This window comes from Myxine glutinosa, chromosome 1 (assembly GCF_964187855.1).
Source record: "Myxine glutinosa chromosome 1, kmMyxGlut1.1, whole genome shotgun sequence".
NCBI lineage: Eukaryota > Metazoa > Chordata > Myxini > Myxiniformes > Myxinidae > Myxine > Myxine glutinosa.
The window spans coordinates 431899622-431971710 of NC_136261.1; the positions used below are offsets into that span (position 1 = coordinate 431899622).

The window sequence follows — 72089 nt, forward strand, 5'->3', positions numbered from 1 at the left end:
GATCTGTTCAGGCGTTTTGGAGAAAATAGGATTTTAGTGTTTTTCACTCAAAACAATATGGCGGCCGAACCCCGAGACCTTTGACGTCATAATTACCATTAAAATATTCTTTAGACTGAGTCCCTCCTATGGTAAAAATTTTCTCTCAATCGGTCAATTATTACAGAGAAAATGGTTTTTAAAGGAAAACAGAAAAAAAAATTCCCAAAAAACTTCCTGGATCCGGAATAATTTCCTGAGCTTCATCAAAAACGAATCAATTCTTCCTTATCCCAAGTGCAATCATCCCACCAACTTTCATTTAAATCCGTTCAGAACTTTTCCATATATCTTGTTCACAAACACGGGAACACACACACACGGACACGATCGAATGCATTACTCCCTAGCGGGAGTAATTACCGACTTGGTTAGAATTGGAAAACTCTGTTCAGCTATTCGAACATATAGTACAAAGGTAACGATTGGATCAGCGCAGTATCGCCTGGCAGGAGCTTCTTTTCATTGCCCGGGTCAGTACGTGAGTGCCGTCAACTCCAGGGAACAGGGCTGCCTATTTTATGATGGACTCATTGGGAAACTCCAACTCTTTGAAAATAGACACAACATTGCATTTTAGAGAACATCGTGTTCGTCAGATTTTGACCGACAGTATGAAAAAAATACAAGTTTTTGTCTATTTTTCACTGTATCGTTGGATAATGACATGAACTAAAATAGCTCACGATGTTTTTAAAAACCAATTTCAGAGCTTTTTCAGTGTCAGTTTGAATGGTTTTTATTATTTATTTATTTCTTATGCTGGAGGCTGCAAGCATGGACTGTATAGCCCTCATCAATGCCAGGCCTTAAATAAAAGAGTCGAAAAGTGTATGATGAAAAGTGTATGGTGTTAGTTTGTAAGAAAGAGAGATTAAAGCTAGCCCGTTAGATATAGTTTGAGTGAGACAGAAAGTAAGGCCAGAAATCCTGACAAGGAGAGTGCAAAATGGTTCCAGGCACCGCTTCAATGCTCCTAAGTCAATGTTCTAATTTTTTGAGAGTGAGAGTTATATATTCGACAAGTCTTTCGACAAGTCCTCTCGACTTCAAATAAAAATCGAAGACATCGTTTTTTCTTTTTTCTTATTTCGAACAATGTCGCCAAATTTCAGATGTGTGCGTGACAAATGATTTTGAAGAAATAAAGATTTTCCCTGTCAAATTTGTAATATCTGGTCACTCTCCAGTTTGTCTGAATAATCAGTTTTGTTAAGATTCTTAAAGTGTTCCTTGGGAGAATTATAAGCCAAATAATTATTCTTCGGTGGATATTTTTAATAAAACGATTCAATGAACCTTTGAGCCGGTGTTCTTTGAGGAATAAGACCACTGATTTCCCTCTACAGATCTGTGAACAAATCTAGCTTCAAAGCTAAATTTCGACATCCATGTGGATGCAACCGTCAAGAAAGATTGGGGGAAAAAAAAAAAAGTAGAAAAAAAGGAGAAAGAAAAATGCGCCCCCCCCCCTTTCCCGTGCCTCCTCCCCCCAAGTTATCTCCTTCCATCCACAGATCTCCCGATGTACCTATTCTTAACTGTTGTACTTGTGTGCTTCCCCCTCTCTCCCCATATCTTATGTTTTATGTGTCAGTTTGTCTTTTTGTGATTGATGTTAGCTCTTGCACGAGCCTCGATTTTGTATACAAAAAAACAAAAATCTAACCATCAATGTCTCCCTGAATCAAAACTTCAGCCGATGCAACTATGGAATAAAGAAGACGACATTGACAACTTCCGTCTGACCAATTATGGAATATGCTGCAACAGCATGAGATCCTCACAATCATGGAAAATCAACAAGCTTGAGATGGTTCAGTGCAGAGTTGTTCGGTATGCCATTGGTAATTATGATTGCACCAGCAGTGTCACTGCCATGCTTGAAGAACTACAATGGCCCACCTTGGCGAGTAGACGACCCCAAAGCCATTTTGCCTTCATGTACCGCATTCGCTACGTCTTTCTGGACATCAGGGGAAGTGCTTACCTCACTGGAGCAGCCTCACACATCAGAGGACATGGAATCCGCTTTATGATACTGCAGTATTTAGGTATCTGCCTCATCCTTCCTCTCCCACATCTGCAGGGATTTGAACCACCTGGAGGAGGACCCTTGCACTTCATCCTCCCTCGACACCTTCAAAACCAAGTTTTGGGGGCTATCCATATAATATCACACCTGTTTTTTTTTTTTTTTACTCGCCCATGTACATATTTGCATGATTTGGTTGCATCAGCACTGTTACACACCTGCAAGCAACTGTAAAATTCTAGTAGAATAAATAAAACGGACAATAGAATTTGCAGATGCCATATTCAGCAATTCTTATTATACTCTGGCAGTAAAAGTTTCAAGTTGAAGCTCATGGTTGAGATAAGTAGACTGATATTTTCTGAAAACAATTCATTACCCAGTGAAAAATCAAAAACATAATTGATTTTCTGAAAAATTCTAGAATTTTAAAATAATTTTTGTTTTAATTTGTTAGCCATTAGCGAATTAGACCATTGAACGTAGAGCAGCAACAAAGGCTGGAAAGGGTGGAAATGCGAATGGTTTGGTGGATGTGCGGAGTATCTTTGAGAGAGAGGAAGACAAATGATGAATTGCGAAAGATGATGGGAATAGAGCCTGTGATTGATGGTGTGAAGAGGAACAGGTTGAGATGGTTTGGTCATGTGTTGAGGAAGGATGAAAGTGACTGGTTGATAAGAGTGATGGAAATGAATGCAGAAGGAAGTAGAGGACGGGGAAGACCGAGAAAGACTTGGCTAAAGATGGTGGAAGAAGAAATGCGGGCAAGGGTGTTAACAAGGGGAGATGCAGAAAATAGGGCAAAATGGAGAAGATTGTCATGGGGACCACAAGGCTAACCCCCGCTCTAGCAGGGAAAATGGCCTTAAAATGCCTGTTGTGTTGTTGTATCGAATTAGAACATTATTCGTTAACCTATTTCGCTGATTCGACTGCACCAACAATCCTAAAAGTCTTCGTTTCTACAACATGAAGCCACACTAGGTATGAAGCAGGTGCACCAGCACAGAGAGGAGAGCAATACTCCATCAAAATGCGGATGAAAGCTTTGTAGGTGGTGAGCAGCTCAGCGGTGCCAAGGAAGGACTTCACATGATGGAGGATGCCCAGTTGGCGACTGGCTTTGGAGGCCAGTTTGGACCTGGGGCTTTCCCAGGAAAGAACACGGCAGATAATGAGAACCAAAATCTTGAGTGACAGAACTTCTTCTAGAGGATTGTTGAGAAAGTAGATGTGAGAGACAAGGTGACAGTGTGAGATTTGTTAGGATTGAAAGACATGTTCCATGTGTTTGACCAGCTTGTAGTTTTATCCAAGTCTGCAAAGAGGCAAGAAGCTACTTTTTGGCCAGAACTGTCGATCTAAGGGATGAGAGATGGAACGGCAGAGGGTGGAATCATCAGCAAAAAGATAAAGATTTTACTTAGTCAGAAAGATCACTGATGAAGATTAGAAAAAGCACAGGGCCAAGAACAGCCTTGAAGAACTCCAGCCTGGTCAGGAAGAGGAGAGAACTCCATTTAGAACCACACGCTGACTACAGCAGGAGAAAATCCATGAGTCATGCGTGGAGATTTCCATGGATACCAAAGGAGGAGAGTTTGGTGAGCAGGGTGGGGTGCCCGACCTTATCGAAGGCATGAGATATGTCAAGGGAGGCAGCTCTGATTTCCGGTCTGACGTGGAGGACATCCATCCATTGTTGAGACAGCTGAAGCAGCATGTCCAGAGGAGAGTGGCCTGGTCTGAATCCACATTGATTATATCTAAGATCAATCCATTGGAGAAGAAGAAGGATTTAATGTCAGAAGTGATGATGGATTCCATGATCTTGCTGATGATTGGGAGCAGGCTAATTGGTCTGTAGTCTCACGGATCTGTTTTTGGAATATATATATATATATATTGTTATAGATCGCGGTTAGATGTTATAGACCGAGCGGTGGTGTAAGACCGCGACCTAACAAAACTCACCCGATTCACCCAGACTTTGGCCGTATCGCACCCCAGCTGCTCAATGAGGGAAAAGACGAAAACGACGCAATGCAAAGAGGAAAACGAAGGCAAAGAAGTTGGAAATACTACTAAATTTATTTACTATTTACACTGTTACATATTTATGTGAATGTATGTGAATTACCATGCAGGTGTTTGCTTCCGTGTGTAGTATATTAAGTTGTTGTGTAGTTGTTGTGGTTGGAGGGTCAGAAGCCCTTCTGAAAGAGTGGCAGGAAACGGAAGTGGCCGGAAGCGGAAGTGACGGGAAACGGAGGAGAAAAGACACGAGGGAAAGGAAGGCTTCTTCTTCCTCGCCCCGCGACGACGAGAAGGTGGAATCGACCTTACGCTGCGCGGAAAACGCGCCGTTGCGAAACGTCTGGCGAGAGGAGTTACCTGGGCGGTAAATACCTTTGGACACGTCCAGTCACTGTGAGTTCGTGCACGAAACCAAGCGTCCGGGACAGTTTGCCCCGTCTACAAAGACGCGTACGGGTCCGCACGTTGGGCCTCGCTCGCGTCGGAAGCCGCGCTGGGTTTTGCCCCGTCTACAAAGACGCGTACGGGTCCGCACGTTGGGCCTCGCTCGCGTCGGAAGCCGCGCTGGGTTTTTGCCCATCTACAAGGACGCGTAAGAGTCGCACTTGGGGCCTCGCGCACGTTGGACGCCGCGCTGGGTTTGCCCCGTGGCTTGGCAAGGAGGTGCGCTGCAGCCGCGGCCCCAGTCCGAGACGGCACGTTTAGAGCACGTCCGCCCGGGGCTCGTTCAACCGCCCGTGTGCGGAGAGGAGAGACATTGACCACGGAGGGAGTCAGGAGTGGGGCTCACGTGAGGAATGTATAAGATTAAGATGGCCATCTTAGAGTTTGTGTAGATGAGTTCACATGGTTGTAATATTGATTGTGCATTGTTGATGGTTGTTGATTGCTCAGTGAATATATTATTGATTATTCCGGATCCTTGGTGTGGGGTTTCTTCTTGACCGGAATTCATATTGATTGCGTTACGAAAGCGTATAAACCATATATCTTTCTGGCGGGGTCCCTCCCACGGTCCGGGGGTCACCAAGACCAGGTAGTTACCGGGAGGACCACGTAACAGAATTGGGGGCTCGTCCAAATTACGATTTGCGGTTTCGCAATTGGGTCTACGTCCGGGATCTAAAAGTGTATAAAATAATAAAATAATAATATTTTTGGTAATTAAAATTTATTAATTAATTATTAATTGGTAATATTTTTTTTTGAGAAATTGGGGAAAGTCTTGGGGTGAAGGTTAACAGGTGTTAACGATAGGCACCATGGCGTTTGTGGCACAGAACTTTGGGGTAACCCCGAGTGAGGCACAGTTCCGAGCGTTGCTAAAGTCGGATCTCTTGAAATTGGCCAAACATTTTAACTTGGAGGTCCGAACTAATTTGAGGAAGGCAGAGTTGCAGGCCACGGTGATACAATCTATGGTGGGATTAGGAACATGGGACGAGTTAGCCTGGGAGTGGCTACCCGAAGAACCAGAAGACGTGGAGCTCCGGAAACTGGAGTTGCAATTACTCCAGGAAAGGTTAGCAGAAGAAGAAAGGAAAGCAGAAAAGGAAAGAGCAGAAGAAGAAAGGAAAGCAGAAAAGGAAAGAGCAGAAGAAGAAAGGAAAGCAGAAAAGGAAAGAGCAGAAGAAGAAAGGAAAGCAGAGGAGAGGAGAGAAGAGAAACAAGCAGAGGAAAGGAGAGTGGAAAGAGAACTCCAGGAAAGAAGAGAAAAGGAACAAGCAGAGGAAAGGAGAGCTGCAAGGGACCTCGAAGCAGAGGAGAGAAAAGCGGAAAGGGAATTAAAGGAACGTGACATGGAGCTTCAGCAAGAAATCAAAGTCAAGGAGCTGGAGTTAATGAGAGAACGGGGAGAGGCACCACCCTTGCTGACGGGGTCGACACCTCACCAGAAAACCTGGGATGTGGGCAGACATGTGAGGCTGGTTCCACCGTTCAGTGAAAAGGAAGTCGCGAAATTCTTCCCACACTTTGAGAAAGTGGCTCGACAATTAAACTGGCCGGAGGAGGCCTGGACCATACTCGTACAAAGTGTGCTGGTGGGGAAAGCTCAGGAAATTTATTCGGCGCTACCAATGGACCAATGTGCAGATTATGAGGTACTGAAGAAGCACATCCTCAAGGCCTATGAGTTGGTTCCGGAAGCTTACAGGCAAAAATTCAGGAATGCCAGGAAGAGGGAGAGTGAGACCCATGTGGAGTTTGCCAGAGTGAAAGAAAACATGTTTGATCGGTGGTGTGAGTCAAAAGGAGTCGGGAAAGACTTCGAGACATTGCGGGACTTGATCCTGGTGGAGGAATTCCAGCAGTGTGTCCACGAGGACATCAAAGTGTACCTGCAGGAAAAGAAGGTACCAAAGTTGTGGGACGCAGCCACCATGGCAGATGATTATGCCTTAACCCACCGAATAGGGGTCCACGAACCTAACTCCTCGCCTAGATCTCCGCAGGGGAGGTGGGGAACAGCAGGTGCGGAGAACGACCATACATGGCGGCGGCCTCGAGATGATTATGGGGACAACTATGATACCCCACCGGTTCGAAATCAGAGGGATGCGGGCCCAAGACAAACTTATAGTTCGGGGGGCCCGAGGCAGACCCCGAGTTTTTCCTCCGGGCCTACTTGCGCGTTTTGCAAAAAACCTGGACACTTGATGTCCAGTTGTTACCTCATGAAAAGGGACAACCCAGAGCGGAGTCCGACTATTACAACTCCGAATGCGATGGCTAGCGTAAGAAATCGCCATCAAGAGGGTTACCAACCATTTGTTTCCGAGGGGTTTGTGTCACTGGATGGAGCCTCGACTAACCGGAGACCGGTTAGGATATTGAGAGACACAGGGGCCCATCAATCTTTAATGCTTGAAGGCATTTTGCCATGGTCCGAGGAGACGGCAACGGGGGATAGTGTTCGTTTACAGGGGATCGGGGGCGGTGTTAGTGCTCCCCTTCAGGTCATCCAGTTGGAGTCCGATTTGGTGTCAGGACCGGTCACCGTCGGTTTACAAGCCACGTTTCCTGTAGAGGGTGTATCTGTGGTTCTCGGGAATGATTTGGCCGGGGGTCAAGTTTATGGTAACCTGAGGGTTGAGAAAGAGCCCAGCAGGGAAAATAACACCACACCAGCTCGGGATGGTGACAAAAGTGCCAAGTTATTTGTAGGGGGACTGAACTTCAAAACAGAGGAAGAAGTTCTGACCTCTGTCTTCAACAGATATGGGCCGCTGGTGGAAGTGCGGTTGGTAAGAGACTGGGAAACGCAACAGTCAAGAGGGTTCGGCTTTGTCACGTTTGCCAGCACAAAAGACGCCAGAGAGGCAGAGAAGAATTGGAATGGCAAGGATTTGGAGGGTCGGACCATAACAGTAGGGAAGGCATTTCGTAGGCGTCGAGAGGTCTACAGGAGAGGACAACTGGGCGGTAGTTTTGGTGGTGGCCGCAGTCAATATTATTATGGAGGCTCCCTGAGTTACGGCCGCTCCCGAAGGAAGAATTGGCAAAGTAGTGGCCGAGAAGAAGACCGGTATTCAGGGGACTACAGGGACCAGTGGTCCCACCCTAATTATTAGGGACGTTCCGAGAAGTTGAAGCACTGAAGGCGGCGGAGCCGCCGAGCCAAGATTCCTACACGAATTAACCGTGAACGCCGTTCCTAAAGGCGCCCATGTAGAGAACTTTCCTGCACGGACTAACCGTGAACTCCACGTTCCTCAAGGCGCCCATGTAGAGAACTTTCCTGCACGGACTAACCGTGAACTCCGCGTTCCTAAAGGCATCCATGTAGTGAATACTCGGCTTGGCCTCCCGGAAAAGTGCTATCGAGTGGCTTAACTGGCTTTATTTTTAAGTGATAACTGTGCCCGGGGGGAATTGATAATGTGGGGGGGTTGAGTTATCTGGTTTATTTCTCCAAATTGGCCGGCAAAGAAAGTTTTCGCTGGGTTCAAACTTTCTTTCTTGAAGGGGGGGAGTGTTACATATTTATGTGAATGTATGTGAATTACCATGCAGGTGTTTGCTTCCGTGTGTAGTATATTAAGTTGTTGTGTAGTTGTTGTGGTTGGAGGGTCAGAAGCCCTTCTGAAAGAGTGGCAGGAAACGGAAGTGGCCGGAAGCGGAAGTGACGGGAAACGGAGGAGAAAAGACACGAGGGAAAGGAAGGCTTCTTCTTCCTCGCCCCGCGACGACGAGAAGGTGGAATCGACCTTACGCTGCGCGGAAAACGCGCCGTTGCGAAACGTCTGGCGAGAGGAGTTACCTGGGCGGTAAATACCTTTGGACACGTCCAGTCACTGTGAGTTCGTGCACGAAACCAAGCGTCCGGGACAGTTTGCCCCGTCTACAAAGACGCGTACGGGTCCGCACGTTGGGCCTCGCTCGCGTCGGAAGCCGCGCTGGGTTTTGCCCCGTCTACAAAGACGCGTACGGGTCCGCACGTTGGGCCTCGCTCGCGTCGGAAGCCGCGCTGGGTTTTTGCCCATCTACAAGGACGCGTAAGAGTCGCACTTGGGGCCTCGCGCACGTTGGACGCCGCGCTGGGTTTGCCCCGTGGCTTGGCAAGGAGGTGCGCTGCAGCCGCGGCCCCAGTCCGAGACGGCACGTTTAGAGCACGTCCGCCCGGGGCTCGTTCAACCGCCCGTGTGCGGAGAGGAGAGACATTGACCACGGAGGGAGTCAGGAGTGGGGCTCACGTGAGGAATGTATAAGATTAAGATGGCCATCTTAGAGTTTGTGTAGATGAGTTCACATGGTTGTAATATTGATTGTGCATTGTTGATGGTTGTTGATTGCTCAGTGAATATATTATTGATTATTCCGGATCCTTGGTGTGGGGTTTCTTCTTGACCGGAATTCATATTGATTGCGTTACGAAAGCGTATAAACCATATATCTTTCTGGCGGGGTCCCTCCCACGGTCCGGGGGTCACCAAGACCAGGTAGTTACCGGGAGGACCACGTAACAACACACATAAGCAAGAAGAAAGCAGGCACGTTTATTTACAGGCACATGAGACGCAGGTGACACAGTGAAAATGATTAGCTTATGCAGACTTGACTTAACTACCCAGGACAGCACAAACAAAGACACTGACTCACTCGGGGAATGCCAGGAATGGCAGAAGGTGGACGGCTGGAGGTGCACGCTTGGTGGAGCCAACACGGAGCTTGGTGGAGCCAACACGGAGCTTGGTGGAGGGGAACGCTCGGTGGAGCCAACACGGAGCTTGGTGGAGCCAACACGGAGCTTGGTGGAGCCAACACGGAGCTTGGTGGAGGGGAATGCTCGGTGGAGCCAACACGGAGCTTGGTGGAGCCAACACGGAGCTTGGTGGAGGGGAACGCTCGGTGGAGCCAACACGGAGCTTGGTGGAGGGGAACGCTTGGTGGAGCCAACACGGAGCTTGGTGGAGCCAACACGGAGCTTGGTGGAGCCAACACGGAGCTTGGTGGAGGGGAACGCTCGGTGGAGCCAACACGGAGCTTGGTGGAGCCAACACGGAGCTTGGTGGAGCCAACACGGAGCTTGGTGGAGGGGAACGCTCGGTGGAGCCAACACGGAGCTTGGTGGAGGGGAACGCTCGGTGGAGCCAACACGGAGCTTGGTGGAGCCTTGGTGTGATGGGTTCTCTCTTCTCTGTAAAAGCTCAACCGTCTTGTCTCTGGTAAAAGCTCAACTCTTCCAGTCTCTTGCAAAAGCGAATCTCTCTGACTCCTCTCCACGGCTTGGGCTCCCTTGTGTCTGCCGGTAAAAACTCATCTCCTTTGGCCACACCCCTGCCTTGGGTTATATAGGCCCCCGCCCCTCAACCTTTGCGAACCTCCCCGACCGCTCTTCCTCCGCCCTCTGTAGCCAAACCCCTGGCTCATGGTTGGTCGAGCGGGGCTGGTTCACTCCTCCCCCTCTATGACGAGGTGGAGACACGCCTTTCTTCCCTGACTCGAGCCTCGTGGTCAATGGCGGTTATTGGAGGGGAGGTAATATGGGCAATCGAGGCTCGGCAATGACGAGAGGGGATGTAATATGGGATGGAGATTTTGGGGATGGGAAGGAAAGGGGATCTATTCTCTTTCACTGGTGCAATGGAGTACTTTCAATTAATGGGAGACACAGCCTTATCCTAAAACACAGAATAAGAGATAACTATCAACAGGTATATTCTATTACTTGGCTGACGTGTATGCTTGTGGACTATGGGACGCCCTTTTGGTCTTTACACAGCTCCGGAGGCAGGAGGCACAGAATAAACAATAATCACAATAGTACAGCACACAATCAAAAAATATACAGTCCTCATATCCACAACACTGCACCCTCCTCCTCTTAGGCACGTCCCGGGCCTACAACTTTTATTTAGTGTGACACGTAGGTGTAGTTCCCTCTACTTTTAACCTGACCCTGAGTGCGACAGTTTTAAAACATAAATAAATGTGTCCCGCTGCTCCATTGCACCCTGCCTAACAGACTTACGCCCACAGTTAACCGAATTGCGGAATGGTCTTCAAACTATACACTGACGGTGGGGAGCATTATCTACAATTGACGCTACTTTTATTTGCAAAACTAACCCAGGACCTGTAATTGTTCTTTCTGGGGGGAGACAGTCTGCTCTGCATCAATGCACCATGAAAGCACCTATAACGCACCAACACACCCTCAAGCACCAATCAGTGCAGTCACCACTGTTCATCAATAAAATAAATCCAACAAACCCAAACCCTGCAGGTGATCTCTTGCTCTTCGGCTCCCTCTGCTGGTTATTATTTGTTCTTCCAGATGTTGTCATTCTTTTGCTTTGCTTACTGGCGGCCTATTTTCAATAAAGTGTGCCCAATGTGTCCTTTTTTTATTTGATTTTATTTATGGCCCACAGGGCCGACTAGTGTGGTTCACCTGTGGGGCATCGGTGCCCTGTGGCCAAGGTCCGCCAGCAAGATTTCGGGCCCTCATGGCCGGTTCCAGCAGAGGGGCCTTGCCCCAACCCATGGGGTCCATAAGTGGTGCTCGGCCACTGACATGTGGTCCATAACGTGGTGCATCGATGCAGACAGCTGGTTCTGGGAATTTCGGGCGCACAATGGCCGACCCACGCACGCTCCCCTCGGCGCCCAACGGCGCTCAGGTCCTCATGTGGGAGACAAAAAGGGGGGACAAGACAGATGAGCGAGGGGTAAGGTCTCAAGGGTACACGTCAAAAAGGCAATGCAAGGCAAAATGCGTACGGAGGGCGAAGTGAGAAAGCTCGTCCCTACCGTACGTCACCCCCCTGTCACCTAGCCTACCCTTGCCCTTACCCCATATGTACAAAATCTACACATTACCAATTCGTCACTACTGTCACGTCTTCCCCATATTTCCCCTATACCAAATTCGTCACCACAATCCCTCTACTTCAAAAATTTGCCATCATCAATTCATCATCAATCCTCATAAGGAGGAAGAGATGGAATTACGCACAATGTCACACCCACGTCATGATGCGTCTCACATTCCAAACATTTGCACAGTAAAAATAATTAAACATGGCATGGTGTGGAGTACCTGTCACCTCAGGTGAGTGGATGCAGATGGTGCGAGGAGATCCTTCATCCTAACTATCCTCTAAATGATTTTAACACACTTTACACTACCCGGGGTCTTTCTCTGGCCAAACCATTGGCCCTCTTACACTATGGGTTCTAAAAACCAATTCCCATTGGCCAAACTGTGGTGCTTTTCAATTTGGGGTCTCACTCCCCCGATTCATCTCCCGGTGCCCTCGCACAATTTCTGGGCTGTGGCGTGTACCTCTCCCAGCGGGTCTACCCACCTGCACACCTCCACCACTGCAGTTGCCTCCGAGCTTACCTGCTCCTTACCCTAACCTAACTACCTGGGGAAGGCCCTCTGGCACTCTCCCCACTCGGTGCCCTCTCTGGCACGGGGCTGCCCGATCCACACCCGGGATCCTCAGGCACCCACTTACAACTACCGGCTCCCAGAGCCCACCTGCGGCCTCACCTGGCCGACATCCTCACAGTGGTGGAGTGCCCAACCAACTACACACACTAACAGGCTACACGCCCAGCCATTTCCACAACACTAATGCACCCATTCACAACACCATTCTGCAACCGCACCACAAATGCCAATTTCCAACCACAATTTACCTATACCCTCTACCTAACACTTACACTACCCGCCCCGGGTACTCGTGAAAGGGGTCCACTCTTCCCCCATCCACACCTTCGCACCATCCACTCCACTCCACAATTTCCACCATACTCACTCCACGACCATCCATTCCAATACTCCATACCATTTATTCCATACACCTGTCTTTCATTCACCTGTCGTTGCACACCTGTGCAATCCTACCTGGTGCCACCTGCACCCTCCTCCTCTTCCTGGACCAGTTGGTCAACACAACACACAATCACCACTACTCCCTCATACACTGCTCCACACACCTGTCCAGTTGCACACCTGTGCAATCACACCTGTTCAATTCTCACACACACGGCATCATCTCAGCTAACTACTCCCTTCTGAAACTTGCGCTTCCCAGTCGTCCCTTTAAACTATTGCGCTCTCTCGTCATTATAATCCACACTAATCTACCTGCGTCCCCACTACAGGTATCAGTCACTAACTAACCTTAACGTTACCTAATGTCAATCTCTTCTAGATCCCTACAATATAACCTAACCCACCCGGGCTAGTTTTCACTGCCATACACCCCATAAACTATAGCTCCTTTGCCCCACGTCTGTGAGGGATGGTGGATTTGCCATCCCACCACATCGGGGGTCTCTCACTATCAATTTTGTACACCTAAATTCCAACCAATCAAAATTTTGCCAATCACTACTCATCATCTGCCAATCATTACTGCCAATCCTTTGCCAATCATCAAATTTTGTTTTTCTCTAATTTTGGGTCCAAAACACTATCACTATCACGATCACCATCATCACAGTCCGCTATATCCTAGCCTCGGTGCGTCATGACATCATTAAACTCGGCTTCGTAAAGCCGAGCAATGAATTCGGGTGGTTTGGTTGCCTGCAGGTTGAATCCGTCCGGCTTTCGGTTCAAGGGAGGTGGTTTGGTTGGACCGAGATTCCACGCACCATCTCGGCGCGGCACCTTGCGGTCCCGGGCCCGATGGCTCCATCTCCCCCGGTCGGAACCCCGTCCCCACGAGGGGGCACCGTTCCGCTTCCTCCCACTCGCCCTCGAACCGGACCGGTCGCCTCGCCCGACAAAGCCCGGACTCGACCGTGCGGGGCGGGGCCAAGCCCGAATCGGCAACGACGCTTCGAAGAGAAACGACGCAGCTTCGATCGACGCCGGGCCTCGCACCCAACCAAGCACCCCTCGCACCGAGTGCTCGCATCGGCTATCCGTCGCTCTAACCACTAAACCGGTTACCATCGATGCTTCACTTGCATGCTTACAAGCATACGCTACCCCTTTCACCCTCCCAAAACCTGGCGTTCCAACGCCGTCCGTACATTCCACCAACGCTCTCCCTGTTACACACCATACCTCTCGCGCACACTCTCCCGTTACACCCTCCGTAACACTCACCACAGACGTACACTGTCTCGTTACATCCTCTGTAACACTCACCACAGGTGTACACTCTCTCGTTACTTCCTCCGTAACACTCACCACAGGTGTACACTCTCTCGTTACTTCCTCCGTAACACTCACCACAAGTGTACACTCTCTCGTTACTTCCTCCGTAACACTCACCACAGACGTACACTTTCTCGTTACATCCTCTGTAACACTCACCACAGGTGTACACTCTCTCGTTACTTCCTCCGTAACACTCACCACAGGTGTGCACTCTCTCGTTACTTCCTCCGTAACACTCACCACAGGTGTACACTCTCTCGTTACTTCCTCCGTAACACTCACCACAGACGTACACTTTCTCGTTACATCCTCTGTAACACTCACCACAGGTGTACACTCTCTCGTTACTTCCTCCGTAACACTCACCACAGGTGTACACTCTCTCGTTACTTCCTCCGTAACACTCACCACAGGTGTACACTCTCTCGTTACTTCCTCCGTAACACTCACCACAGGTGTACACTCTCTCGTTACTTCCTCCGTAACACTCACCACAGACGTACACTTTCTCGTTACATCCTCTGTAACACTCACCACAGGTGTACACTCTCTCGTTACTTCCTCCGTATTGCTCTCACTCCCTGTGTCACACCCCGTACACACCGACATGCATTCTCGCTCGCACTCGGTTTCACTCCCACACTTTATAACACACCCACTCGCCGACGCACACTTTTTCCTCACACGCGTGCCATTTCCACTCACACGGGACCCTTCACCAACGCCCGGGTGCTTCCTCGATCCCAAGCGCGCGAAAATTCTTTTGTCGCTAAACATCCTCCTGCAAAATCTACCCGCACAATATACAGCACGACTCACCTGGGGGATCCTTTTCTCCACGCGAACCTGCAAACTTCCATTCGGGTTAAGCACAGCATCGTGATGTGAGCAGGGACTTTGTACATAATCCATTTCTCCCTGCAATTCCCGGGCTACCTCCGTCATCTCTTCAATTTTAATTATTCCCGCTACTGCTTTTTCTTTATTCACCTCGGCGACCGTTGGCTTTAATAAAACACCCTCCTCTACCTCAGCGGTCGCCGGCTTTCGCAAACCCCGTGTCGCGATTTCTACCCCCGTCATTGTACCCGCGCTTTTCTCCGCTTCGCTCAACCAGCGCTTTTCGACTCGCGTTACCTCCTCGTGCACCCCTGGGACCCTTTCGCCCAACTTGCGGTCTCTGTCCCTCTGCTCCCTTTCCTTCCTATCGGCCCTCATTCCGTTTATTGTTGCTTCGATTTGCTCACTCTGAGCCTCCATTTTATTACTCAATCTCTCCCCCTCTATTCTCAGCATCTCGGTGAATTGCGCCATGAAGTCCCCCACATCAAAGCCCGCTGGTAGTGGTACGGTCACGGGCGCGGCAAAATTTGGTGCCGCTTCACCCACGTGCGTGAGGACGCCATTTTGTGCACCTGATACACCCTCAACCACACCTTCTTTACTCTCCTCCACCATTTTTTTCCCTAAGTCCTGGGTCGATTCTACCCCGTCTATCTCTCCCACCGGCATCCCGTCGCCTTGAACAGCCATGGCGCGATTTCAAAATTCAGGTTTTGTAAAACAAAACAAATTTCGGCCGCTCCAAATTTTGACCAAATTTTTTTTTTTTTTTCTCTATTCGTTTTTTAAAAAAAAATTTGGTCGGGCCTCGAATCTCACTCCCAGACACCAATTGTTATAGATCGCGGTTAGATGTTATAGACCGAGCGGTGGTGTAAGACCGCGACCTAACAAAACTCACCCGATTCACCCAGACTTTGGCCGTATCGCACCCCAGCTGCTCAATGAGGGAAAAGACGAAAACGACGCAATGCAAAGAGGAAAACGAAGGCAAAGAAGTTGGAAATACTACTAAATTTATTTACTATTTACACACATAAGCAAGAAGAAAGCAGGCACGTTTATTTACAGGCACATGAGACGCAGGTGACACAGTGAAAATGATTAGCTTATGCAGACTTGACTTAACTACCCAGGACAGCACAAACAAAGACACTGACTCACTCGGGGAATGCCAGGAATGGCAGAAGGTGGACGGCTGGAGGTGCACGCTTGGTGGAGCCAACACGGAGCTTGGTGGAGCCAACACGGAGCTTGGTGGAGGGGAACGCTCGGTGGAGCCAACACGGAGCTTGGTGGAGCCAACACAGAGCTTGGTGGAGGGGAACGCTCGGTGGAGCCAACACGGAGCTTGGTGGAGCCAACACGGAGCTTGGTGGAGCCAACACGGAGCTTGGTGGAGCCAACACGGAGCTTGGTGGAGGGGAACGCTCGGTGGAGCCAACACGGAGCTTGGTGGAGCCAACACGGAGCTTGGTGGAGCCAACACGGAGCTTGGTGGAGGGGAACGCTCGGTGGAGCCAACACGGAGCTTGGTGGAGCCAACACGGAGCTTGGTGGAGCCAACACGGAGCTTGGTGGAGGGGAACGCTCGGTGGAGCCAACACGGAGCTTGGTGGAGCCTTGGTGTGACGGGTTCTCTCTTCTCTGTAAAAGCTCAACCGTCTTGTCTCTGGTAAAAGCTCAACTCTTCCAGTCTCTTGCAAAAGCGAATCTCTCTGACTCCTCTCCACGGCTTGGGCTCCCTTGTGTCTGCCGGTAAAAACTCATCTCCTTTGGCCACACCCCTGCCTTGGGTTATATAGGCCCCCGCCCCTCAACCTTTGCGAACCTCCCCGACCGCTCTTCCTCCGCCCTCTGTAGCCAAACCCCTGGCTCATGGTTGGTCGAGCGGGGCTGGTTCACTCCTCCCCCTCTATGACGAGGTGGAGACACGCCTTTCTTCCCTGACTCGAGCCTCGTGGTCAATGGCGGTTATTGGAGGGGAGGTAATATGGGCAATCGAGGCTCGGCAATGACGAGAGGGGATGTAATATGGGATGGAGATTTTGGGGATGGGAAGGAAAGGGGATCTATTCTCTTTCACTGGTGCAATGGAGTACTTTCAATTAATGGGAGACACAGCCTTATCCTAAAACACAGAATAAGAGATAACTATCAACAGGTATATTCTATTACTTGGCTGACGTGTATGCTTGTGGACTATGGGACGCCCTTTTGGTCTTTACACAGCTCCGGAGGCAGGAGGCACAGAATAAACAATAATCACAATAGATCCATGATCCATGATCTTGCTGATGATCTTGTGGATGTGGAGGGGGGGTGGGGGGGGGGTGGTTCGTTTCAACTCTTCACATCTGTGTTAAAAGTTATTCCCTCCATTAACATTGCATTCCCATTGATGTTGAGAAAAATGTGGGAGCAACCAGCTGTGTAACTGCGCTGCTTGGCAGCAATCATCGATGGCATGAAGTGCAGTCATGTCATGATGGTAAGTGCTCTGCAAGGCTTTGATGTGGTTTGGTGAACAACTCTCGGTTTAATCAGGATTACTATTCGGGATGTGGACAACTCCAAACTCTCAAATGACTAATAATTGATCATAATGTGCAATTATATATTCACAATCACACAGACACTGCATTTGTGCTTTGAGGACCTCTCTTTATTGTGAAACCCTTCACAAATACCAGTTTCATGAAAAACATAAGTAGAATTCTTATTCTGATGAACAATTTTTTAACATGGGTGTTCTCCTAATATCACACATGGCAATGAAACATGGACTAGCGCAAAGATCGAGTAAAAATTGATGTTCAAACAATGGAAAGTTGCCATATGAGCAAAACCAAAATGGGACAAGAAAAACAACTAAATCAGATAAAAAACAAAATTCCTAAACACTGGTCACAATCAAAAAACTCAAATGGAACTTGGCTGGATACATGGCAAGGACAGAGACAAGAATTACAAACTGGGAACCGAAGGAACGCCTTGAAAGGAACACGATGAGATCCAAGATCAGATTGAGAGATTAAGTTCTGTTTCCATTTAAGTTTTTGGCATCAATTTTTCAACAATTCTATATTATGAGAATATGAAGAACCAACTTAACAAGTTTTACATTTTTTTTAAGCTGTCATTTTATTTAAACTTAGTTTGAGGATGCAGATGGGGTTACAATTTTGAGATTCTTGTTGCCTTCTGACTCCAGTTTGCAGTCATTGCTGTGGATATTCTGGTGACAGCAAGCTGTATGGCTTTCATCAAGGGGTTTGGGATGCCGGCTGGTTGTCAGGGGTTACTGATGGTACTCTGAGGAGTTTGCTTTCAAGGTAGATGCCCAAAGGGATGTACGCTTTCACGATAGCTTTCTCCTTCCTGGTTCACTGAATACCTTGCCGACTGTTGAGGATCGCTTACAAGGGTGGCACAAACAACCCAGTGTGGCACCTTTTATGTGATCACTCCAGCGTGGGTTGCACTATGGAAGGTCAAGCTCCGTTTCGAAATAAAATCCTCGTCACAAATAAAACATTTTAGGCCATGGGCCGAGCCCTCAAATTCTTACTTTCCATGGTCTGCGTCAGAGAAGTACTTTACTTAAAATATTTTAATCAGCTGGAAGATTTCTCAGAACATTTATGAATGTTCCATTTTAAAAACCAGCACATTTTTTCAATGTACTGTGTAGGTAATAAGGACGATACAATTACTCTTGCAGCAGGCAATGCTTCTGAAATAATGATGTCATTGTAAGCCTTACTCGACAAATTATGACGGTTGTAACACAGGCTCCACAAAATTAACCAATCACAGTCATCGTACAGTGTGTGCATGAACACGTTGTTGGGACATCGCAACATGGCATGCTGCACTTTGTGGACCAATGTGCAGATAAATCTAATTTCTATTTCGGACATAAGTTTGCAAAACTTTCGTGTAAGTGTTCCTGAGTGGAAAAGCTTGGGAACTAGAGAAAGTACAATTGCCACCAAAACAAAATTAAACGATTACATTTGGAGCTTGTTTTGGCACCAGATCTTCTCGATGTTTTTCTTAACTCCATTGGACATCACTTTGCATGTTTTATGCGTTTCACTGACAAGACCAAGATTGGAACCAATTTGTCTACAGTCCTGCACACTACAAATTGAACAGGCCCACTCACTGCCCATCAGATGAAAACTTCACCACGTTTTAGCACTTGTGTTGACAAACAGACGTACATATGACCACTGCACTAACTTGTTGATGTGGAGATACTTACATGTTGTATGTCTTGGTTAAGCTTTTTATTTGTATCATCATGCGTAATGAAACACAAAATTAATGACTGTTTTGGCCTCCATAATATACATATAGAATCTATGAAATTAACATATTGTAACATAAAGCTATTCATTGATTAGATCTCAATGCTATTTCCTCCATTTTAACTTTGTTGCTTTCATTATTTTTCATATGCAGCTGCCACAACCAGTGAAATCCAGAAGCAAGAAGCTAAGCAGAGAGAGGAAGTAGCACCCAAGTTTCAACTTCTCCGACAGAAAGGACCTGACTGACATGCTGTACCATCTAGGGCTCTCACCTTTTGCCAGTCCAATGCATCATTTGCCGCAAAGAAAGGTACATCATCGAACACTTCAGCAAAAAATGGAAAGAAAGAAAAACTTATCCAGTGTGAAACAGTAACAGTGGGTAAGCTGGTGAATGCTGCAGAATTGCGCAAGGACGAGAGCATTTTATTGCATATACTTGGACAGGATCTTGTGGCGTTAGAAGTTATGCACCATTTAACTTTTTACCAGAGCTGCACAAGATTTCTAAATAGGAAAGAGAATGAAGAGGGTCTTGAAAAAAACCTCTATGAGGCAGAATACAAATACTTCTGTGTATCAGTCATAGAAGAAAGAATAACAAAGAAACGTGAAGTGCTGAGCTTGAAGAAATTAATATCTTCATTTAAGAAATGGGTATGTGAAGTAGAGGTGGTAGATATTGGATACAAATCCTTTTATCTAAAGAAGAGACTTCAAAAGACACACCCATTTCTGAAGATTTTGAGATCACCTCACAACAACGAGGGATTTAGTGATTGTGGAAGATTTGTCCATAGACGAGGTGTTAGAGGAGGTTGCTCTCCCACTCTCCTCTGATGTGAGCACAAATGAGACAGATGACTCGGACACAAACCAAGATGAAACCACATCTCATATGAATGCAGGGCATAACTATAGAGATCTTTACCATGCTGCACAATCACTGAAGAGGAGTATCATTGCAACTTGTGCCAATCCTCAGCTCATCTGGCCACCAACAGCAGCAGACATCAACATGGATGCTGCTGCTCGTGTTGTGCCGAATGAGTCATTGAACTTCATGGCATGGTCAACAGGAGCGTCCGATGAACTTCCTCAATAAATTGCACATGTAAACGTTGGTGAAGATAGAAGTAAGAAGATTATTTCAACTTGCCAGGATATAATGAACATTGCATTCAATGTAAGGAGGCTCATGCCCAAGCACTCTGCGTTGGCTATGTCAGTTGGACACATAACTTGATCTGCTCAGCTTATCGGGCTGTTGAATGGCCTGGGACATTGTACTTCCATTTCCCAGGTCCTTGAACACGATACAGCTCTGGCCCAACTTCAGATTCAGCGAGGAGAGCATTTCATACCTCCAAATATCCAGCCAAATATCCATGCAACGATTGCACGGGATAACAATGACTACGGTGAAGAAATATCTGGCAGAGGAACCACCCACAATACCAATGGTATAATAATTCAAAGGCAGGTATCCACTGATGACTCACTTGATGAAGCAATATCTGCGCAATGAATGACGAAACGATCCCTGCAGCCACCATCAACCAACATGGAATTCTATCGTGGAGGTCAAAGGAAAGGGGTCCGGAAATATGCTGAGAATGTCCAACTGGACTTGGAGAACCATATCCATGTCCAATACACTGCACAGAAAATCGATAGTGCATACTTTCTCACAAAGACGGCAAACCCGAATGAAAGTGTCTACCTGGATGGACTGGTTTCAACACATTGTTTAAAAGAGGTGCTATTCCAACAAAAACAAATATTGGCTACTTACCTGTCATAGATGCCAGTCCGACTCAGTTAAACACAGGGTACACGATCCGATGCCACAGCCTTGCCATAGCAGATGGGTTGCGACTCAGTAAGATTGTTGTCGTCATGGACCAGGCCATTTATTCAAAGGCTCAAAATATCCGATGGAACTTGTGCCAATCCTCAGCTGATCTGGCCACCCACAGGAGCAGAAATCAACATGGATGCTGCTGCCAGTGTTGTGCCTAATGAGTCATTGAAGATGATGTTGTGCCTAATGACTATTGGAAAGCGATATTCTGATGCTGGCTTACAGGACATTATCATCGAGTCTGAAGTGATTGCTACTGGGTCTGTCGGGGGAGTAATAAGTGGCCATCATTAGAACAGGAGCAGAAGATCTCACAAATTAGTTTGTGAAGCACTGCAACGACTCCGATGGCAGTCATACTTGGATACTGTTTCAAAGAGGAGAGAAATGTCACTTCCCAGCTTGCAATTCACCTGCAGAAGGCATTCCCAGCTGAATACTTTGACGACCGTGTCAACTCAAAGAAATTTCATGAGCTTGTCAGTGGCTATGAGAACTTCATCATGGACAACCTGAATATTGAGACTTTCCACTTCTGGAGCATATATATTCCAATGGTTGATGACTTGCTTCTATTCATCAGGGCTACAAGGCAAGCCCGTTGGAACCTTCACCTGTCGAGCATCTGTTCCATTCCACCTTGGTTCTTTTCATATGACAATCAATAATGCAAGTTATCTGACATCATATTGGTTTGAGATGTGCTGCTTGAGACAGAGTCACCCTGACATCTATGCAGACTTTCAAGCTGGGAATTTTGTTGCACAAACACAACAGAAGCATGGGTTTGCTCAAATTGGTTGTGACCAAATAATTGAGCAAACTGCAAACCGAGACTCCAAGACAAAAGGAGGAGTGACTGGATTCACACTCAAGAAGGGTGCAGTGCACAGATGGACATTATTAAAATATGAAAGAACTGCCATTACGAGAAATTGTCAGGAGATGGTGATGGTTGGTCATGACACTCCATGTCGGGCCCGTGTTGACTTAGACAGAACATGAAAAGAGCGTGATGAGAAGGACATACAGAACATCATGGATACAATTCAAAATATGGTCAACCCTTTTGATTCTTCACTAGAATAAGACAAGCTGTTTTACATAACATCAGGTCAGCTTGCATCAGACCTGTCACTGCAGACCTTCATGAGGCTAAGGAAAAAGGTGAAGTTGCCTTCACAACATTCTGCCAGAAGAGACTTCAATCAAATGATATTGGTTTTCATGACACCATGACGAAGATGAAGCTGAAGACTTTCAAGGATACAGATAAGTCCACCATAACAAAAGTGAAGGGTAAAGAAATCGCCTTGATAGCTGACCAGGATCTGTCTGCAGGCTGATTGTTGTTGGTTCAGTGAGAAAGGTTGACGTCGAAGAGATGCTGGTTCATTTCCTTGGGTCCATTTCATGCACCACTGGCAAACCATGACGGCTCTCCTGTGAAAAGCAACAAAGACAAACTCATGCACTTCCTGGAGGGATCAGTTGAGGAGATCCCATTTGGCTCAATGTGGGTATGGGATTCGATGACACTCATCAGAGTCGTCAAACCACAGCCGACATTTGGACAGTTTGCTGATGAAATGTTGAAAGTCCTTGTGAAACAGACAAAGATAAACAAGTCCAAAGTTGTGCACTTTGTTCTGGACAGATACATGTCTGGCAGCATAAAGAATGCTGAAAGAGGAAAACGAGCAGAGGGAGGGACCCGGCTCAGTGAAATATTTTCTCCTGATCAGAGGACTCCAAAACAATGGTCCAAGTTTCGATCTCGTGGTGACAACAAGGAAAATCTGCTCCAGTTTCTGTTCAAACAGTGGTGCAAGACTGGGAAGCTGATTGATGACATCACAATTATTGTTGGACATTGCATTGAGTGTCATTCTATTGGAAAGCACGGCAATGATGAGGAAGTTTTGCAAATCCAAAGTCTGTTCTCAACGCAAGAAGAAGCCGACACGAGACTTCTACTACACTCTTTGAACGCTGTAATAACAGTGATCACATCATCATCATGATCAGTCCAGACACCGATGTCTTGGTACTATGAGTGGCATTTTGCAAGGACATAGATGCAGAGGTCTACTTCCACACAGGCAGAGGAAGTAATACACGCACAATTGTTGTCTGTCACATAATTGACCATTTCGGGAAAGAAGTTTGTTCTGCGTTAATAGGATTTCATTGTTTTACTGGATGCGACACTGAGTGCTTTGTATGGTAATAGTAAACCAAAATCTGCAAATATCTTCACATCAAGTAAAGACCACTGATCCACGTTTGAAAAGCTTAGCATGACGTTTACAGTACCGCCATCCTTGCATGAAGACATCGAAGCATACACCTGTGAACTCTATGGGCAGAAGGGCTGTCGTGATGTAAATGAAGCAAGATGCAGAATGTTCAAGACTGGGAGCTGTGGAGAGAAAAGCTTGCCCCTAAACAGACATTTCATGTACAAGCACATATTGCGAGCAAACTCCCAAGCCGCCATTCACAAAATGTGCCTCATCAGCAAACCAGAAATATCATCACCAAAGAACAATGGTTGGGATATTGATGATGGTTTGCTCACCATAGACTGGATGGGTCTTCCCCCAGCACCATCAGGTGCAATGGAACTTGCCCATTGCTCTTGCAAGAAGACACAATGTACTCAAGGGGCGGTGCTCGTGTTTGCTCATCAAGCTTCCCTGTACTGATTTGTGTTCATCAAAATCTGTGCAAATCAGGCGTCTGTTCCTGACTTGATCCAGATTGAGGAAGAAATTGACACTCTGGAATCAAATGAAGAAGCTTAATTATTTCCTTATACTCTGTGGGTTTTTGTAACTTGAGTCCATTAGTCATTGATTTATTTTCATATTTTGCTACTGAATGCACAAATATGATTGACAGGTATGCATTATGTTATTGTATCAACAAAAATCTCTGCGTTTTTGTTCTTTTTTCTTCATTTTACAACAAAGGTCTTGCCACTTTCTATAGAATGGGATCATTTCCATTTGAAAATGAAAGATTAGTTAATACAAAATGTTGTATTTCAGATGAATGTAAGACTGAGAAATTATGCATTTCATTCCAAAGTTAAAAGATTATACCTGTGTTTTCTTTTCGCCGAGAACAGTTTATACTGCAGGGTAAAACAAACTGAATGTCGTTTAAGAATGTGAACTTTTGTCCTGTAGGGACGGATTTTCATATGAAAAATTACAATGAATATGCATGCCAAGTACAATATCTATCCTTTCCCATTTATTATTGAACCAAATTATATGTGCAGTACTTAATGTGCACTAACTTGCCGATAGTCAGAGGAATTGGAGGAGTTGCATGTTTGTGTAATGATTCAGACTATGATGTCCTCATACAAACTTGTTTACATCAAGACTTGTGATACGCAATATCATATGCATGTCAAAGAGAATATGTGAAACACTCGAGCCGTTTATAAACTGAACATAAATGGTTTGTTTGAGTGGCTTTTGCCATTATTTAATGCTGTTTCAGATAGGGATGCACACAGCTTGAGAGAGAATGAGAGACAGAGGATGAATTAAGACCATGACAAATGTGACTTAAAATGAGTGCATGTGTGTGTCTGTATGGGTGTGCATGTGTGTGTGTGTGTGTGTGTGTGTGTGTGTGTGTGTGTGTGTGCACGTGTATGTGCGTGTGTGTGTGTGTGTGTGTGTGTGTGTGTGTGTGTTAAATGGAGAGAAAGGGGAAGGAAACAGGAAATATTTACAAGAAAGAAGAGTGAATGAGGATCATTTGGAATATAAAAAGAATGATATGGATGTGCACGTGTCATGTGTGTAAAAGTATGTGAGTGTTTTTGTGTGTCTGTGTGTCTGTGTGTCTGTATATCTCAAGAGGACAAAAATAGAGAATGGTAGTATGGGGATACCACACAAATATAAATACACATTAAAGTATATGTGTGATAATTATTTCGATTCTTTTGAAATATTTGTTTCTTTAGTGCGTCGTTTTTGTATTCCAAGTTATAAATATTGGGATGAGGGGTGGGATCACGAGTCCCCAAAGTATACCAGTATGTTTCGAGCCTGGCTAGTCTAATTTACAGGGCAGAATTATTCTTTTAGTGAATCAATTGATGCATATAAGCACTTTGTAAAATACTGGTTGCTAGGGATATTTTTACCATAGCAACGGACACCAATAAGAATTATGTATATGAAATAATCCACAAAATAATATCTGATAACATCAGATGATTTGCAAAATCATACATTTGCATGATCAGAGGATTGCAATGCTCAAAATCTCGATTTAGAAGCATCTATGCAACCGTTGCTAGGGAAAGAGAAGTCCTCACCAACGGAGTTTAACTTCCTCTTTGTTTTTGGCCGTTGCTCATTAATGTGCAAATTTCGAACATGGGAACATTTCATTTATGGTTCATATACACTTATTAAACATATCAAGCACATAGGCAGATACTTCTCATCATAGACCACGGAATTCGAAAACCAAGCAGAATTAGTGGACTCGGCCCATGGTCTATTTGTACGGATGCTCTCGTTGGTTGTTATCTCCACAGACCGGTTTTATTTATACACAAAGAATTAAGTTAAGCACCCCCCCCCCGTTTTTTTACAACCTCGCACATTACAAGTTTGTTGTCGTCAAAACAGTGTAATATACCCATGATATTGCTATATTTTCTGGAGAAGTGATATTATGGTCACATAAAAACATAACAATCATGCCGTTTTCAATATTTTATTCTGAATAATTTAAGGTGAAATTTTTTGGGAATTTTAGGCATATTTTCACCTCAATTTAAGTATGGAGCTATAGGTCCATCACGGACAGTGTGGATGACGTTTATGTTTTCTAACGTACAGTCATTGTTCTGAGAAGACCTCTAGCGATCTTTGCGTCAATAACGTGTGTAGGACCCACGTGATCGGATCACTGACTCAACCAATCACTTTTTTTCACTTTGATCACTCAATTTCATCAATGGATAATTGCTAATGTCATACCAATCATTATTTGTTCTCACATTCCTTAGAATATATGCCAATGTATACATATACACAAAGAATATATATTAGGGGGTGCTTACCTTAATTCGTTGTGTAGGGGTGCTTAACTTAATTCTTTGTGTATAGAAGGTGGAAGGAAGTTCTCCCAGAACTCAAAATCCCCACCTCCTTTTTCGGTAAAGGATTCTTTTTCATGAACCAGTTTGTGAAACTTCGTTCTCATAGCTTTGATCCAAGGGCTCGTTTCAGAATCCTCACTGAACCTCTGACAGCTTCCACCTGTAGATTATTTGTCATGATATTCCCCGGAATGCTTTATAAGTACTTCTTTGGGATTTTCTTGATCATCTGGATTCCCTGTTGCTCTGACTATCACTGGTACAATTTCAGATTTCTTCAATTTCCAAATCCTCTTCATCTCATTTTCCATAACCTGGTATTACACATTTCAGCTCTCCTGTATGGATCCTCATATGTAATTTCAAACTGTCTTTTCGAGAGAAACCTTTATCACAGATCGAGCATTTGTAAGGTTGCTCTCCTGTATGGATCCTCATATGTAATTTCAAACTGCTGCTATGAGAGAAACCTTTATCACATATCGAGCATTTGTAAGGTTGCTCTCCTGTATGGATCCTCATATGTAATTTCAAACTGCTGCTATGAGAGAAACCTTTATCACATATCGAGCATTTGTAAGGTTGCTCTCCTGTATGGATCCTCATATGTAATTTCAAATTGTCTATTCGAGAGAAACCTTTATCACATATCGAGCATTTGTAAGGTTGCTCTCCTGTATGGATCCTCATATGTAATTTCAAATTGTCTATTCGAGAGAAACCTTTATCACATATCGAGCATTGGTAAGGTTGTTCTCCTGTATGGATCCTCATATGTAATTTCAAACTGTCTATTCGAGAGAAACCTTTATCACATATCGAGCATTTGTAAGGTTGCTCTCCTGTATGGATCCTCATATGTAATTTCAAACTGTCTTCTCGAGAGAAACCTTTATCACATATCGAGCATTTGTAAGGTCGCTCTCCTGTGTGGATCCTCATATGTAATTTCAAACTGCTGCTATGAGAGAAACCTTTATCACATATCGAGCAAGTGTAAGGTCGCTCTCCCGTATGGATCCTCATATGTAATTTAAAATCGCCTTTTCGAGAGAAATCTTTGTCACATATCGAGCATTTGTAAGGTCGCTCTCCTGTGTGGATCCTCATATGTAATTTCAAATCGCCTTTTCGAGAGAAACCTTTATCACATATCGAGCAAGTGTAAGGTCGCTCTCCCGTATGGATCCTCACATGTGATTTCAAATGGCCTTTTTGAGAGAAACCTTTATCACATATTGAGCATTTGTGAAGTCGCTCTCCTGAATAAATCCTCCTATGTTTCTTCAAATTGCTTTTTGTCAAGAAACCTTTATCACAGACAGAGCACTCAAGGGGGTGTTTTCCTGTATGAATCCTCATGTGTATTTTGATGTTATTCGTTGAAGCAAAATCCATTCTGCACACATTACACTTATAACGTATTCCCCTTTCTACAACCTTTTTGTGTTTGTTCAATTTAATATTAATCTTGGTGTTGTGAGGCCCAGACATGCACTTGTATTTTATAGGAAGTGAGTCTTGATTTCGTGATTCTTTCTTCAAAAAAGGCTTCTTCTTCACTGTCAAGCTGCGCCTGGACCTTATTTGTCCCTTATTTCTTCTGGATTGTTCTACAGAAAGAAAGAACACAACAATTTTCTTTTTTTTGGTCAAAATCAAAATGCTAAATATTTAACACTTTTCCAAAAATTAATATTTTCTCAACACAAAAGATCTCTTCTGCAAAGCTAATTTTTTACGTTTCCACTCACCAGTTGCAAAACAGGCAGTACTTCCGTTTGTCATGTGAATATCATCTGAACCTTTCTTTGTCAAAGCACATTTTGAATCTTCTGTGACAGATGAATCATTGTTGTGTTGTCTGCCTTCCACATTTACAGGATAGACATCACCTGTGTACAAATCAGCGTCAGTAGTTTGGAGGGAAATGAGACTGAGATCCATCTTGAGAGATCATAGAACATGTTACATCATGAAATGTGAACTTCCATTTAAATATAAACAGAGGGGCAATACCCCCGGTCACTCATCTGGTAGAATAAAGCAGTATACTACACTGAATAAAGGTATTTTAAACCATATCAGGGAATTTTTAACCAATTTGAATGGATGCTGGTGGACAGGGCAGCATGTACATTGTACAATCATACAAACGTCATCATAAGACTTTACACAAAGAAAAGAAAAATCAACCTCCATCCATCCCCCTCCCTCCCCCCCCCTCCCTCCCCACCCCGCCAACCGCCAGAGACTACCTTAGACGCCATTTTCGTAAATGCTGGGAAAAAACGTTGGTACATGGGTGATGAACAGAATGTTGTGGTCAAGTTTTATTGGAATTAGATGCGTAGTTTCTGAGAAGAAAGCAAATACCTATTTTGGAGGGCAGACCCTGCCCCCTGCATAACCCCAAAGGGCAGATTTTTTTTTAATGCCATGAACAAACTTTGGTACAGCACGGGTGGTGAAGGTTGTGGTCAAGTGTCATCAAAATTGTGTGTGTAGTTTCAGAGAATAAAGCACATATCTATTTTGAGGGGTCAAACCTGGACACACTTGCCCCCCCCCCCCCCTACCATTGAGCCCCTTAGACTTCGATTTTCTACGTGCCATGAACAAACATTGGTACATCAAAGGTGATGACGGTTGTGGTCGAGTTTCATCAAAATAGTGTGCGTCATTTCAGAGTCAAAAGCTAATTCCTATTTTGGGGGCGTTAAACGTGGACCCACTTTGACGCCCGGAAGACCCAATTTTTTAATGCCGTGAAAAACTTTAGTCACAAAGCAATCATATAATTTGTGCCAAGTTTCGTTACAATTCAATCAGCGGTTGAGGAGAAAAAGTTGCAAGTGTTTACGGAAAAATGGACGGATGGATGGACTGATGAGGCACCATCACATAAGCTCTCCGGAAAATCGTTCCAGGTGAACTAATCATGAAGTTAAATATCGATAAAAATAAAAATTCCGGATGTTAAGCGCTATTAAAGCATGCTAACCTGAAGGTTAGTGGAAATAACAAGGCGGCGATTTGTGTTCAGCAGTGTTGAAGTATTTAATTCAATTTCCATGAAATAAAGATTGAAAAATTATTTAAAACATTTTTTGGGATTTCTCGGACACTCACCGACCTCTGAACTAGCTTCGCGGCTTAACGGGATGTTAAGTAACGACTGACACCGATTGAGACCGCCAAACCTGGCAAGACAATTTATCTCGGCAGGTGATCCTTCCATGGCATGAACAGGTAGGCAGCTTCTCCTCGGGGGCCCAACACGTTCAAACAGCAGCGATTGCTCTAGAGTTCCAGCTTTAAAACCGCTTCCGCACTAAATATTCTATCCTATGTAATTCCCCATCTGTGGGAAAGTTCTGCGGCACATCTGGAACCTGCCAATGGAATTAAATATTCGCACTCACATTCGGCGGATTCCCGACGGGAACCCGGACGTGTTCTCCACATCCACTGCTCGCGCTGCGGAACCCCCACAGACGTCACACACCTATGTGCAGCCCCGAAACCTTCACCACAACCACACCACTTCACCACAACGTGGTACATCCCCAAATCGCCTCACGGCCCAGCGTACACAACTTACACACACCAGCCATCTCACGCACATCATTTATTCACACGAACCACTCCACAGTCAATCTCACTCCATTCACACACATGGGTCTCTCCATGACAGTTCACACACAACTTGATATGAGCCTTTCCACGGAGATCCTGCAGCTGAATTTGCCAATTGTGCCGGATGCAGCATTTGTGCCGCGCACACTCAGCCGCACACCATTTCTTGGGAATTTTTTTTTCAATCATCTGCATACGGGCGTTTTGCCTGACACGGACCGTTAACACAGTGACATGGAGTGCCTTGAAATGTACCCTCCCTTGGACCGGTACGGATTACAAACCTGTTCTTTTTAATCTCCCGCGCACAGGATGAGAACATATTAACATTTAAAATATTTCCCGCTCGGTAACCTCACCCCTCCCCTCAGTCAAGCTCACGGTTGCCCCCGTCTGAATCGATGCATGACCCGAACCCTCGCTCGTTCATGCACTCCACTCTGCACGCTCACGGCACACTCTCCATTACACTCAGGCTCGGCACGCCAAGGAACCCCGGCTTCTTTATTCCACCCAAGCTCGGCACACACCCTTTCACACCATGAATTTGCTCCAGTTCACACAGCTTCACCTCGTCGTGATCCGCTTTGATCGCTCATATCCTCTCCACCTGCACCTGACATGTGTTATCCCGATCTTTACACATTGTTTCTACATATTCCATTATCTCCTCATCAACATTCTTTGCCCTTTCACTTGTCTTCTTGTGTTGAAATGACTTTAGTGTCTTCCAATATTTATTTCATTTTCCGTTCTTTCGTCTCTAATCCTTCGTCCCATTTATTTTATCTTCTGTGTCCGGCCATTATGTCCAATTTTAAATTATTTTCTTACTTGCCAACATTTCTCTTTTTACATCCTTCCTGCTGTTCAAGTCCAAATACAGAATCTAAGGGCATTTCTCGAGCTGCCCTTAGATCTTGTATTACTTCTGATTTGCTTCTTCAGTTCTTTTTGCTCATCCACAGGTCATTGTACTCCCTGTTTAAGTCCATTAACCTCTTCTTTTATCCCAATTATCTCCATCATTCTAGCCTCACCTGCTCCCATCTCGTTCTGGACACCATCCACATGCTCACTCACCACTCAGTTTTGCGACTGTTGCGACAACCTCATTGCCCAAAGCCTTCATATCAACCTTTACCTCTACCTGCCCTGCATGCATGTCATGCCTCATGCCAGCCACCTTGTCCCTCCTGCATTTTAATCATCACCTGTGCCATTAGTTGACTAATCAACAACATTATCTAGTCAAAGGCAACGGTGTCCCACTATTCTGTGTTATTGGTGCTGCCTTTCCCAGGGGCTGGTGGGGAGGTGGGGGGGGGGGGGTTGGGAGGGGGGGGGGGGGGAAGTGGGGAGGTGGGGGGGTGTGGGGGCGGGTTGGGGAGGAGGGAGGGAGGGTTTGAGAGGGGGGGAGGCTTGGGTCCTCAATCGTTATCGGCGCCTCTCCTGCTTCCCCTCCTGGTCCTTCTCCCACAATGTTACATTCATATACAGCTTCCTGGGCCAAGAGCTCCTCCATATCCATCTCAAGTAAGGCCACCAGGACCTGCTCACCTAAGCTTGCCTTTTTTTTGTATATAAGATCGAGGCTTGTGTAAGAGCGAACATTAAAGCCAAAACATATCAAATAAAACATAATGAAGGGAGCGGGAGACAAGATGGGGAGAGAGAGAGAGAGTGAAGCAAACAAGCAAAACAACAGTAGAGAACAGGGACATCCAGAGATCTGTGGAAGAGAGAGGGCTGGGGTGGGGAGGGAAGGGATGGTACAACATATAAAACAAATTGACACTACTAGGCATTTCAGGAATGAAGTCGGAGATTGAAAGAGGTGGATATGGGGTGCATTAACGGGGGTAGAAAAGATCAAAGTTTTGGATGGGGGGAAGATAAGAGATGATGGTGAACAGCAGTTTTAAAGACCTGGAGGGAGGAGTGGGATTGAAGAGAGTGTGGGAGTTTGTTCCAGACGTGGGAGAAAAGAGGAACAAAAGAGTGAAGGTGAGCAGAGAGTCTTGATTTTGGCAGATTTACCAGAAGAGGAATACAGGCAGACCTTGTGCATCCTGAAGGAATATTTGGGGGACAGAGCACAAACAGTGCTGGGGGACCTAGGCCAGATAGGAGACGGTAGAAGACAAAGACCACCAGTCTGTGGTGAGCGAGTGAAAGGCCATCAGTATCAGCTTCATCGCGGGAGATTCCAATGATTCTGAAAGCTCTGGTTTCGTCAGCGTGAAACCGAGCTAGGTGTTAGGAAAGGAGCACCAACCCAGAAGGGAGAGCAGTACTCCATCAAGCTGTGGATGAAAGCTTTGTATGTGGTGAGGAGATCAAAGGTGCCAAGGAAGGACGTCACACGATGGAGGATGCCCAGTCGGCGACAGTCTTTGGAGGCCAACTTAGAAAAGTGGTTTTCCCAGGAAAGATCATGGCAGATTGTGAGACCCAAAAGCTTGAGTGACAGATCTTCTTCAAGAGGATTGTTGAGAAAGTAAATGGGAGGGTTTTCCAGATGGTCTTTTTGGAGAGACTTTGTGAGAGTGAGAGATTTGTCAGAATTAAAAGACATGTTCCACTTGTTTGACCAGTTTGTGATTTTGTCCAAGTCCGTTGGAAGTGAAGAGGATGCCACCTGCCGATCTCAGGGTTGAGATATGGAGTGGCAGAGAGTGGAGTCATCAGCAAAGACATTGAGACTGGGCCGGATTTATGAATGGGCAAGCAGTGCAGTTGCCCAGGGGCCTCCACAACCAGGGGGCCTCCACAACCAGGGGGCCTCCACATATGGACGATCAGCAGAAGTTGCACTCTCACTGTCTGAAAATTTCGAGTTCAGAATTTTCTTCCAGTAATTGATCAGTTTCTGAGTTCATTGGAGCAAAGATTGGAAGCCTATGAAAACACCTGTTCTCTTTTCAGTTTCTTGCATAGACTGGAATCACTGGACTGCGATGAAATCGAAGCAGCTGCAGCAAAATTGGTTGCTGAGGACAAGGATGATCTAGATCAAACACTTGGTGTTGAACTTGTGCAGTTTTCAGCCTTCTTCACTCATTTACTGGAATACGAAGATGATAACATAGGGAGAGAACATTTCCTTTACAAACTGTTGATAGTCAGGGCCCTTAGGGATATTTTGGTTCAAATTCTTCCAAAAGCATCAAATTTGGCGCAGATGTTGCCCATGCCATACTCTTTCGATTTTTGATGGGCACCAAGGGCGGTATGATCCGGGGACCATACCGGTCCATCCCGCCATGTCACCTGACCTATGACGTCATAATTAGGTTATGCATCCAATCACATGGCGTACTATAAGTGGTCAAAGTTCAAAATGAAGGCAGGGATCCATTTTTAAGGTTTTCATAAAATCCAATATGGCCGCCAGGTCACATAAACTATGACGTCATCTTTATGAGGTATACAATCATGTATACATGAACCCGGATCATGATCGCACAAAAATTAAACACAAGGATATGGCATACAATTCATAAAACATCAAAATCCATACCTTTGTAATTAGACTGATGAACTGCATATGCCTGAAAATTAGGAAATAGACATGTAAATATTTCCTCTAATTGTCAAAAATAAGGTCAGAGTTCGATTACCCAACCCAGAAACATAAAATGGTGAACCTCGGTAAATCTTGACCAAAAAACTCAAAAACCGACATGTTTGACTAAAAAATGACCTTTAAGATGATCTTGAGGGTTGACCTTGACCTCAAATCATCAGAATAACATCATAATTGGATTTTTCGACCTCGAAAACCCCTGAAAAGTGGTATCATACATGATTCCAACCCTTTTGCTTATTTAACTGATTTTCCTCTAATCCGGGTGGCGGCCATTTAGTATTTCGCCAACATGGGGCCCCCGGGGGGTGGGGGGCGCCCATTTTGGCGCCCATCAAAAATCGAAAGAGTATGGCATGGGCAACATCTGGGCCAAATTTGGTGCTTTTGGAAGAATTTGAACCAAACGGCCCCAAAATATCCCTAAGGGCCCTGTCTATGATGGACAAGAAAGTTGCGGATACATTTCCAAATGTCGAGATAATGCTACGGATGTACAGTCACGTGAAAAAAGTAAGTATACCCCATGTAAAGTTTTGACTTTTTCAACATATTTCAAAATACAGCTATTTGATCTTCATTTCAACAATATTGAAAGATTAAGGTGATATAATATAACAAATATCATGAAACATTTACATTTTGTAGTCCATTGTATAATTTAAATAAACATAAATGCAAATTTCACATGTGGAAAAAGTAAGTACAACCTTGGCTCTAATAGGTGGTATTGCTCCCTTTTGCAGAAACAACCTCAAGTAAGCGTTTCTTCTAACTGTCTACCAGTCTCTGACATCGACTAGGAGAAATTTTTGCCCACTCCTCCATGTAGAATTCTTTCAGCTGTGCAATGTTTGAGGGGTTTCTTGCATGCACAGCTCATTTCAAATCCCCCCCACAACATCTCGATGGGATTTCGATCCGGGCTTTGACTTGGCCATTCCAGAACCCTCCATTTCTTTATTTCAGCCATTCCTTGGTGGATTTACTGGTATGTTTCAGGTCATTGTCATGTTGCAAGGTCCACCTTCGGTTGAGGTTCAACTTTCTGACAGATGGCCTCATATTATCCTCAAGCACCCTCTGGTACAATTAAGAATTCATAGTGGATTCTATGATGGTGAGCTGCCCAGGCCCTGATGCAGCAAAGCTGCCCTAAACCATAATATTTCCACCACCATGCTTTACAGTTGGTATCAGGTTCTTGTGGTCAAATGCTGTCTTTGGTTTTCACCAAACATGTCTTCTGGTACTGTGGCCAAATAGCTCTAGCTTTGACTCATCTGTCCAGAGCACATTGTTCCAGAAGTGCTGGTCTTTGCCTCGATGTTCATTGGCAAACTTTAGGCTTGCCCTGATGTTCTTTCTGGACAGCAAAGGTTTCCTCCAAGCACACCTCCCATGTAGATCCAATTTGTGCAGCCTATTTCTTACGGTAGACTCGTGCACTTTGACATCAACAGTGGCAAGAGCTACCTGTAGGTCCCGTGATGACATTCTGGGGTTCTTCGAGACTTCTTTCAGCATCTTGCGGACTGCTCTCGGGCTGAACTTGCTGGGGCGGCCTGGCCTGAACAAGTTGGCAGTTGTTTGGAATCTTCTCCACTTGTAGATGATCTTCTGGACAGTCGAATGATTGATTTCAAATTGTTTGGAGATCTTTTTAAATCCCTTCCCAAACTCATAGGCATATATAACCTGCTTTCTGAAGGCCTCAGAGAGCTCGTTTGATCTAGGCATGGTGACGCCGCAGACTTCAACAACAAAGAGCAAACCAAACTAAATATCTGAGGTTTAAATAAGACAGGTTCCTCTAAGAACTTTTCCAACGATGTTCTAATCATTTGCACCTGAGCTGGTGCACCTGATTCTAATTTTAGGTATTTGAAGTAGTGATAAATGGAGGGGTGTACTTACTTTTTCCACATGCAAAATTTGCATTCATGTTTATTTAAATTATTCAATGGACTACAAAATGTAAATGTTAAATGATATTTGTTATATTATATCACCTTTATCTTTCAATATTGTTGAAATTAAGATCAAATAGCTGTATGTTGAAATATGTGGAAAAAGTCAAAACTTTACATGGGGTGTACTTACTTTTTCACGTGACTGTAGATGCGTTAGGAGTGCTTGAATAAGTTCAAGAGGAGGAAGAAGAGGGTAGTAATAGGGCAGTTCACCGACATGCATTGTGAATCTTCGAGGATAGATGCAATCCTCTGAAGAAATATGGCAATATTAAATTTGTCCAGCGTTAGACTCTCAAAAGAATCATTTTGATCGCTGTTGAATCTTATGCAAGATCACGTGGATCAACCTACGATGAGAAGCAATGTGCGGAATCGCCTTTAACAATTCTCTGTGACACTGCGATTCTATGCAATTGCATCATTGAAATTGGATGTTCGAGACATGTGCGGTGTGTCACAGGCTAATGAGATGTTTCGACACGTACAACTAATTGGCTGTTTATCTCCCTTCACAAATTGCGATCTGGACGGGTGGATTATGTGTGCACGTGCAACAATATTTACCTCTGCCACCGAAGGTGAATGGAGGTTATGTTTTCACCCCTGTGCCTTTGTCTGTTTGTTTGTCTGTCTGTGAACAAGATATCTCAAAAACTTATTGACGGATTTGGACGATATTTGGCAGAGGTAGTTTATGTGACAAGGACGAAATAATAAGATTTGGGTGAAGATCCGGATTCGGATCCGGCTAGTAGAATTTTAAAAGTGATTCTTTACCATCGGGAGATGCGACCAAAAACGATACATAGCACGACGTCTCAAAAAGATAACGGATTTGGACGAAACTTGGTGGAAAGGTGTGTGCAACAAGGACTAATTGATTCGAATTTGGTGAATATCTAAATGTGGATACGGATACGATAATCATTGAATTCTAAAGTGATGGTGGTGGTGGTGGTTCGGTGTTCAGCCACCCTGCTGCTGGTTGCATCATTTTCAGTGGGTGCATCTGCCGCTGATGCAATGCCTCTCTATAACCAGTTATCTGGTACTCATTTTGCCGACCTCGGACCCAGCCTGGCGTTAATTCAAGGGGATTCAAACTCAGGACATTAGGATCACGAGCTTTCCACCCTAACCATTTGGCCAACACCAGGTGATGGTGTGTGTGTGTGTGTGTGTGTGTGTGTGTGTGTGTGTGTGTGTGTGTGTGTGTGTGTGTGTGTGTGTGTGTGTGTTTCAGGGGAGCTTATACAATGAAGTTCTGAATGTCCTGAACCAAGTTCACGGGAGCTTATGCAATGGCGCGTCGTCCATCCGTTAGGCAGTCAGGCAGTCCGTAAACACATGAAACTTCTTCTCCGAAACCACTAATGGGATTGCGAGCAAATTTGGCCCAAAGGATATTTGTTGTATTGTGACTAAAGTTTGTTCACCGCATTAAAAATAAATCAAGGTCTAAGGTCTTCCAGGGATCAAAGTGGATCCAGGTTTGACCGCCCAAAATAGTAATTTGCTTTTTCCTCTGAAGCTCCAGACACTATTTCAATGAAGCTTGACCACAACCTTCATCACACCCATGATGTACCGAAGTTTATTTACGGCACGATGAAAATCGAAGTCAAAGGGGGTCTATGTGTGGTCAAATTGGGTCCAGGATAGTGTGTGTAGTTTCACAGGAAAAAGCAAATTCCTATTTTGGGGGGTTCAACCTGGATCCACTTTGACCCCGGGTAAACCCCCTTAGATCCAGATTTTTTTAAATGCCGTGAACAAACATTAGTCAAAACACAACAAATATCAGTTGTGCCAAATTTGGTCGCAATCCCACAGTGGTTTCGGAAAAGAAGTTTCAAGTGTTTACGGACTGACGGACTGATGGACTGACAATGAGCCATCGCATAAGCTCCACTGAACGTCGTTCCAGGTGAGTTAAAAATACCGGCCCATGAGTGGATCTACAGAGTGCGGGGGGTTGCCCCCAAAATAGGTACTTGCTTTCTTGGATGAAACTGCACATGCAATTCCGATGAAACTTGACCACAACGTTCCGATCACCTGTGATGTACCAACATTTGTTGCTGGCATTAAAAAAAAAATCGGGGTCTAAGGTACCGTTGGCATGTTGCCGCCCCACACCCAAAGTAGGTATTTGCTCTTTTCTCTGAAACTACATGCACAATTACAATAAAACTTCACCACAACCTTAATCACCGATGATGTTTCAATGTTTATTTGAGGCATTAGAAGAATTGGGGTCTGAGGAGGTACATGGGGTGGGGGGAGGGGGGGTGGCCCCCCAAAATAGGTCTTTTTTTGTTTGTTTGTTTCAAGTCATATTATTATGTCAGTATGATTCTACATGCTGCCCTGTCTCTCGCAGCCTTTGAAACTGGTTTAAAATACCTTTTCTCAGTGTAATATACTGTTTATTCCACAAGGTGAGCGCCAGGGGTATTGACCTATTTTTGGTAATGTACCCAGGTTGCGGGGTCAAAATAATACTCAATACTCTTGCACCTTATTGCCAGGTGGTGATCATAACAACCAAGTATGTGAATTTTGACAACCTTTCAGGAGGGGCCAGAATGACTGACAGACATACGGATGGACAGTGCTGACTACAATACGACCTTAGCCTGGCGTTGGCTTAGCGGTCAGTGTGCCGGCTTGGGATTCTAGGATCCTGGGTTCGAATCCCGGTCGATCGCTGAATTAACGCCAGGATGGTCGACTCAGCCTGTCATCCTTCCGAGGTCGGCAAATTGAGTACCAGCTTGCTGGGATGAATGATCACGGTGTGTACACCGTATCCCTGCCCATCGTAAGAGCGTGACCAAGGGTTGGCGTCAGGAAGGGCATCCGGCCATAAAACATTGCCTCAAACAGGGAACCATGATTGTCATGGGGCCCGCAAGGCTAACCCCCGCTATAGCGGGGAAAAATGGCCTTAAAACGATCATTCATTCATTCATTCATTCACGATGAAGCGTCTTCATATTTTTCAAAAAGCGTGGAATAACAAGGACAAGCCTTCCATGGCTAAAGAGAGGTAACAATTTACTTTATGCATGCAGATAAATTAAATGCACCGTTAAACATGGAAAACCTTGGAATTTAATGCAATTTCCAAAAAAGAAAAAAAATAGAGGAAATAGACACGGATTTTTCAAATGCCTGAAAAAACTTTGGTACATCATGGGTGATGAAGGTTGTGGTCAAGTTTCATCGAAATCGTTTGTGTAGTTCTAATTTCGGGGTTTGGGTGGGTCAAACCTGGACCCACTTTGACCCCTGGTAGACCCCCTGAGACCTCATTATTTTTTCAATGCCCTGAACAAACTTGAGTTCCAATACACAAAATATAATCTTAGCCATGTTTGGTCACAATCGCATCAGCAGTTTCAGAGAAGTTGCATGTGTTTATGGACAAACTGACGACGTGCCATTCCATAAGCTCCGCGGAAATATGTTCCAGGTGAGCTAAAATTTACCTTGTACCCTACATCAAAAATCCAATAATATTAGACAATACAAAACTGCACCAAAACAGATTACACAAGTTAAAAGAATACAAAAAAAAAACAATGGCAGACGATCAAGATATTTGTTAACATGCGATGTTGCATTAAAAAAAACTCACATACCAGACATGGCTCTTGATCCATCATCCTGAGAGCGGAGATTGCAGAAATCACTGAACCCGATTCCAGATAAATCAGGAACATTTTCCAGCTGCACATTTTGGGATCTGAAAATCTTTTCACAGGAACTGGAAAGTTCTGGAATAACATTCTCCAAGTTGACGAAAATACTTCCCAAAAGAGAAGAACCTGCAATCTGGACATCTTGCGGCTTCAATAAAGAATTCATAAATTTAGAGAAGTCAGCATACAATGCAAATTGTAATTTCTCTTTGGAGAGAGAGAGGAGCTCGTTCCGCAATGCATCCGACTCGGTACAAGCCCGAAAAACCTTTTAATTCTCAATTCCAAGCTTATCGATCACTGCTTGGGCTGTTTCTGCTCTCAGGCCTTGGAATTTGAGCCATTCCAAGAAGTTCTCCATTTCATCGATGATCTGCCAGGGATACAATGCTTATGTTAATCACAGAAAAATTATCCATGTTATTTTCTTCACTCTGTTTGGAATGTTTTGTGAGTTATTTCCATTGACAATCCAATCAATTATTATCCAAAAATGTGGGCTTTTACATCCAGTTTGTTCACCGCTGTGTCCCATTTTGTAGGTTTTCTTATCAATCAGCATCGAATGAATGAGTTTTTATATACAGAGACAAAAATAAATCCAGAGTAAACTATAGTAGGCACACAGCCGTAGTAATATATTGCTTTCTTGCATGACCTACAAAACGGGTGGACACGATTTTGGTATGAATTTATAGAAAATATTATAAGAAACATTCTGTCACTTTTCACACGAAAGATGTTGGTACGTTAGAGTAATTTAGATTTTAATTAATTATTTACATGTTTAAAATGTGCGCGTATCCTCGAACGGAAAATCCCGGAAAATAACCAATCGGAAGACGTGTTCAATATATCATCGGCAATTGGCCAATGACAACCGCCATACCGGAATGGTGCGATAACGCCTTGAGACAACATGGCGGCCTCCAGTGATGAGGACGTGCTGTCTTCGAGTGACGAACATACTCAAGAAAAAGAGTGTTTTATGTGCATCTTCCCGTCCAAAAAGTGCAAAATTGTCCAATTTTCAGACAAAACATGGTCCCGTTTCTTAGAATATGTCAACAAATGGAAGCCTTTGGATGGTCTTCAAACAAAAATTGCAAGAGATGACGTTGCTCAACACTCGGCAGGATTCAGTGCAGATTCCAACACAGCGCTGTCGCCAGCAATACCACTTCACGGAGGATTCCATCAGCCGTGTTACGCACGCTTTACAGACTCCCAACGTGTTGAAAGGGTGATGAAAAGCATGAAAAAGAAAGCCGATGACAGCCTCTATGGGTAGGTTTAAAACTTGCACTTTACAAGGTTAAAATTTGTTAAAAATCAATTATTCTCCAATGTTCTTATATTACTGGTTTTATGGGTTTTCCACATTAATTTTTGTTTGTGTGTGTGTGTGTTTTCTTTTTAAACAGCAACCGTGCCCCAAGCTGATGTCGGTGGAGAAAAAGTTGAAGCAGAAAATACAAAACCAACAAAGAGACGGGCTCTTCGTTCCAGCTTTGGTAGACCTCCAGTGCCAGCAAGATCACAGCATGTTCTACCAAACATATGTATCCTACGCCAGAAAGAAAAAATATATAAGATGCAGATCCACCGGCAAGAGAAAAGAGGAACACCTCGTCACATGTTCAACCATAGATGCTGTCCATTTACAGCAAGCAGCAAAAGACAGTGGAAATGTGTCACTTCTCATGCAGATTAATGACAAGGATTGTGTGGCAATCGAAGTTAGGTACCACAACTCATGCTACAGGGACTTTACACGCTACCTGACCAGGCCAGCCAACACACAAACAGGAAGTGATACTTCTTATTCAGAAGCATTTGAAGTTTTCAGCAAGACAGTGAAAACTCATCATTGACAACAAAGAGATCATGAGACTTAAAAAAGTGAATGACTTATTCATCAAACAAATTAAGATAAGCCATGGAGTTGAGGCAAATTCATATAAGTCTGGATACTTGAAGCACATGTTATCAAATAAATTTCCACAGCTATGTTTTATAACACCTCACATGAAATCACAAGGAGACGTCGTCTATGTTAATGACATTTCTACAGCTACTCTTGTGGGAAAGCAGACAAACCTTCAAGAAGCCACGCAAAGCACGACCCACAGTGAAATGGATTCGACAACAGATGACACAGAAGCACCATCACAAGCAGGCCACCAATCACAAATGGGCTATGTGTATGCTGATCCAAATGCACTGCGCAATACTTACATGACAGCATTAGATCTCAGGCAAACAATCAGAGAAGTCAAACCTACTATGCCATGGCCACCGACAGCAGAACATCTGAATTTGAAAGAGGCAGAAGCAATTGTGCCCTGCAGCGTATACAATTTTTTAGCATGGGCAGTTGGCACATCTGACGAGCCAGACACAGAGAAATGGTAGATGTATCTGCACCAATCCATAGAAAACTCCTGTCCATATCACAGTATATAATTTCTCTGACTTCTAAAGGACAGAAACTGATGCCTAAGCATATGTCACTTGCTATGACAGTGTGTCATCTATCAGGATCAGCCCAGTTGATAGGATTGTTAAGTGGTTTGGGACACTCTGTTTCAAACTCTGCGATTTTAAATCATGATACAGCACTTGCTACACAAGAGGTTAGTCACGGTGAAGGTTCCCTTCCATCCACCATACAGCCAGGGATTCCAACCACGTTAGTATGGGATAACAATGACTTTGGAGAAGAAACGTTGTCTGGACGTGGAACTACCCACAACACAAATAGCATTGTCGTCCAGAGTAATATCAGTCCAAGAACTAATCAACCTAGGTCCTCTAGCACTAAAGATCCAGCTGTGAAAAGAACAAGAAACAGGTCAATGCAACCGCCAGTGGTGAATCGAGCTACATACTACGGGGGAAAAAAGGAAGGTCCAGTGCCGTTTGCAGAGCATGTTTCACTCTTTCAGTCTGCTAATGCACCCTTGCTGCAAAATCATATGAAGGTCGACCTAGCCGACTACATTACAAAAATCAGAACAGACAAGATCTTGCCCTCTTGGACTGGGTTCAACCAGCTCCTTTCCCAAGTTGAGGTTCCACCAAAGTCTGTAATAGGCTATTTACCTGTCATTGATGGGAGCCCCACAGAAATGGACACAGTCCTTACTATTCTGCAGAGAAGTGTCGAGATTGCCGATCAGCTAAGCTTGGAGACGGTTGTCGTTGTGATGGATCAAGCAATCTATGCGAAGGCACAACTGATTAGGTGGAGAAATGCGCAGTTTATGAAGAGGCTGGTCATACGACTTGGTGCTTTTCACACAGGTATGTCCTTTCTTGGTTGTTTGGGAAAGCGCTTTAGAGATGCTGGCCTTCAAGATATTGTGATAGAATTGGAGATTGTTGCGACAGGCTCGGTAAATGGGGTGATTACTGGTAAGCACTACAACAGAGCAGTCAGAGCTCACAAGCTGGTGGTGGAGGCAATGCATCAAATGCGACTCAATGCTTATCTGGACACCATTCCTGAAGAGGCAAACAGAGTAAAACAGCTGATGGCAGACTTGGCCCAAGCCTTCCCCAAACCTGAATATCAAGAAATCTTGAATGGAGAATGATTTCATCAGTTTGAGACATCTTTCAGTCAATTCATAGAAGCTTGCAACAAGAAGCAGACCTTTGGATTCTGGAGTTCGTATAGTGAGATGGTAGAAGTTCTCCTGCTCTTCTTGAGGTACTCGTGAAGCAAATTTGGAACTTCACTTGGCAAGTGTAAGACGTATGCTACCATGGGTGTTTGCATATGACCACCTCAATTATAGTAGATACCTTCCTGTGTACTGGCTTGAAATGTCTGATCTTGCAACTACCCACCCAACAATACATCAGCAATGTCTGGAAGGTGACTTTGCTGTTCAGAGGAGCAATAATGCCTTCGCCAAACTTGCTTATGACCAAACTATTGAACAGACAGCAAACCGTGACTCAAAAGCAAAAGGAGGTATGACAGGTTTTACAACCAGTAAACGAACTGTAAACAGGTGGATTTGGTCCCATCATGCAAAAGGCTTAATCGCTCGAGAATGTGAGGCCAGGGAAGGCAAAGAAGAGCAGAGCACAACACGATCAGATCTCCTGCAAAGCCATATGAAATGGGATAAGGCAGATGTTAAGAAAATTGTGGATACAACTAACAGTATTGTCAATCCTTTCGACTATGAACAAGATGAGCTGATACACCACGTCAGGAGCAGTAGTGACACAAGATGTCCAAACTGATATGCAGACTGTGTATGAAAGGGGTGAAACAGAATTCACCAAGTTGTCCAGAGAGCATCTACAAACAGGAGAAGTGGACTTGTTTGTCAGCATGAAACAAATGACGCTGAAGACATTTACCAGTATGTCTAAGACTGTAAAACGCAGAGTACATGGAAAGGATGTCTCCCTGAAAGCCGACAGAAATCTGCTAGTAAGACTGGTCGTGATTGGACGGTACAGGAATATTAATCTGCAGGAGCTACTGACGTATTCCTTGGGTCCGTTACCACTCTCACTCGCAAATTCTCAAGGGTCTCTGGTCAAGACCAACAAAGCCAACTTGGTCCATGCCCTTGAAAGTCAGCCAGAGAAGCCTCTAGCAGAAACTCCCATTATAGGTGGTGTGTATGTTGTGGACGGCATGGCTATGATACAGCAGTTAAATGTGAACAAGGTACCAGGCCAAAGAACATTTCTCAACCTTTCTCTTGCCATCTTGAGACGTCTTGTGAAAATGGCAAAAGCAAACAGATCACAAGAGATTCACTTTGCGACCGATACCTACAGGCAAGTCTCCATTAAGAATGCCGAGAGGGCCAAGAGAGCAGAAAATGGCTCTCAGTTGATGCGAATTCATGGCCAGGCACTTCCTCAACAGTGGAAGAAGTTCCTCTCAAATGGAGAGAAAAAGGAATTGCTCGTGGAGTATTTGGACGAGACATGGACTAAAGTTCCCACATCAGAATTGAGGGGAGTGAAGGTTTTCTTGGCACATGGAAGGATGTGCCATTCTTTCTCGCCAGGAAAGGAGGTGACTGATCAGGTGCTAAAAGTAGAGGATCCACATCTCTGCTCCACACAGGAAGAAGCCGATACGAGGATGTATTTGCCTGCAGCATGTGCAGCCGTACCTATGCCGACGTCATCATTGTCAGTCCTGATACTGACGTCTTCATTATTGGTATAGCTCTTCAATCCATAGTTCCTACACATATGTATTTCCATACGGGGAGAGGAGTGAATTCGAGAACCATTGATCTGCAGTCTGTTCGTGATAGTATCTGAGATGATGTCAGCCAGGCATTAATAGGCCTACATTGCTTCACTGGGTGTGACAGCGTAAGCTCATTTTACAGAAAGGGAAAGAAGAAAGCCTTTAATCTTCTTCTTAAGGAGAGGGAGCTGTGCAATGCTTTGAAGGACCTTGGTGAGCATTTTGACATACAGCTAGTCTTATAGCAGCACTGGAGGTATTTGTTTGCAAATTGTATGGACAATACAGCGTCACAACCGTCAACGAGGCCAGGTACAACATGTTCCGACTGGCAAGGAAATCTGAAATCACAATGCCTCCCAACCACGATGCTCTGAGGAAACACATCAAACGGGCCAACTACCAAGCAGGTATGTGTCTTCCATAACGTTTCCAGTTTCATTGAAAGATATAATTTGTAAGACTTGTGTGCAACATGTAAAACTGTCATAATTATGTGTAAAGTTAATCAGGTGCCAAAATAATACTATATTTTGGGAGTCAGTAAGGAAATAAATGCCTTGCTCATATCCTTTTGTTAGTGTTTTTTAAACATCACATCAACGATCAAATATTGTGGAAAAACCAAAATATGAATATGTGTTTAATTCAGAGATATCTTATATTCCATGATCATAATGCATTTTACAATGTACACAAGGCTGAAAAAGGAATGAAGCAGATCTCATTATGAGGCAGGTCCACAATTTAATGTTGCTGTTCAATACCTTCATTGCAGCATAACATAACATTGGAAGGTAACAACTGAGGATGAATTTTTTTTTCACCTTTTCAATATTTTCAGGTATTTACAAGAGGAGCCTACAACCAAATGCAGAGATACCCGTTCCTGATGGGCATGGGTGGAAGATGGAAAGCGGTGAGCTAGTCATAAACTGGATGAACGTTCCTCCTGCTCCAGACAGTGTTATGGAGTTAGCTTACTGCACTGGTAACTGCAAGAAAAGTAAATGTGGTGATGCTGATACTTGCACCTGTCTTCAAAACAATGTTCCATGTCCAGATCTGTGCAAGTGTGCTCGAAATAACTGTTGCAATATCACTGTACACAATGACTTAGACGATGATAGTGAGGATAATGATTCTGATGATGGCAGTGATGGGGAAGTAGAGGAACCTGACACAGAAAATGAATGAGTTTAGTGTGTGGTCCATTTTAGGCTCGGAAATTTAATACCAGGAACATGCAATTGATTCACATAGTGAAAAATTTCCTCACTGCTGTGAAGAATTATTTTGTGCTCATGGTCCAAAAGCATTTCTCATCTTGAAAGATGGCATACTTGTATAAAGTGACATTAATATTAGATCACTGCAATTTAGGAAATAAAATTTCATGCAAACCTTTTTGTCACTCATTTTTTATATTTTTTAAATCAAAATCAATACATATTTATGTCAACACTATTTTCAACTCAATTACATACACTGTGTTATTTGAACTCTAAATGTGTTTTTTAAAAATAACGTATACTTGATCTATGATGACATTTTGGGCCAGCGGTTCTTGTTTATGTGCAACATTTACGCTTGTGAAAAAAAGTATTTGCTCGTGGTACAATAGCCTTTCATTTACCATCATGTTTGCCCCCACCCCAGAGGTAGGTCACTAAATCAAAAAACTAAAACAATATTGGGCCCACAGTCTACTGGTCCTGTGACTATCTCTGCTGAATAATTATTCTGCACTTATTTTGTCTATACCCTTCATTATCTCAAACATCTATCATATCCAATCATAACCGCCTCCTTTCTAATGCATGTCACAACAAGGGGCATTCTTGGGGAAAATGCCAGGGGCATAGAAAGGGCCCATTTATAACGTTTTGTATCCACTGATAGACCGGATCTGGATTCGGACCTGAAACTAAATCGAATCAGCTTCTTCTTCTTCACACTTCCCCATCTCATCCCCCGAGTTGCGTCATAATCCATCCACATCTCTGTCATATCGTGCTGTGTAAAATCATCATGTTTGCCCGATCTCTCTATTAATATTATGAAGAATCACTTCAAATTATCGTTTTACAGAAGATCTTTCTCAGTATAAATAATAAAATGAGAATCTCCGAACAAACCTTTTCCTCAGAAGATCCGAACCGATCACTGTTTGTGGAAAAGGACACGGAGCGGAGCATGGAGGACAAAAGGACACGGAGCGGAGCACTGAGGACAAATGGACACGGAGCCTCGCACGGAGGACAAATGGACACGGAGCCTCGCACGGAGGACAAATGGACACGGAGCCTCGCACGGAGGACAAAAGGACACAGAGCCTCGCACGGAGGACAAAAGGGCACGGAGGGCAAAAGGGCATGGAGGACAAAAGGACACGGAGCCTCGCACGGAGGACAAAAGGACACGGAGCCTCGCACGGAGGACAAAAGGACACGGGCCCTCGCACGGAGGACAAAAGGACACTGAGCCTCGCACGGAGGACAAAAGGGCACGGAGGCCAAAAGGACAAGGAGCCTCGCATGGAGGACAAAAGGACACGGAGCCTCGCACGGAGGACAAAAGGACACGGAGCCTCGCACGGAGGACAAAAGGGCACGGAGGCCAAAAGGACAAGGAGCCTCGCAAGGAGGACAAAAGGACACGGAGCCTCGCACGGAGGACAAAAGGACACGGAGCCTCGCACGGAGGACAAAAGGACACTGAGCCTCGCACGGAGGACAAAAGGACACGGAGCCTCGCACGGAGGACAAAAGGACACGGAGCCTCGCACGGAGGACAAAAGGACACGGAGCCTCGCACGGAGGACAAAAGGACACGGAGCCTCGCACGGAGGACAAAAGGACACGGAGCCTCGCACGGAGGACAAAAGGACACGGAGCCTCGCACGGAGGACAAAAGGACACGGAGCCTCGCACGGAGGACAAAAGGACACGGAGCCTCGCACGGAGGACAAAAGGACACGGAGCCTCGCACGGAGGACAAAAGGACACGGAGCCTCGCACGGAGGACAAAAGGACACGGAGCCTCGCACGGAGGACAAAAGGACACGGAGCCTCGCACGGAGGACAAAAGGACACGGAGCCTCGCACGGAGGACAAAAGGACACGGAGCCTCGCACGGAGGACAAAAGGACACGGAGCCTCGCACTGAGGACAAAAGGACACGGAGCCTCGCACGGAGGACAAAAGGACACGGAGCCTCGCACGGAGGACAAAAGGACACGGAGCCTCGCACGGAGGACAAAAGGACACGGAGCCTCGCACGGAGGACAAAAGGACACGGAGCCTCGCACGGAGGACAAAAGGACACGGAGGACAAAAGGACACGGAGGACAAAAGGACACGGAGGACAAAAGGACACGGAGGACAAAAGGACACGGAGGACAAAAGGACACGGAGCCTCGCACGGAGGACAAAAGGACACGGAGCCTCGCACGGAGGACAAAAGGACACGGAGCCTCGCACGGAGGACAAAAGGACACGGAGCCTCGCACGGAGGACAAAAGGACACGGAGCCTCGCACGGAGGACAAAAGGACACGGAGCCTCGCACGGAGGACAAAAGGACACGGAGGACAAAAGGACACGGAGGACAAAAGGACACGGAGGACAAAAGGACACGGAGGACAAAAGGACACGGAGGACAAAAGGACACGGAGGACAAAAGGACACGGAGGACAAAAGGACACGGAGGACAAAAGGACACGGAGGACAAAAGGACACGGAGGACAAAAGGACACGGAGCCTCGCACAGAGGACAAAAGGACACGGAGCCTCGCACGGAGGACAAAAGGACACGGAGCCTCGCACGGAGGACAAAAGGACACGGAGCCTCGCACGGAGGACAAAAGGACACGGAGCCTCGCACGGAGGACAAAAGGACACGGAGCCTCGCACGGAGGACAAAAGGACACGGAGCCTCGCACGGAGGACAAAAGGACACGGAGCCTCGCACGGAGGACAAAAGGACACGGAGCCTCGCACGGAGGACAAAAGGACACGGAGCCTCGCACGGAGGACAAAAGGACACGGAGCCTCGCACGGAGGACAAAAGGACACGGAGCCTCGCACGGAGGACAAAAGGACACGGAGCCTCGCACGGAGGACAAAAGGACACGGAGCCTCGCACGGAGGACAAAAGCACACGGAGCCTCGCACGGAGGACATAAGCACACGGAGCCTCGCACGGAGGACAAAAGCACACGGAGCCTCGCACGGAGGACAAAAGCACACGGAGCCTCGCACGGAGGACAAAAGCACACGGAGCCTCGCACGGAGGACAAAAGCACACGGAGCCTCGCACGGAGGACAAAAGCACACGGAGCCTCGCACGGAGGACAAAAGCAAACGGAGCCTCGCACGGAGGACAAAAGCATACGGAGCCTCGCACGGAGGACAAAAGCATACGGAGCCTCGCACGGAGGACAAAAGCATACGGAGCCTCGCACGGAGGACAAAAGCATACGGAGCCTCGCACGGAGGACAAAAGCATACGGAGCCTCGCACGGAGGACAAAAGCATACGGAGCCTCGCACGGAGGACAAAAGCATACGGAGCCTCGCACGGAGGACAAAAGCATACGGAGCCTCGCACGGAGGACAAAAGCATACGGAGCCTCGCACGGAGGACAAAAGCATACGGAGCCTCGCACGGAGGACAAAAGCATACGGAGCCTCGCACGGAGGACAAAAGCATACGGAGCCTCGCACGGAGGACAAAAGCATACGGAGCCTCGCACGGAGGACAAAAGCATACGGAGCCTCGCACGGAGGACAAAAGCATACGGAGCCTCGCACGGAGGACAAAAGCATACGGAGCCTCGCACGGAGGACAAAAGCATACGGAGCCTCGCACGGAGGACAAAAGCATACGGAGCCTCGCACGGAGGACAAAAGCATACGGAGCCTCGCACGGAGGACAAAAGCATACGGAGCCTCGCACGGAGGACAAAAGCATACGGAGCCTCGCACGGAGGACAAAAGCATACGGAGCCTCGCACGGAGGACAAAAGCATACGGAGCCTCGCACGGAGGACAAAAGCATACGGAGCCTCGCACGGAGGACAAAAGCATACGGAGCCTCGCACGGAGGACAAAAGCATACGGAGCCTCGCACGGAGGACAAAAGCATACGGAGCCTCGCACGGAGGACAAAAGCATACGGAGCCTCGCACGGAGGACAAAAGCATACGGAGCCTCGCACGGAGGACAAAAGCATACGGAGCCTCGCACGGAGGACAAAAGCATACGGAGCCTCGCACGGAGGACAAAAGCATACGGAGCCTCGCACGGAGGACAAAAGCATACGGAGCCTCGCACGGAGGACAAAAGCATACGGAGCCTCGCACGGAGGACAAAAGCATACGGAGCCTCGCACGGAGGACAAAAGCATACGGAGCCTCGCACGGAGGACAAAAGCATACGGAGCCTCGCACGGAGGACAAAAGCATACGGAGCCTCGCACGGAGGACAAAAGCATACGGAGCCTCGCACGGAGGACAAAAGCATACGGAGCCTCGCACGGAGGACAAAAGCATACGGAGCCTCGCACGGAGGACAAAAGCATACGGAGCCTCGCACGGAGGACAAAAGCATACGGAGCCTCGCACGGAGGACAAAAGCATACGGAGCCTCGCACGGAGGACAAAAGCATACGGAGCCTCGCACGGAGGACAAAAGCATACGGAGCCTCGCACGGAGGACAAAAGCATACGGAGCCTCGCACGGAGGACAAAAGCATACGGAGCCTCGCACGGAGGACAAAAGCATACGGAGCCTCGCACGGAGGACAAAAGCACACGGAGCCTCGCACGGAGGACAAAAGCACACGGAGCCTCGCACGGAGGACAAAAGCACACGGAGCCTCGCACGGAGGACAAAAGCACATGGAGCCTCGCACGGAGAACAAAAGCACAGGGAGTCTCGCATGAAGGACAAAAGCACAGGGAGCCTCGCACAGAGGACTAAAGCACACGGAGCTTCGCACAGAGGACTAAAGCACACGGAGCTTCGCACAGAGGACAAAAGGTCACGGAGCCTCGCACGGACAAAAGGTCACGGAGCCTCGCACGGAGGACAAAAGGCCACGGAGCGGAGCACGGAGGACAAAAGGCCACGGAGCGGAGCACGGAGGACAAAAGGCCACGGAGCGGAGCACGGAGGACAAAAGGCCACGGAGCGGAGCACTGAGGACAAAAGGCCACGGAGCGGAGCATGGAGGACAAAAGGCCACGGAGCGGAGCACGGAGGACAAAGGGTCACGGAGCCGAGCACTGAGGACAAAATGACACGGACCCGAGCACGAAGGACAAAAGGTCGCGGCCAGGAAACCAAAATGGACACGGATCGATACGACCGATCCGATCACGGGGATCTTCGTCACAGTTGCAGTTCAAGGTTTACAAGATCACCCGGAGGTTTTCGTCGTTATTGAATCCTTCCTGTGCACGCAATTCAATCGGCTTCTTCTTCTTCTTCCTCCTCGGAATCACCAATCTCCACCACGTGGTTGTTGATGGATCATTGGCCAATTGGCGTCAGATAAAGAACCGAAGCCACAGATCGGCCATTTTACCACTCCCGTTCACGGCGCATGAGAATAATTACCTTTAGTTCAGTTGTTTTTCAATCGTTGACTTGGCACGAAGTTTGGAGTTACACAGAACCCTTATATTGACCTAGTAGAAAACGAAAGAACATCAGAACCATTTCCAGAATGCCGCGCACTTCGGAGTGCCACCCGCCTCTCACGCCGCTCCGCTCCTCCCCTTCCAGGACTGCCACGCCCCGACCCATCTCGCAACGCCTCATCCCGCCCCGCCCCGCCCCTTCCTGCCCTGCCACGCCTCGTGCCGCTCCGCCCTTTCCCGCCCCGCCTCGTTCCGCTCCTCCTCGATTGTAATCATCCATCCGACTGTTCTTGGAAACACCGAAACCGAAATCCTGGTAGATCTACGAGCCTCCAGTAACAGCATTTTATTTTTGTTTCTCCTTTACGATACCAGCTCAGGGGAAATTCTGTCAAAATGACGAGTGCACAAAAATAAACAACACAAAGGATTACAATAAATACAGTTACGGATTATGTCCGATGGATTATTTGCAATAAATAATACATTAATGCAGTGCAGGAAATGAGTTTCCCTGGGAAGGATTGGAGGTGAGGGCAGAAATTTGTCGAAACATCGCATGTTGAAAAGAGACCATTATAACATCAGCATGTCCCTCCCCCTCCACCTCTGCCCAACAGGAGGATTGGGCCATCTTTCACATTCCCCCCAACAGGACAAAGACATCTTTAGAATTACCCCCGAACCCCCACTTCACGAACAGGAGGGTAAGGCAATCTCTAGCATCCCCCCCCCCACCCCAAGAGAAGGGTAAGGCGATATCTAGCATCCCCCCCCCCACCCACGCCCTTCGAGGAGGGTAAGGCGATCTCTAGCATCTTCCGCCCCCCCCCCCCCACACACGCCCTTCGAGGAGGGTAAGGCGATCTCTAGTATCTTCCCCCCCCCCCCCCCCCCCACACACGCCCTTCGAGGAGGGTAAGGCGATCTCTAGTATCTTCCCCCCCCCCCCCCACACACGCCCTTCGAGGAGGGTAAGGCGATCTCTAGCATCCCCCCCCCCCACCCCCCCCCACACCCTAAGTTGAAGGTAAGGCGATATCTAGCATCTCCATTCCACCCCGCCATAAGAGGAGGGCAAGGCAATCTCTCGCATCTCCCCCATAAGTGGAGGGTAAGGCAATGTCTCGCATCTCCCCCATAAGAGGAGGGTAAGGCAATCAATAGTATCTCCTCCCCGCCCCGCCCCCCACAACCTAAGAGGAGGGTAAGGCATTCTCGAGCATCATCGGGGCGGTCACGGATTTTCGAAGCTGTTCCACGATCTTCGCGCACGCTCGAAGCTAAGTCATTGTCACATTTGTATTCTTGTCTAAACTGTTTATCTTCCGTGTGTGTACCTTTTAAGTGTCCCTCGGAAGTTTTATCGGGGTTAATCTTTCATACCTGTAAAAAATAGTCGAGTATCTCGTGCCGCGCGCGGCCACGCGGCCTAGTTGTTGAAGCTTCCGACCTGGAGGCTTGGTTTCTCTCCGGGCATCCAAAGTGGTTATTTTTTCATTCCTGTGTTTGTCAAATTTCAACTCGTTACTTTTAAATCGTCCATGCTTTATTGTTTGTTTATAGTTACTTTTGGTTTGAATTTCCTGTAACTCGTAATTAATTAATCCTATTCTTCGCCTCGTGTGCGGCCTTGTACCCCTGTCGGTGTTTGTTAACTTAAGTCCCCGACATCGTGTTTTGCTTGGCTCTCAGTTTTTCCCTTCTACACCGAACGTAATACTCTCTGTCTAACGTTTTAAATCCCCACCCCACCCCACCCCACCCCACCCCACCCCACCCCCCCACCCCACCCCCCCCAAAAAAAAACAAAAAAAAAATTATTTTTCCTTTCTCCACGTGTGCCGTTGTCTCATCCTGTACTTTCTGTCCAGGTGTATCGCGGTGCTTTTCGCCCCGCCCCCATTATCTCCTTGCCATCCACCTTTTGCCCTGTTCACGTGACTCATGGTGGTCCCTCTCGGCCCTCCCCCCGTTGGTATTTTGTGCATATAAGATTGTTCACGGTTCTGTTTAAATATTATTTTAAATATGTTTAACCTTTCCCCTTCAGTGGTTTATTCAGTGGTATATTACAACACGCTGTTTTTCTTCCTATTTAAAAGGCTTTTCTCAATTTCTTCTCCAACTCATTCCACGTCAAAAAAAAGAAATTCAATATCTTATACGTCTCCCTCACTACATGGTCTAAATTCACATTCATTCCATCCCTCCTTCATCGTTCTGAATCGGATTGCTGACTTGAAAATCACAACAAACCCAATTTGTTATCAATGTTCGTCTTTCATTAATCATCCACTTTCTAAACTCCCCTCTTGCCCCTCCCCTCCAAATCCCCCCCCTTGCACCTACACTCCTAAACTCCCCCCTTTCCCCTCCACTCTTAAACTCCCCCCCTTGCCCCTCCACTCCAGAACTCCCCCCCTGCCCTTCCCCTCATAAAGTCCCCCCTTGCCCCTCCCCTCCAAATCCCCCCCCTTGCCCCTCCACTCCTGAACTCCCCCCCTGCCCTTCCCCTCCTAAAGTCCCCCCTTGCCCCTCCCCTCCAATTCTCCCTCCTCCCCCCTCCTCCTCAAAGCTGCCTCCTCCCCACTTCGTCTCCCTTCTATCTCATACCTCCACCCCCCCCCAACCTTCTTCTTTCCTCTGCCCCCCCTCAAACAACCCCTCACTGTGCCTCATCCCTTCACCTTCAAACCTTTCATCCTCCTCATCCTTCCCTTTCTTGGAACTCTTCTGCAATCGCTGACACACTAACAACTGCTCTCCCTACCTCCCCCTCTCATCCTTCATCTTACCCTACTCCTCCCCTCCCCTGTCCTGTACCCGATGCTCCCCCTCTCTCTTCATTAACGGTATGGACCTCAAACATCCGGGGCCTTCGCTCAAACCTGACTGATCTCTCCATACAGGTTGCTTCTGACAATCCAGACTTGATCTGCTTAACAGAGACTTTCCTCCTTCAAGATGTCTCTGATTCCTTAATATCTCTTCCTGGTTACTCACTCCTCCGGTATGATAGACCTGAGCCTCGGCCTGGTGGTGGGGTGGCTATCTTTATCAAAAACTCTCTTCCTCACTCTCCTTGCACTGCCCTCTCTCCTCCTCACCCCCAGGAGTACCTCTGGCTACGGCTTCCTCTCCGCTCCCACCTTTTGTTCATATGTGTTCTGTACCGTCCCCCAAACAGTGATGACTCCATCTACATTTCACTGTCTGACAACATGGACCAACTTCTATCCACTCATCCCAACTCTCTCTTCCTCATATGTGGTGACTTCAATTGTAATCATGCCACCTGGTTGGGTGTGGGTTCCTCTCTCACCAGTCATGGCACCTCAGCAAAGGACTTCTGTGACTCACTGGGATTGACACAATCTGTCAATTTCCCGACCCGGATCTCAGCCAATGGAGTATCTTCACTTCTAGACTTGGTTATGACTAACTTCCCTGCTAATGTCTGCTGCTCTTCTTCTGCTCCAATCGGTTCTTCTGATCATGTGCTTGTCAAAGTGGACATCTCTCTGGCCATTCTCAGAGAGCCTCCTCAGCGTCGACGAGTCTGGCATTTCACTCAGGCCGACTGGGACGGTCTTCAAGCAGCCATCAATCGTCTGAATTGGTCTCCCATCTCCACTGCCTCTGACATCAATTCTTCCTGGGAATTCTTCCAAAGCAAACTGATCTCTCTCATGCACAGATTTATCCCATCTCGCCTTCAGTTGTCTTACCCTTCCTCCCGTCCATGGTACACTGAATCTTGTGGTGAGGCAGTTGCCCTGAAACAACTTGCCTTTGCCTCTTGGAAGGCTAATCCAAATGAAGGAAATCTCAGTTCCTTCCACCAAGCTCGGAACAAGTGTGTGTCTACCCTCAGGAGTGCCAGGAAGCACTATCTCTCCTCACTCAAGAATGAACTCTCAAACCTGTCTCCTTCCTCCAAATCCTGGTGGCGTCTGGTCAAATCCGTTTCTGGTGTTTGTTCCCCCTCCATCCCCTCCCTTACCTCAAATGGCCACACAGTTGACATCGCACGAGACAAAGCCGAATGCCTCAACTCTGTGTTTGCCTCAAAATCCTTAGTCCCAAACCCATCTCTCTCTGTTCCCACCTTTCCCAGTCGAACCAAACTGCTCCTGGACTCTGTGACCTTCTCTCCTGACAAGGTGGAGGAGTTTTTGTCAAACCTCGACTCTGATTCTGCAACTGGACCAGATGGCATCAGCCCACGGGTCCTAAAATCCTGCTCTGCCGCTCTATCTCACCCTCTCTCTGTTCTTTTCACCCTATCTTTTGCTCAAGGTCATCTGCCAGCATCCTGGAAATCAGCAAACATTACCGCTTTACACAAAAAAGGTGCAAAAACAGATCCTTGCAACGACAGACCAATCAGCCTGCTCCCAATTATCAGCAAAGTCATGGAATCCATCATTGCTTCGGATATGAAATCTTTCCTCTTCTCCAATGGCTTGATCTCTGACCATCAATTTGGTTTCAGACCAGGTCACTCTACTCTGGACATGCTGCTTCTGCTGTCTCAACAATGGATGGAGGTCCTCAATGCCAAACAGGAAATCAGAGCTGTCTCCCTTGACATATCACGGGCCTTTGATACGGTCTGGCACCCAGCTCTGCTCACCAAACTCTCCTCCTATGGTATCCATGGAAATCTCCATGCATGGCTTGCGGACTTCCTCTCTGGTCGTAGTCAACGTGTGGCCCTGAATGGATTTCTCTCATCTCCCCTTCCTGTTCAGGCTGGAGTTCCCCAAGGAAGTGTGCTGGGCCCTGTGCTTTTTCTGGTCTTTATCAATGATCTCTCCGACTCTCTGGAAAATCCTCTCTATCTCTTTGCTGATGACTCCACTCTCTGCCGCTCCATTCCTCTTCCCTCAGATCGGCAGTCTGCAGCCTCCTCACTCTCTGAAGACCTGGACAAAATCACAGACTGGTCAAACAAGTGGAACATGTCTTTCAATCCTGACAAATCTCACTCTCTTACTATGTCTCTCCGAAAAGATCGACTGGACAACCCTCCCATCTACTTTCTCAACAATCCTCTCCAAGAAGTTCTGTCGCTCAAGCTTTTGGGTCTCACTATCTGCCATGATCTTTCTTGGGAAAACCACATTTCCAAGCTGGCCTCCAAAGCCAGTCGCCGACTGGGCATCCTCCGTCGTGCGAAGTCCTTCCTCGGCACACCTGAGCTCCTCACCACATACAAGGCTTTCATCCGCAGCTCAATGGAATACTGTTCTCCCCTCTGGGCTGGTGCTCCTGCCTCACACCTGGCTCGGCTTCACGCTGTTGAATCCAAAGCTTTCAAAATCATTGGAATCTCCCGCGATGAAGCTATCTCTGAGGGCCTTTCACTCACTCACCGCAGGCAGGTAGGGGGTCTTTCTGTCTTCTACCGACTCCTCTCCGGCCTTGCTCCCCCAGCTCTCTCTGTGCTCTGTCCCCCAAATATTCCTACAGGTCGCACAAGATCTGCCAGCAACCCTCTGATGGTTAAACTGCCGAAATCTCGGCTCTCTGCTCACCTTCACTCTTTCATTCCTCTTTTCTCCCGCCTCTGGAACAAACTCCCACACTCCCTTCAATCCCTCTCCTCCCTCCAGGTCTTTAAAACAGCTGTTCACCACCATCTCTTATCTTCCCCCATCCAAAACCTTGATCTTTTCTACCCCCACTAATTCACCCCAGATCCACCTTGTTTGAAATTCCAACTTCTTTCCTGGAAATCCTGGCAGTGTCCATATGTTTATACCTCTCCCACCCCCCCCCCCCTTCGCATGCCTCCCCCCCAAAGCCCTCTCCCTCCCACAGATCTCTCGATGTCTCCATGTCTCTCGGTCCCTGCTCTCAAATGTTGTGTTTGTGTCCTTCCCCCTCTCTCCCCATCTTGTCTACTGCTCCCGATGTTATTTGTTTTATGTGTCTGTTTGTCTTTCTGTGTGATTCATGTTCGCTCTTTCACGAGCCTCGATCTTGTATACAAAACAAAACAAAAAAAAAAAAAATCTCCCCCCCCCCCCCCCCCCGCCCAAAGAGGAGGGTAAGGCGTTCTCGAGCATTCCCCCCCCCCACCCTATGAGGAGGGTTAGGCGATATCTGGCATCCCCCAACCCCCACCCTGTTTTTTATGAAGAAAAAAAATTCTAATATTTATATAATTTATATAATTTAATTTATATAATTTATGATTACATTTATAATTTAACTTTAAAAAAAAAATTAATTTTCATGAAAATCATAAAATATATTGTTGCAGATCTAGAGCTCGTCGACGTACTGAGGGGGGGGGGGGGGGGTTAAGCCCTGCTCCCCCTCGAGCTTCGAGTCCACGAGGCCGCCCCCATGCTATACTCGTGGAGGACGGATTGCTGGGCAACTCCAGCAGCCGAGCCCGCAGCTAACGCATGGAAGGGTTACCGGTCACAACCCGAGTACCTTCGACAAACGCAGCTGTGAGAACGGGGGCTGAACCTCGCACGAGTTACGCTGGTCTGGTATGCCCGAGCGGTTTGTGCGTCGCGTAACTCGTGCCGTTAATCACTATGAACCCGTTCGAGCGGTTTTAACTCGTGCAATGCTAGGCCAATGGTGAAGAGACGAAGATGGCCAAGTTGGAAACAAACCACAGGATTTATTCACAAATGTACAATGGTGATAGAAAAGGGGACACAGTGGAGAACCTTAACAGCCTTACTTACGTTTTCCCAGACAAGGGCCATCAGACTCGTTCGGGGAAGGGGAGGAAGAGGGGGACGTGCACAAAGCACAGCCGCTTGGTACAGTTCGCCTGGACGGCTCGTTGGGCAGGTCCCCCCTGAGGATGTTCGCGAAAGGGATGTCGATCTCAGTCGTGCACGTAACGGGAATCCATAGAGCGTGTCCCAAAGTCAGCGAGGCAAAGCGCACATGCACGGAGTCCAGGCAGAGGTCATCGGGGCAGAGAGCACGTTCAGAATCTCGGGACAGAGAGAGACCAGAGGGCGAATCCAGAGCCAGAGATCGTCAAGAGTCCAGGGCCAGAGAGATCGTCCTGCCAGAGAGTCCAGGGCCAGAGAGAGAGCCAGCCTGCCAGAGAGTCCAGAGAGCATCAGAGTCCATGGCCAGAGAGAGTTCGGGGGTCTGGGCCGGGTTTTATTTCCCCAGGAGCCCCAGTAGAATGTTTCACGGGCCTCCACGGGCCGCCCGGGGTCATGTGTCATGACAGCCCCTCATTAGTCACGCCCATTAGCTCTCATTGACCCCGTTATTGGCCACTCCCTTTGGCTCCCATTGGCCGCCGTTATTGGCCACTCCCTTTAGCCCCAATTGGCTGTTCACTGCTTACCAGCCACACCCTCCAGCTCCTCCCTCGGGCCTCCTAGACTTGTTCTAGGCCCATGACATGGCATTCCAGGCTTCAATGAGGCCTACTCTTTCTCTACCTGCCTCAACGCATAGTAACTCTGGGAAGGAGACTATAATTCACATTTAAGAAGAAATAACTGACTAAGCGAGGCTACATGTGCTGGTGCAACTAACTATAGAGGGGTTGCCTTTATTTACAAAAACCGCAACAATATATATATATTTAATATCGGCTTTCAAGCTAATATGGCTGCTACACCACATGACATATGACCTGAAAAATGTCCACTCTGTATATGTATGGGTCCGGCATCACGTTTGTGAAGTTTCATGTTGATCGCATTAGGTTCGTTTTTCTATCCAAGATGGCTGCCAAACCACGTGACCGACAATGTCATCATTTTCAAAGTATATGCAACAGTGGTGTTGTATGATTGTAAAATTTCGCATTGATAGGGTAAGTAGTTTCAGAGATATAATTATTTAATATTTTCCTTCAATCCAATATGGCTGCCAAACCATGTGACGTATGATGTCGAAAATTTAATATTTAAATACAAATCGGTCACAAATCATGTGCATGTAATTTCAGATTTTTAGGAAAAGGAATTCGATTAATGGTCGAAGCGGCGTGCAGGTAATCATAACGCAGAATGAGCACATTCCCTCAGGAGAGATAAAATACCTTCTTTGGTACAATCTCTGAACAGGTATTTTTGGTTATGGAAAACATGGAGTTCTTGTACTGAAGGTAATTTCACTTGAAGGTAAAATCATCTCTCCAGGACAATTAAACATTCATAATAGTCGATGCAGGTATTCGGTTTTGTTTACCTGTTAAGCAATTAATCGCAATTAGCTTTCGGAGAACACAAATTATTTCCACACCGTGAAACACCTGGACGGTAGTTTATACCTGGGTCTGGATTCGAACCCGGACATGTTCAAATCGTCGGTAAAGAAGGATCATTTTAGCCATGAAAGTAAATATCCAGGTCGAATACATGACATTCCCATTGCTCTCCCTCACACCAATCCCCTTTTCCTACCTGTACAGGTGCTTCCAGGTGTTGAAATCGAACGGTTGTTCTTTATAAATGAGCGAATAGTGTATCAAGGTCCAGGTAAATTGTAATGAGCTGAAGATTCCACCGACAACCCCCAAGACATTCCTCCTGGGAGACAAGATCGCGTGTACCGATTGTTATCGAGTCGTGAAACGAACTGTTGAAACACCCGTCTGTGACGTCACAGCGCATTATGACGACACAGACCACCGACAACGCTCACGACATTCCTCCTGGGAGACAAGATCACGTTTAGCGATTGTCATCGAGTTCGTTCGATCGAACATCATGGAGTTGTACAAGGACAGGGAATCGGGGCTCCAGGTTACACTTCAGCCATTGTCCGGTGTACACGTTTAAACCAGGTATCCAACAATTGTCTTTGAACGTGATTCACTTCGCTCGAGGAATCGACTTCAGAAATGATGGGACAAGGGTTATAAACAGGGATACCTGGTGTGGATCGGGGTTTCAATCACACCTTAAAACTCGATGTCGGGATGACGTTTTATGACGTTGGTCTGTGTACGATGACGCAATACGTCGGTGGAACTATTCTGGTGTCACGTGTTCCCGATAATCGAACAAATGCTCGTCGTACCTTTTACCTTATTTGCAGGAGTGCCTCGTGGGTTTCAGCAGGAATGTGTAATTTGTTCAGGATGCCGGCGATAGCTTGCCTATTCTTCGTGAAGGACACCGTGGGATCTTTAACGTTCACCAACTAATGGTAGCACACAAGATGTCCGGCTTTACGTCCATCCGAGGGACGAAGATGAATACATTGATGAATCACCTGCCTGCGAAACACCTGGACGGCAGTTTATACCTGGGTAAACGCTTCTGTTGCCCTGCTGAGCGTGTCCCTGATGTACATTTTAGGCTCAGGCTTGTACACAACCCCGAGGCTGTAGTTCTGGAGTGTGAGCATCATGTTCTGGGGCTCAGGTGCGCGTCGGAGGGCCTTGCTGAAAATGGCAGAGAGGCTTGTGATCAGTATCTGCCGTGATCACTTCCTGGACGTACAGGATGTGGTGGGAGCATTGGCAGGTAAACACGATGATCAGACATTCTTTTTCGATCTGTGTATACTTGTGCTCCATCAGTGTTGGTGCCCTTGATGCAAATTCACCTGGTTGTCCCTCTTGCACGAGACAGCACTCAAGTCTATTTTATCTTGAGGCACTTTGTATTGTGACTGGCTTTGAGATGTGATATTACCTTAATGCAGGTACAGTGGTGACCAAGGGCTTTATTTCCTGCATGGCAGCATCGTGTTTTGGTACTTCACGTCTGTGGGGTGTGACATTTCCAGGTTGGCTCTCATCTTTTCAGGATCAGCTTTCAGGTTATTTGAGGACAGCATGTATCCATGGAAACGGACCTTTGTCACTTTGAACTGTATCTTCTCCAGACTATGTCTTAGTTTAACTTTAACCTGTCTGCAGCGATCCATCAACCCCAGTAACTTTGCATCATGGTCGCTGTTTGCCTCATCATGTGTGTCTCCACAACCAACAATGAGGATGTCATCCACAACAAGCTCGACTCCACCAAGTCCACCAATAGCTCATGCTGCTTACGTTGGTACACCTTGAGTTGGTACACCTCTGGTGCTACGGAGACTCCACAAGGTAGTTTGAGCCACCATTTTCTGCCCCAGGGGGTCCCGAATGTTGTCATGTAGCTGCTCGCCTCGTCTCGCTTGCATTGCCAAAAGGTGTCCGTGCATCGACAAGTGTGAATACCCGTGCCTTTGGTAGTTTGTGCAAGACATCTTCGAATGTTGGCATGATGTCGTGAGATCTTCGCTGTGATTGGTTCAAAAACTTTGGATCTTTGCATATTCGCATCTTCTCAGGCTTTTTCACGATGAACATGTGACTTATCCAGTCTGTGGGTTCGGACATAGGAGCAATGTGACCATCGGCCTCATGTCTGTCCAGCTGTACCTTCACGGCGGACTTCATGGCTACAGGTACATTGCGTGGTGCACACTGTACTGGACGGATACTGACATCCAGTTCAAAATGTACTTCTCCAGGAACTGACTGTATTGTCCCATTCAAAACATCGTTGTACCTGCTTATCAGCCGTTGTTTGGTCAAAGGCCGAGTCAGATGGTGCTCCATTTTGTTCAGTTCAGCAAGGACAGTGAAGTGCAGCAGTCCCAAGCGCTCACATGTGGAGTGTGACAATAGGGGTTTCTGATTGGCCTCCACAATTTCAAATTCAACCTTGTGTGCTCGTCCACGTATTACATACTTTGTTTTGAAAAGTCACAGTGACGTCATCAGCTCATCCGAATACAACTTCAGTCTCGTGTCACTTGGTAAGATTTGGGCATCAGGTGCTGGAGTTATCTTGTCTTTGCGGCTCATTACGTCACATGTTGCCCCCGAATCGAGCTGCCATTGCTGTAACTTGTTATGCAGTTGTCACGTGACAAACCATTTCCCCCTCTCTACGTCACAGCACCGATGCACTCGCTTGTGTAAATGAAATTACCGCTGTTATCGTCTTCCTCATCAGGTTCAGTGTTTTACACCCTGTGTACCGGCCCTGCTGTGGGCCTTCTCATGCTCTTGAAGCATTAACCATGGTAATGTGATTAGCTCCACCACATGGTCTGCATGTTTTACCAAAGGTTGGACAGTGTTCTCTTCCTCACCTGTGTGCATTACCACAGTATTTACACGTGTCACGGTTGTCCATCCACGTGCTGTATGGTTGTCTCACTGTGACATTAACACTGTCGATCAACGACCTTTCCTCCTCCATTGTTCTCATCCACCTGTCCATGAGCTCCTCCACCTGACACGTCTCAATGGCCGTGTTTACAGGTAAATCACGTCACCTCAGAAGGTGACGCTGTGAACTCTCATTAGCAACGACGAGAACGATTTTGTCTCTCTTCAGCTCTTCTTTCAATAATCAATATTCACTGTTAAAAGTTCAAGGAGGCAGAGATTAACATCTGAGTTTATTCAAACGACACGGTGACCAAACACGCAAGCCTTCGGCTGCAGGGCATCATCGAGCAACTGACTCCACCAACCCGGAAACGGAAACAGGTTTACATAATACGTCATGTGTAATACCAAAGGGTTGTGGAGCTATGCTCTCACGATAAAGCCGGACAAAATGGACGACACCAGGAATAAAGTTTCACTGAGCTATTTATTTCTAGCTCAACTCAAAAGCACTGAATCAGCCGATCGAACGGGCGGCAATTTATAAGTTCAGTTCAACACACAAAAGCTACGCCTCTCAACGGGGCGTGGTATGCAAGTCAAGTGTTCACCCAGGAAAGGCAAGTCTGAACACGTCCGGGCGAGTCCGGACAAGTAACCGCTCGCCGGTTGCGTCATCGGCCGGTGCAAGGTGATTCTGTATGCTTCCGATAACCGCTACATGCGCCCCCCCAGAATTAACTTGCACCGGGAGAGTCAGTTTGAGGGGGTCTTGATGACCCGGCCGAAACGACCCCTGGTGATTCGTGTGGGGGTGGTAGGTGGCGTGGTGGCGGATGGTCGGGCGGCGGGCTTGGTTGACGGGGGACGGCCCCGCCAGGGAGGAAGGGCCAACCGTGGAGGTTGGTCGAGGTCCAAATGGGCTGGTTTGAGGCAGTCCATGAGATGTGGTCTGGTTTGCCGCCAATGTCCACGATGAATGACTTGTCGTCCCTCTTCAGGACCCGGAAAGGTCCATCGTACAGTGGCCAGAGCGGTCCCCGGTGTGCGTCGTTGCGGATAAAAATGTACTCCGCAGTGCGAAGTGATGGGGGGACGTGGGTTTGGGGGCGAATATCCTGGCGGCCTCTTGGAGGACCGAGCGTTGGCGAGCCGCAGACCAGGGGCCGGTGGCGTCAGGGATGAACACGCCCGGCACGTGCAGTGGCTGGCCATAGACCAGCTCGGTGGTGGAAGCCTGGAGGTCCTCTTTAGGGGCCGTTCGGAGGCCCAATAGGACCCACGGGAGCCTGTCAGCCCAACCGTCATCCTGGAGGCTGGCCTTGAGAGCGGTCTTCATTGAGCAGTGGAATCGCTCGCACAAGCCATTGGCTTTGGGGTGATAGGCCGTGGTGCTGTGAAGCTTGACCCCCAAGGCCTGGGCGACCATGCCCCAAAGCTCGGAGGTGAATTGCGGGCCTCTGTCGGAGGAGATGTCCGAGGGGGCGCCGAAACGGGCAATCCAGGTGCCAATGAAGGCCTACGCCACGTCGGCAGATGTTGTTGATGCCAGCGGGACGGCCTCCGGCTACCTGGTGGTCCTGTCCACCATCGTGAGGAGGTGGGTGAAGCCCCGCGAGGAGGGAAGGGGTCCCACCAGGTCCACATTGACGTGGTCGAAGCGCCGCGCGGGCACGTCAAATGGTGCCAACGGGGCCTGGGTGTGCCGGTGGACCTTCGCGCGCTGGCAGGCGACACAGGCATTAGCCTCCTATTCCGAGCTCGGCACGAATGCACTGAAAATTGCTACCCCGAGCGGCAGTATATATTTCAAATTCAAACAGTAAGCCACGCCTCTCAACGGGGCATATTATGCAATCCGAGTGACCGCCCGCTGATTACGTCACCGGCCGGTACAAGAGAAGTGTGTCCAGTAACCGCTACAGAATGAAATTTAACACTAACTCTTCACTCTCTTTTCAGGCTGGTGTTGGCTTCGCGGTTGGGGTGCCGTGCTTGGGATCCAAAGATCCTGAGTTCGAATCCTGGTCGATTGCTCAATTCACGCCAGGAGGGTTGACTCAGCTTGTCAACCTTCTGAGGTCGACAAATTGAGTACCAGCTCCTTCTACCAAAACAACCAATGTGAAGATCTATTCCATCAAATGATGGGTGGTGAAGGGTGAAGTTCATACAATTAAATAAGGTCATTGTTTATCTTATTTAATGTGAAATGAACTTTAACTCAAACTCTTTATTCACCATGGCCAGGTGGCCTTTTGGGTGTTACTCTCTTTTGGTCCGATTTGGGTGATGGTGATGATGATGATGATGATGATGGGTGATGATTGAAAGGAGAAATGGACGGGCAGTTCAAGGAGGAGATCACGTGATCATTACCAACCTCATCAATTGTGTGAATAATTGTTTGTATAATAAAATTAAAACATTTAATAATCAAAATAATTACAATAGTAGTAAAATATATATATATAAAACACAGTTTGTGTGTGTGTGTGTGTGTGTAATGTTACCGATAGACTCCTAAACGGAGAGGCTCACGTACTTGATATTTGGCACAGACATGGCCATTGAGCCTGGGAAGAACATGGCCGACCTAATAATTTATTTCATAATATTTTTTTACCATATTTTTATTTTAGCGCATTTCAGCGAGGAATATTATGCACGAATCTGACCGGTGGCAGAGCAGCGCGCTGATTCGCTCAGAGCGATCACGTGATGTTCCTTGATGCCATTACCTCATTTACGCATTCGCACGTATTTCAGAGCAAAAAGCGATTGCGTTTTTCACATTTCAGCGAGGAACATTGCCATTCACACCACAAAGGTTTTTTTTTCTTTCATCCATATTTTTTTTCAGCGAGGAATATTATACACGGAATCTGAATCGGTGGGAGAGCAGCGCGCTGATTCGCTGATTCGCGCTCATTGATGACGATCACGATCACGTGATGACGTGATCACGAATGATGTTCGTGACGCGATCACGTGATGTTCCTTGCCGCCAGAAACTCACAGCAAGTAGCACAGATTTTAGCATGATTAGCATTTAGCATGATTTAGCATGATTTAGCATAGATAGTAGCATGTTTCACATAGATTTTTTTTCAGCGAGGAATATTATTCACCACGGAATGTACGGGTTGGGAATGTACGGGTCTCCCTTCCCCCACCCGGCAACGCCGGTACTGGAGGGCGTCACAGGATCGGTGAGTCTCCAAAATCCGCTTCGTGCTGTTGCGAAGATTCAGGACGATGTCGCGATTGTTGTGCTGCTCTCCGACCATGAGAACTACGTCATTGTTGACTGGCCCTCCCCTTCCCCCTCCCCCCTCCGTCCTCCCCCTCCCTTCCCCCTCCACCCTACCCCCTCCCCTTCTCCCCTCCCCCTCCCTTTTTCCCCTCCCCCTCCCTTTTCACCCTCCCTTTTCCCCCTCCCCCTTCCCCCTACCCCCTTCCCCTCCCCCCTACAGCCCTGCCAATAACATCCATATGTCCTCCTGGATCCTCAATAGCTATAAGTACCTATCTAATTCCAGTTTAAACCCATCTATGCCACGAGGATGGACTATAATAGGAAGATGACCGGATTTGATTTGTGATTCAAAAGGTCAACCGTTGTGACTTTTAATTGAAAATCTTTGTCACCACAAAACCTTATGAACCAATGAAGCCCCAACGAAACTTGGTAAAAGTACAGAGGATTGAATGGATTTTGGGATCAGCAGGTCAAAGGTTATAGGGTAATTTATGTACGGAGGACTGAACAGATTTTGGGTTCAGCAGGTCAAAGGTTATAGGGTCATTTAAGTACAGAGGACTGAATATATTTTGGGTTCAGCGGCAAGAGTTACCTGGAGGTCCCGTGATGACATTCTGGGGTTCTTAGAGACTTCTTTCAGCATATTGCGGTCTGCTCTCGGGCTGAACTTGATGGGGCGGCCTGGCCTGAACAAGTTGGCAGTTGTTTGGAATCTTCTCCACTTGTAGATGATCTTCCGGACAATCGAATGATTGATTTCAAATTATTTGGAGATCTTTTTAAATCCCTTCCCAGACTCGCAGGCATCTATAACCGTATTTCTGAAGGCCTCAGAGAGCTCCTTTTGATCGAGGCATGGTGACGCCGCACACTTCAACAACAAAGAGCAAACCAAACGAAATATCTGAGGTTTAAATAAGACAGGTTCCTCCAAGATCCTCTCTAACGATGTTCTAATCATTTGCACCTGAGCTGGTGCATCTGATTCTAATTTTAGGTATTTAAAGTTGTGATAAATGTCGGGGTGTACTTACTTTTTCCACATGCGAAATTTGCATTTATGTTTATTTAAATTATATAATGGACTGCAAAATGTAAATGTTTCATGATATTTGTTATATTATATCACCTTTATCTATCAATATTGTTGAAATGAAGATCAAATAGCTGTATGTTGAAATTTGTTGAAAAAGTCAAAACTTTACAACGCTTTACTTTACTTACTTCTTCACGTGACAGTAGTTACCAAGACAACAATATCTGTGACATTACAAAGACCATTCTGGGCTTCACTGCAGCAACTTGGTGGCTTTGTGTTCTGCTCTTGGGTTTTCTCGATTAAAACTCAGGAAATACGAACCTTGCGTTTCAAGACGACAATTTCCTGGTACACAAAGTGCGCCCTGGAGTATGGGCCGTGAAAAAAAACATTATCTGGTGGGTGGGAAATGTAGATAAAGATGGTCGCTGTTGAACACAGAGTAAAGGGTTCAAGACCCGATTGATGAGTGCAAAGATCATGTACCAGGAAGGGAGCAGATTGTGGTACGCACAAAATAGACCATTACAGTTTGATTGTGGGAGGAAAAATGTACTCTTCACTTTTGTTCCAAGCAAACCACAGCTGTTCAGAGAAGTTCAATTCCCATTTGTTGGGCCTTTGCTCAGAAAGGTTTAAAATTTGTTTGAAATCATCGGGATAAGGAAAGAACAGCACTCGGTAGAACATACCTCCGCTACGTGAAGTGTTTACGTTTTGGATCCCACTGATAGGCAGCATCTGGATTCGGACCTGAACCAACATCGAATCTGCTTGTTGTTGTCAACCAACAAACTCATTCACCAAATTTTATCATACGCTGTCCCAAACCTTTTGAAATATCATGCCATAAATCTTATTTAGCACTATCTCAATGGTGAAGTCACTTAAATTAAAAGAAAAAATCTCGTTTCAGGATCTTCACGAAAATCAAATAATTTATTATTTGTCAAAAACCCAACATGTCCACCAAATACGGCCGAATCTGTCCACAACGTTTTGAGATATCCTGCCGGATATAAGCATGGATGTCCTTGATCATTTCTACCCCCGCTAATTCACCCCAGATACACTTTTTTGAAATTCCAACTTGTTTCCTGGAAGTCCTTGCAGTGTCCATATGATTTATACCTCTCGCACCTCCCCCAAGCCCTCTCCCTCCCACATTTCTCTCGATGTCCTCGCTCTCAAATGTTGTGTTTGTGTCCTTCCCCCTCGCTCCCCATCTTGTCTACCGCTCCCCATCTTGTCTACCGCTCCCCATCTTGTCTACCGCTCCCCTTATTTTGTGTTTTTTTTGTGTCGGTTTGACTTTTTGTGTGATTAATGTTAGCTCTTTCACGAGCCTCAATCTTGTATCCCAAAAAATAATAATAATAATAATTTTAAAAAATCATGCTGCCAGGCCAGATCTGCATCTGGATCTTAACCAAAAGTTAATCAACTTGTTTTTATCATCAATCCAACTCGACCACCAAGTTTGTACTAATCTGTCCATACCTTCTCGAAATATCATGCTATATATTGTGGCATCAACGGCTCAACTAACATCAAGCATGTTGCGATGGGAGGTTAAAACCCCACGATGGACCCAAAGGTTATAATTTCTGTGAAGACGTACCGAATGACGGCGATGTTATGCTCGCATGCATGGGCTGAGTAGAATAACTACGAGGACCTTATTACTTTTAATAAACGAAAAAACTGGTTTATTGCAGAACAAGTAACAACCAGGGAAAGTGAATTGAATACTAACGACATACAATGAGATAAACAATGGTAAAATAAATCCTATAAAATATATGGCGCCTCTCCAGTCACAAGCACAGATGAAGTCAGGGACCAAACTGGGCGACTTATCTCTGGTGGCAGCAGGGGAAGGGGGAAGTTGGGCATGGAACAATCGATGGACAGACAGTACGATGATGAGACAGCAAGTACACAAAAAGGTGAGAAGGAGACGAGCAGGATGATCACCAGGCATGGGGGAGGGAGGGTAGATGAGAACAGGGTGAAGGCAATTGCTCAATTCTGTTCAGTTCTCACCAATCCTCCTCAGTTATCATCATTCGTTCTCAGTTCTCTCACAACAAACAAACTCTCCTCAAATCTGTTGGTTTCCTCACACAGGACACGCACAAATCCTCAAGGCTGCACATTTTTGACAGCTCCTCGCTTGTCTTCCTCGACAACCCAGCGTCCCTCTCGGCATTAGGCTGCACCCCCTTCTCGGGTGCACAGACACTTGGTGACCTGTACCACGCCGGCGGGCGAACGAACAAGAACGTGACGACAACCTTGCCAAAGAATGCCGTTTTATTCTGGAATGAACAAATCATCCAGAAAATATATTAATTCATACAAGCAGTAAGGAACTATCAAACAACAAATCGAAAATAAACAACCATGAAGAATGTCAATGATTAAAAAGTTACAAAGAGGCATTTCACAGTCGGATAATAATGTACCAAGTGTTCAAACCCGCAGAATGAGCGAATACCCAAAGGAAAATACAAACGGACAAAAATGGGGGTTTGTGCACTCGCACGCAAAACGGCAGAAAGAGAGAAAAAAATGGCACTTCCGCCGCAGGCCCGAGTTGTTGTTGTTGTTGTTGTTTGCTGAATCTCAAGCGCGGGAGTTGGTGTTGTTGTTGTTGTTGAGCATCAACATGGTCCCCAGTTTGAACTATCGTACCTACATAAAGAGTAGCGACAACTTCCGCATTGACGCCATTTTGTTTCACTCGCCAGCGCGCGGTGCGAGCACTTGCCGCAATGCCAGTGAACTAATATAAATTAATATACGAACTAATAAAAATTAGTGAACTAATACTAAACTAATATAAATATAAATAATTATAAGGAAATAATTATCGATGTCTGTCGACAAATTAATTTGTACTTAATTGTTGGCATACCAGTATGTTGATGAAACCTTGATTATTTTCTGTCATTTCATGACATGTCATGGACAAAAAATATTATTCAATCATGGAACAAGTGCATTAGCAACAAGACAGTTCCAGTGGGGGTTTCATAATATTGAAATAAGTATTTGCAAATAATAATTTGGTGGCTGGACAGTCTGAGTTAAGGACGTCTTACCGTTACGCATGTTCAAAATGTAAAACTTTTCTCAGTTGTTTTGTAAATTGAAAATTGTCTGACCGTTTTGTTATTTATGGCCAACAGGGGCCGACTATTGTGGTCCACCTGTTGTGCATAGGTGCCACGTTACCGTGGTCCGTGAGCAAGGCCCTTGGCCCCTCCCAACAAAGGGGTCATGCCCCAAAACATTGGGGTCCATGGTGGTGCTCGGCCACAAACAAGTGGTCCATAAGGTGGTGCCCCAAGTTCGTTTGCTCGCGAAAAGTAAAATTCTTAGTCGAGGCAATGGTAGATCACATATTGTCATGGCAAAATCATTTTATGACTGAGGGTAATATGATTACAAATAGGGTTTTTGGAAATAATGTACTATTATATTGTGGCGGACACGAAAGCTCACTGGTGTGATGGCATCATTCCGTGCACCAAGTGGGCGGCGGCCACGCCCGAGGGGTAGGCGTGGCCTCGGGATATACACCGGGCGCGCAGCCTGGAACGCTCCAGTGCTACAGTGGAGCTCTTGCAATAAAGACTCATTTAACCTACAGCGTTGTCCGCTTCCTCCTTGCTACACAAGTAGAGCGCATAGCACCGCGCTTCATTGGGTACTCCCACGTGGGCGCCTCCCTCGGGCCCGGCACGGCCGCCCGCGTCGTGTCGGTCCTAAGGAACCCACCGGCCGACGGCAGGTACGAGGCGATCAAGTGTCTCCTCCTCGCCACGTTCGGCCTCACGGTGGATGCAAGGGCCGACCGCCTCCTGGACCTCCCCGAGCTTGGTGACACGCGCCCGTCGGTCCGCATGGACCATATGCTATCGCTGTTGGGTGATGAAACCCCGGATTTCCTGTTCCGAGCGCTGTTTCGACGCCAGCTGCCAGCACGAGTATGCCTCGCGTTGGCCGGTTCTGCGACGACGGAACCCCGAGCTCTCACTGCCGAGGCCCACAGGTTCTTCGTGGTTTTGGACATGCAGGCGAGTGTTGGTGCGGCCGTCGCGCATCCCGAGGCTGATGCTGGTGCTAATCTCATCCCCGATGCCGATGCACACCTCACGGCCGCTTACACGCCCCGCCCACCACCATCACCACCACCGCCACTGCGGAGAAAGCCGCAGCCTTTGCCGCCTCCGCCGCAACCATGGTGCCATTTCCACGCCAGGTTCGGCCACAAGGCTCGGCAGTGTCGCCCGCCGTGCTCATTCGGCAGGTCGGGAAACGCCCGGGCCGGCCCTCGGTAGTGGCACTGAGCGCCGGCCGTTCAAACAGCCTACTCTTCATCACGGACACCTTATCCGGGCGCCGTTACCTGTGCGACATGGGAGCGCAGGTGAGTGTCGTTCCTGCCAGTACGTGCGACAAGCAAACCGCAGGCCGGGGCCCCACGCTGCTTGCTGCCAACGGTACGTCCATACGCATGTACGGAAAACGCTGCCTCTCTCTGCGGTTCGGAGGGCAGGTTTTCCGATGGTCGTTCGTCACTGCCGACATGCCCATGGCACTGCTCGGCGCGGACTTCCTGTGCGCTAATGGGCTGTTGGTGGACGTAAAGCACAGAAGGCTCGTCCAGGCCGAGACATTCAGCTCGCTCGCTTGCGCGCTGCCCAGCTCATTGAGCAGCTCACGGAGCGACTCATCGAGCGGCTCGCCGAGCAGCTTGCTGAGAAGTTCGGTTGAGGCCAGGTTCATCTGTACGCTTCCGGCAGCGGACGAATTCACCCGCCTCCTCGCCAGCTTCCCGGCCCTCACGCGGCCCACCTTCTCGGCGGGGGCCATCAAGCACGGGGTGGAACTCCACATCCCCACCGCCGGGCCGCCGGTCTATGCCCGAGCACGCCACCTCGAGCCGACGAAGCTCGCAGTAGCTAAAGCGGAGTTCGCTACGCTGGAGCGGCTCAGCATCGTGCGGCACTCCGAGAGTGCTTGGGCGTCGCCGCTCCACATCGTACCGAAGCCCGGCTGGGGATGGCGACCGTGCAGGGACTACCGGTGCCTCAACGACGCCACCACCCCCGACCGCTACCCTGTCCCCCACATCCAGGACTTCTCCGCCCGGTTGGCGGGCATGTCCTTCTTTTCAAAGGTGGACCTCATACGCGGGTATGACCAGGTCCCCGTCAGGCCGGAGGACATCCCGAAGACGGCCGTTATCACACCATTCGGCCTCTTCGAGTTTCTTTGGATGCCCTTCGGTTTGAAGAATACGGCTCAGGCATTCCAACGTCTGATGGACAGCGTCTTGCACGACCTGGATTTCGTCTACGTTTACCTGGACGACATCCTCGTCGCAAGCACGTCCCGCGAAGAGAACCTCCGCCATCTCCGCACGCTCTTCGAACGCCTGGGCCAGCATGGCCTCATCGTGAACCCTGCCAAGTGCCGGTTCGGCGTCGCCGCTATCGACTTTTTGGGGCACCGCGTCACCAGGCACAGGGCCGTCCCCTTACCGGACAAGGTGGAGGCGGTGAAGGGGTTTCCGCGCCCCCGCACGATCAGGGGGCTCCAGGAGTTCCTGGGCATGGTAAACGTTTACCATCGGTTCCTGCCCCGCATCGCCCAGCTCCTGCGCCCCCTGCACGAGGCCCTCCGAGGGAAGCCGGGCAAAGGTGACGTTACCTGGACCGAGCAGATGGACGTGGCATTCGTCAGCGCAAAGCTCGCCTTGGCCAACGCCACCATGCTCGCGCACTCGGCGCCCGATGCACCAATCGCCCTTACCACCGACGCTTCGGACTACGCGGTGGGCGCGGTGCACGAGCAATGGGTGCGTGGTGCTTGGCAACCGCTGGCGTTCTTCAGCCGGCAGCTTCGCCCGCCCGAACGCCGTTACAGTACCTTCGACCGCGAGTTGCT

General features: G+C 47.0%; 1 protein-coding gene and 1 long non-coding RNA gene across 3 annotated transcripts; both read right to left on the reverse strand.

The window, feature by feature from the left end:
* Window positions 1–25915: 25915 nt before the first annotated feature.
* On the reverse strand, window positions 25916–27309 carry LOC144888353 (uncharacterized). Its single transcript, XM_078766030.1, has 2 exons — window positions 26718–27309; window positions 25916–26633 (listed from the first exon to the last, which is right to left on the reverse strand). Exons 1-2 carry the CDS (start codon window positions 27307–27309, stop codon window positions 26212–26214), a joined length of 1014 nt encoding a protein of 337 aa, XP_078622156.1. The 3' UTR covers window positions 25916–26211.
* A 16-nt stretch (window positions 27310–27325) lies between these two features.
* Window positions 27326–46651, reverse strand: LOC144889651 (uncharacterized). Of its 2 annotated transcripts, none has more exons than XR_013621960.1 (4): window positions 46197–46651; window positions 38763–39195; window positions 27666–27806; window positions 27326–27524 (listed from the first exon to the last, which is right to left on the reverse strand). It is a non-coding gene; the product is annotated as an uncharacterized LOC144889651 (long non-coding RNA). The 2 variants fall into 2 exon arrangements; XR_013621959.1 differs by lacking the exon at window positions 46197–46651 and adding an exon at window positions 44886–45111.
* Between the last annotated feature and the right edge of the window lie 25438 nt (window positions 46652–72089).

What these genes read in the sequence shown, in the direction of transcription:
- LOC144888353 (XM_078766030.1), bottom strand. Translation starts at nt 27,309, where the DNA reads ATGGATTTTGCTTCAACGAATAACATCAAAATACACATGAGGATTCAT. An exon ending in ATGCTCGATATGTGATAAAG is followed by an intron (nt 26,634 to 26,717) that starts GTTTCTCTCGAA and finishes TATGTGATAAAG; the next exon opens with GTTTCTCTCGAATAGACAAT.